The following is a 72,089-nucleotide window of genomic DNA, read 5'->3' as shown; positions in this document are numbered from 1 at the left end:
TTTAGACAAGTAAATCTACAAAAAAAAAATTTAAATGTGATAAACACCTTTTTTAAGCTAAAATAATCACTTTTTTTAAGTAAAGAAAATATGCATGGCAATAATCAAGCTACTTCTAAGTAACATTTATCACTTAACTTAGATGGTTTACTATTTTTTTTCTGTCAGACTTGACCTTGATAGGAGATCAACGTAATCATATAAATTTCGCTTATACGTAATCCAGTTTCATTTAAAAAAACAGCCTTTATTTCAACTTTTTGAGACTGCTTTTACTTTTATAGGCTTTATTTTCTGCAAACCTGATGATGTTGCGTCTGTCAGTGATGAAGTACTAATGGAGACCCCGGCAGGCACATTTATTTTTTCTTCTTAACGTTTATTCTTGTTTCTACGCTTGTGTCACATCGAGAATGGTGCAGTTTTTGAATAGAAATCTCAGATATAAGATCATTGTTGATGACTCGATCCTGGTTTGGTAATCTATCCAGCGGTTCTTGTTTGTGTGGCGGATATATTGAAGTCTTGGCTCAGGGCCAATGTAGCCCGAAAAGCGGGATAAAGTAGGTATACCTCCTTTTAATTTTGACAAATATCACTACTCAAAGTTAATAAATCTTTATTATCTTATCATGGTTATATTACTAAGCACATAAATGACTTCAAAAATATATACATATTATATAGTGTACTTACCAAAAAACAAAGTTCTAACAGAAAGTTTGCAGAGGTATTTTTGCCCAAACTCACGTGTCTGCATTTCGAGTATGACTGACAGGTATGAACACGATTGCGAGACCAACCGAACAGAGGGGCTACCGCCAAAACCGAAATTCGTCAATTGCGGGGATCTTTCTCTTTTACTCTCATTAAGACGTAATTAGAGTGACAGAGAAAAATGCCCGCATTTGACGAACTTCGATTTTCGCGGTTATAGCCCAGTGCTCAATCGGGCGCTTACATTGCCAGTTACGATTTTCGGCTAGAACTCTTACTATTGACCGATAGACGATGACACAGTGGCAAGTAGAAACATTTTTTTGATTTAGGCTAAAGTTATCCCCTAGGGCTAATGTAGCCCGCAGTTACGGTACCGTATAAAATATTATTTCAGTTTAGCTAATAAGTTAATAACAAATAATTTAAAGCATTAAAAAGAGTTGAAAATCGCCATAAAAAAAATATGTTTAATTTTCGCGTCAACTTTCTTTAAACGAATAGATAAGTATAGGGAACGAATTAAATTATTTCTTATTAAATATTTTGATTTGTGTTTTTAAATAGTCAAACTATGTAGGTACTATATATACATTATAAACTCAAAAATGTGGCCTAGGAAGGTACATACGATGACGAAAATAATTTTGCCACAGGCTTGGGCCTGCGGAAAGTTATTATGTATAAACTTTTTATTACTGGCTACTAAAAAAGGTCGAAAGAAAATGAAGTTAGGTAACTTATTAAGTATCATAATTACCATAACATTAATCGCCGATTGCAAGGAAAGAACAGAACTCACCTCCAACATTAAAACGTCACATTTTTTTTAAATATTGGAACTCGACACTAAAAACTCCATAAACTTTTTGGAGTCATTCAAAGCACACAGAGTTTCTTTAAAACTAATATTCTCCACACACTATATACAATTTAAAATCCACCACTCATAAATATTTCGTTATAATTAAAAACTATTGAAGAATAATCGTGAAAAAAATTAAAAACGCTCGTTGTCAAACTTTCAGTTTCGGGAGCTTCGAATGCCCACGTCTGTCGTGCTTGGGCGATATCTGCGAACTAGACTCCTGGAGAGTTCGCTCTAGAGATACGACCTTTCTGTTGTACTTGCCGACGAGGGGAACATCGACAATTTGGAAGACGACCAGTACAATTGAATTCCGGAGAGCATTTGCAGAAAAACCACTTCGAGGACGGTGTCAAATTTTTAGCGCTAAGGTTTTGTTCTGAATTCGATCTTTGTGGTTTTCTTAAGGTATTAAAAATGTTTTATTTATGGTCTAAAGTACAATTTAATATTTTAATATTCTGTTTTAACTATTATCATAGCCTTCACCCAAACAAATCGAAATTAAATAACAAATTGAAGTTTTATTTGTTTCTATGTCATTAACATTTTGTATATGTATTACGGACTGTGATTATTGTGATTAATGATAATACGCGTAGGTTAAAATCTTCCTATTTAACAACGGGCCAAAGCCCAAAATATGTCTAAATGACAGCTTGACAACTGTTACAAGTATTTTAGAATTGTTTTGTGTGCTAAATTGAGTTTTAAGTAACTAGCAACTTCACAATTCTCCAATGTCCGAAATTCGTAGAAATATTTAAATATTATTTTGCGTAATTATTGCAAATCGAATTTATCGATATTAATTGGTTTTAATTACATTTGTGTTCCCTAGTTACTTATTGGATAAAAGTGATTTTACAGTATACTTACTTGCAGATTAAATAATTAATTTCAATTTGTATGTGAAGAAAGAATTGCTAACCTAAATAATGAATGGATTAATATTTTTTACGAAGGCGTTGCGGGAACTATATTATATAGCCCATTTTATTCCCTAAGGAGTTATGAACTTTTTTTTCATTATGCTACTAGGTAGGGGGAAGCGGGGTAGATAGGCACAAGAGGCAGTTTTGAACACCCACACTAATTCCTTAACTAAAAACTTATGTTCACCTCCTGCAACACTAAAACGTGGCTTTGTATGTGTGAGTGAGGTACGAGCTTCGGCACATCTCTCCTGACAGCCGTTGCCGCTTGGTGCGTGAAAACGTGTTTCCGCAGTCGCATAGTAAATAAATTCTGATTTTTTTATCGAGTCGTGGTGCGAAATTTTAGACTTTACCGGATGAACATCATAATGAGCGCTTAGTACGTTTATTCAGTAATAGGGGTAGCTTATTATTTTAAAGTAATACTTAATAGTATATTTTTAATAAATTATTTTTAAATTATTTGACCATTGGGGTACTTTGGTACAATAAAGATTGGGGCAGTTTTGAACATATCAAAGTGCCCCTCTAGTGTATCTAAGTGCCCCTGCCAGTTTTTTTGTTGTTTTTTTTTTTTTTTTCAAATCTTTTTACTGTATTGTGCGAACGTACAAAGAAAAAGAAAATTGACAAAGAAAAGTTAAAATAACCAAAGTAGCTGTTTGTCAAAAACTGACACTGATTTCATTAAAAGTTGTTTTTTGTAGTGTTAGTGCACCTGCTGCTTAATAACTGTAGTATGTTCTAATAGCACCGCACTTAATAGACGTTTTATAATGTTTTAAAAGTTTACTACTGGTCAGCTAACTGAGTTGATCTGTAAAGTGTGCTCTGGGGGGCAGTTTGAAACACTTACGAGGCACTTTGATTCACGTGCCAAAGTACTCCAAAATGGTGTATCAAAGTGTCCCATGTAATGTATCAAAGTGCCCTGCAGATGGGGCACAATTGAACAAATCCCATTTTTTGTTAAAATCCATATATCTCTTTTACCGGCCATAAATTTAACAAAAAATTATATACTTTGTATACCTTAGTAAATTTGTCATCTACTAGGTACAAAAAAAATGTATTTGGAGTTCATTTTGGGGCCCAAAATCGATTTCAAAAAAAGGTGTACCAAGCTGCCCCGCTTCCCCCTAAGTCATACTGGTGGGAAACAAAAAAATATTTTTCATTTCTCATGCTCTCAAAGAGGGTCATTGTTGTTCTAAAAGGTGAGCAGAAAATGATACGTTTCTGCACTAGAGCATTTTACGTCCCAAGTACGATATTTTTATTTTTTTATGATAAGCAATTTGGAAAATTATTATTTGAATTATTTGGAAAAGCGTTGGTGGCCGAGTGGATATGACGTCCGACTTTCAATCCGGAGGTCGCGGGTTCAAATCCTGGCTCGTACCAATGAGTTTTTCGGAACTTATGTACGAAATATCATTTGATATTTGCCACTAGCCTTTCCGGTGAGGAAACCTGCATACACCTGCGAAGAAATTCAAAGGTGTATGTGAAGTCCCCAATCCGTATTGGGCTAGCGTGGGGACTATAGCCCAAGCCCTTCGCGCATGAGAGGAGGCCTGTGCCCAGCAGTGGGACGTATATAGGGTAATTTTTTTTAAGCTTTTAAGCTCTTGAAATTTGGGTTTAAATGGATTTGTTATACAATTTCCATTCTGATATTTAACTCCACATTCCATAAATAACGATACTTTTGCCTATATTGTTAATTTAAAGTACCCTCAAGAAATCCATGAAAATCAGATGAAAATCAATACTTAGTCATGTTTAAAAAAAACAAATACATTTTACTTTCCTCGTATTCGAAATTAAAAGTAGAGTATTTAACTCGGGTGAAAGGCATTATTTCAGCCTCGGACTAATGGCGCTCTCACTGCGTTCGAGTTCCAAACTACCTTGGCAAAAATGAGTGCATTTCATCCCTTGGTTAACAGTCTACTATTTCACACTCTTTTTAATCCTGGGCGATTTTTGAGTTTCGATCGCTCGATTTCGTCACTCGAAAATCGCTAGAAAACGGCGAAATGCTAATTGTTGAAATACGAGCGGTAGAAATTAAGAATCGAGTGGTATTGACCACTCGTTTTCAATTCTATTAGTAGAATTTAAATGCCTAGTAGTGGAGATATTATTGGACGAAATACACGAAATCGAGCGGTCGAATTTCAAAAATCGGCCCCCTGGTAGGCCGAATGAGATTAACCATCATGCCTCTATGTTAATACAATACATAAATGGCAGACTAATACATATTTTTAAAGTTTACGGCATTTAATATTCACCTATTTGGATTAAATCCTTTTGTGTCTCAGTCTACGTAGCATCCGCCAAGTTGTATGTAATGGAGCCACAGGAATTTCAACTAGTTTTCTTTAAATAAATACATGTACTTATTTAAGTCACCAAAATCCGTTTATTCAAAATTAGGTATTATTACAAAAATATGTGGCTCGCGCGCGTTTTTCCTTCGCTTTTTTGAAACCGCCACGGGTGGCGCTGATCGTCGCTAAACGTCCGATCAAGCAAACTACTTAAATATAAAATTGTGCAATTAAATTAGCATATGCGTAATTCTCAAAAAAGTGGCATCTTCACCTGTCATCGAGTTTTTGAATTGAATGTATCTTTGCTTAGCTCCTTTTTATAAGACCAGACAAAATCTCTCCTGGCGCCCTCTTAGTTTTAAGTCTAGGTTTAATTAATTAATAAACATATAGTCAGTAATTTATAATTTATATTATTTTAACTCCCTCGACAACACAACAATTAATTAAAGTAAATAAACTGTATAAAAGAACCTAAATAAATTAAGCGTTCCCGCTCCCGTAAAAAAAGTAAATGAGTGCACCTAATTATAATGTCTGATGATTGATGTAATTTTATATTCTCCATTTTGGTTGAAGTGAGCCGAAGCTTCGCAAGTGTAATGGAAAATTTTGTGTGTAATTTTTGAGCCTTTGCTTATCGAGCATCGGGTTTATATTTAATTGACTTTATTTGGCAAATGCGCTTATACCATGAATACCCTCTGTCGAACAATCAAGGTCTAACGCATGATTTCAGCACTATTTCAATCGAACCATAGCAAATGTACTTGGAGTCTAGACAAATAAATTTATTTTCCTGGCTACCATACCGTTTGCCCTATACAAAAACAACGAATACTCGTGTAAACACGCATGTAGGGAGGCGTGTTAAGAATTTTAAATCATGATTGAATTTTAGTAAGTAACGCGATGAAATAAATATCGTTTATTATTTTACTTGCAAATCTGAATACGCCATCTGTAACCAACTACGTACCGCGTAAAACGAAATTCGCAAATTGCGGGATCTTTCTCTTTTACTCTCATTAAGACGTAATTAGAGTGACGGAGAAAAATGCCCGCAATTGACGAACTTCGATTTTCGCGGTTATAGCCCTGAGCCACGCCACAGTGAGGTTTCATCTCAAAAGAAACATTCGTACATTTCAGTTTGTCTTATTTTATTTTGGTTTCTCTTGCTAGTAGGAAATATGTGTGTGAGTTAGTGAAGTATATTAAAATTATGTTTTCTCCACACCAGCTCGGAAAGGCTTACTTTACACTTCAAAAACTGATAGCAAAGTTGCACTTTATTCACATGTGAGGCAAAGTAAACAAATGAAAATGTTGAGTAGTTTTCTTATGTTTACTGGTAGAATTGACTTTTAAATGATGATTTTGGATGATAAATATTTAATAACATTAATTTGGATTTGATTTGGTTTGATATTTTACATTTAATATTTGCTTCGGGTTGGTGTTAAATTTTGTTTAACCCTCGTGCTTTGAAACCCTCGCAACGCTCAAGATTCCATTTTTCGAATTCAATTTTGGAATCTTTCGCTTGCTCGGGTATCAATATTAGCACGAGCGGTTAAACAACAACTTTGCCCCCGAGTGAAACAAATAACTATTTATAACGACAATGTCGTGAGGAAACGGGGCTAACCACAATACGTTACACAGTTTTATTTCTGGGTTAAAAGGGGAAATATGGCATCTGCGTGACAGTTCTTGAAATAATTTGACAAAGCAAACTCAATGTGTAAGGCCTGAGTGCACGCTCGGAGCGGAGCGTTCGGCGGGGCGTGCAGCGTGGCGTCGGGCTCACAAGTGATTTGAGCAGCGTGCACTAAGGCCGCTCCTAAACGTTTGCATTTGTTTAAAATGCACGCCGCACGCCCCGCCCCGCTGCACGCCCAACTCGATCGTCCACTCAACCCTTACAAAGAAAGAAGCAAATAAGCGGAAAATACTTATATACGGGGCCAATTCTGAGTAAGAATTTGATAAGGTTTTGATCTTGTTATAATATCATCCCAGCTTGACGTTCGCCTACGCTGAGTGGCGCGCGAAATGAACTCGGGGAGTCTTGTAGCGTCGCTCGTAGCGTTTAACGAACGATTCACATCAACAGGCCAGTACGGTTACCATCAGTTTGTCACTGACATAAACGCCGTCGAGAACGTAATTTACTTTCTATACATCCCGTTTGCACTAATATGCGAGTGCGAGCGAGATGTATAGAAAGTAAATTACGTTCTCGACGGCGTTTATGTCAGTGACAAACTGATGGTAACCGTACAGAAGGCCTACCGCGAAACACGTTCGACGTGTGGGAGGCAACACACACTGTGTCACACTTACCTTCGAATTTACAAGTGCGATAGAGTGGCAGAACATCGAACGTGGTTCGCGGTAGGCCCTCAGGATTCTGGATTTGAAATTTTTAAAGCCTGATATTTATAATTATATTATTTCTCGAAGGGCATTTCGCTCACACGAATAAAAAAGTTTGAGTGAGATGATCGGGTGAATTAAAACAATGGGGTTGGCCGGTCAAAGTATTTAGCAGATGGCGCCAGCATAGCTTGCCCTGTCAATTCCTAGAATTGTGTCAACTTTTTGTTTTTTTAATGGAATTTTATGCCCTGGATGCCATTGCTGCCCTTTAAGCCAAATCTTATAGAAAAAGGGGCAAGCTATGATGGCGCCATCTATGCAAACCTTTGACAGTTGCCAACCCCGTTAAACAATCAAATGGACTTCTATCAGCAAGTTCGAATCGACCTTCTGGCCAATTTAGACGAAATTTGGTATGGAGATAGTTTGAAGCCCGGGAAATGACATAGGATAGTTTGTATTAATCATCATCATTATTCCACGACGCAGACGAAGTCGCAGGCAGACGCTAGTTAAACATGTCAGGCAGTTCTACGCAAAGTAAAAAGTAAAAAATAAAGTATCGTGTAAAGTACAGATTAAAACACGCTTTTGTTCGAATTACTCATAAATCTCTTTCTTAGGGCTCTTAATGGATAACTTAATGCGTCCAGCCAGATAAAACCTACCAAGCAAGATAAATTTTGCCGCTAAATATCAGTAATAAATCCTCGGTAATAGCCATAAAGCTCTATTTTTCGTGTAGGTACAATCGGCATCAAAAGTAGTTAAATGAAAATTTATCAAAATATCAAAATGACACACGACGAAATTATATTATCAAGACTAGTCAAGAAAATAAGAATTCCAAGCTGACATGGTGATTTAAATTATTTACCTACGGAGTTACATATATCTTTGCCTATAGTAACAATTTCAAGCGTTATGATACTTATGATAGTTATGATCAAAAACCTCATTATCTGACTCACTGCGTTTTAAACAGTGTCATCATAATGTCAAAAATTCAATACAACGAATTTACTGCCGTATTCGAACTTCAAGATATTCACAAGAGACGACACGTACTAGATCCATTCTAGATACGTTATAGTTTAGATATCAACTAGTTCGCTTTTGCAGGCTTTGCAGCGCAATTCGGGCAACCAATGTCACTTTTACGTTAGATAGAGTAAGATACCTATCTATTAGATGTGAATTGGATCTCTAAGTCATATCCTGTGGAAATCGTTCAAGAAAAAATGAAAAAATGAAAATGAAAAAATTAAAAGCTTGTTAATAAGAATTGTTAAGATAATTCTAAGCATGTTAGTCCGCATTTATATCTGCTGACTGTATGATGTGAAAAAGTTGCGTCGCGAGCCGGCACCTTTCTAATAAGTAATTATTTTAACGGATAATACAAAAGGTCGATGATTAAATAAAGGAAAACTTTTACGTTTGATCATTTAGTAGGGTACTTTAGAACTTCTTGTTTCCGGCGATAATTATTGCTTTTCGGCTGTGCAGACAGCTAAACTTTTGTGTTCGTAAAAAGTGTTTACTTCAAAATGTCTAATTTCCTTAGTTTTTAGGATCACTTTGTTGTCCCTGGAACCCTTATAGGATCACTTTGTTGTCCGTTTGTCTCAGGTCTACAGTCCCTTAAAGCTGTGAAAAAATCAAACATCTAAATTAACGTAAATAAAGATCCCATCAAAAACATAAAAGTGAAATGAGAGCCAAGTTTAATATTAAGAATATTCGTCGTTGTTTACTTCGCCGGAAAAAGAATTGAGATCTATATGGGTGATGCCAAGTTCTAGTTTGCTTGGGGTTAGCCTTTAGGGCTATAATCGCCCAAATCTAAAAAAAAACGATTCGATTTTTGACAAAGTTGCGTTCGGCACTCGAGGTCTCAAACTTGGATTATTGGCTACGTGCGAAGTGCATGGTGGGGGGTAAGTAAAGCGATCGCAGCGCATGCGGTGGCGAAAATTAGAACTAACGAAAGGATAGCGTCTTTAACATTTCATACAAGTTATATGGTCGAAATGAAACTTAAACCTTCCTCAAGAATCTATTGATAGATGAAAATCGTGTGAAAATCCGTTCATTAGTTTTAGAGTTTTAGAGTAGTTTTATAAGATGTAGTAAATTGACGTTTTCCCCTAGATTTGCGGATGCTAGGTTGTGTGACAGTCGTGCACGTAGCGAATTAATTGGACCAACATCATAAACAAGTCTGCAAAAAGTCAGAACTACCGGATTTGACGCAAACGCTAAATGTATAAAATAACTGTATTATAAACGGTAGCCCACAGCAAAAAATAGCCTGTTACGTAAATAATTTGTACTTATAAAATTTCCTCTAAAATAGATATACAGAGTGTCCCAAAATATCACGTCAAACTGACACTCACTGGAGGTAGCACACCCTAGTAAACAGCCTGCATACCTCGTTAGTCTTAATTACCCATACCCATTAATTGAATGTCTCAAATTAACTTTGAGGGCTTTTCAAGTGAAGAACGGCACCGTCATTCAATCGTCAGCGATAAAAAATTGCAAAATGTATTTATTTATTTATTTAATCTTTATTGCACAAGGAAAATACAAATGTACAAAAGGCGGACTTAAAGCTACAAGGCATTCTCTGCCAGTCAACCTTCGGGCAAAGCAGATAACTTGTAGGCGGTGCAACATCATGTTGTGATTACAAACAAAGTAAGTTCATATAAATAAGGTAGTTAGGTAAATATAAATAATACATACATATATACATATATAAGTATATAACATTATAAAAAATACATACATACATACATAAAATTGATAAAAACCTAAATCGGTTATAAAAACAACTTGTTGCACTCCGGGAGTGCCGACAGAAGTGAAAACTCAATGACTAGTCCAAAATGATTGCAGCACTATGTATAATTGACCCATCCTCCTTTCTATTGAAAAACTTTAGTTCCGAAATTGCTGGCCAGTGAGCTTAAAATTGTAACGTCAATTGTTTAAAATTCGAATAGAAATTGTAAAGTTACCTTGCAGACCTCGCATCTAAATATATTTGGTCATGATATTTTGAGTTTTATTCACCAGTACTAGAGTTTACTTTTATTAGCGATTTCATCAAGATGTAGCTTTATTGAATTATATTGGAGTGATATAAAGTTATGTAACTGTGAGATCCTCGTATTTCAGCCCGTACAAGATTAGAACATTGAACTTTATTGCTTAATATAAAAGTCCAGTTTTAAATAATTGACCTGATTATGATACGTTATGACTGGTGAATAACGTTGTCCGTGATACATGACGTCACCGTTACGTTACGCGTCTGAATCGAGTTTATCATTTTTTCCCCACCTCAAAAAGTGCTCAGCGCCGCTAAAGAAGTTTTCACTTCAAAAATACATACATACATAAAATTGATAAAAACCTAAATCGGTTATAATCATTCGAAAACCGTGCAACTTTTACTGAGGTCATGTTAAGCTAGTTTGGATGATCCTCGTAGGATGTCCTACCTCCAGTGTTTGACGTGCTATTTTTGGGACAGCCTGTATATCTATTTTGTAGAAAATTGTATACAGATTATTTACGTATAACAATATTTTTTGCTATGGGCTACCGTAGACGAACGATTTTCGAAAAACTATAAAAAGGGACCTTTAAACATGACGTTTTCATCTCTGTCACCAGTAGTACAGAACATAGTAGGTATGTCGTGAATAGCTAGGAGTCTTGTTATGTTTCAGTTTAATCTTTTAGTAGGTATTTTAAGTTTTAATCATTTTACTTGTGTGCGTTTTATCATGTTTTTACTTTTGTGTTCGTATATTATGTTAATGAATTGCGTGGAATGTATGTATCTAGTTATAAGTCTAGGATCCATGTTCTTTTCATACGTGTTAATTATTAATGAGATTGGCAAAAATATACATTACTGACTCTGCATGATACAACCACTAGTTGAAAAAGGTACCAAACGGCCTCGTATTTTCCTATATAAACCGGAGCCGTTTGTAGCTTATTCAGAGATATCAGAGACATCAAGAGAGCTTCACTCATACCAGCCTGAACACTCTCCAGAAAATAAATCAAATATATGTGTTTTCATTTCACACAACACATATACCGGTAAATGGAGGTATAGCGGACTTCGAGGCAGCAGCGACCGGCGCGTTCCAGATTGCGAGTTTCTACGCTTCACCCAACGAACCCCTCATCACTTCAAAGTTACAGTTTACACTTCATAGTTTGGTCCTTCGAGCCGGATGAAGATAGAAACACGTACGCGCTGAGTTTCAAGCAAACATAGCTTAACTCAGACAGCAAGTAAGAAACACGTACGCGCTGAGTTTCAAGCGAACGTTGCTTAACTCAGACGGCAAGAAAGAATAAAGTACGCGTTGAGTTTCAAGCGAACGTTGCTTAACTCAGACGGCAAGACAGAATAAAGGACGCGCTGAGCCTAGAAGTTCGCTTCGGTTTAGACCCAAACCCAATACCTTTCCGTAACCCATTTACCGGCTTGCCGGACGGACCGTGCAGTGTTGTAGGTTTACCTCCGCTCACGTGTACTGGCAACTTTCGTTGCATGTGTCACATGGTTGATACCCACACACTGCTTTCGAACGTTCTAGGCATTGCACTTTGCTATTGCGGGAGATTCAGTGCCACGAGGGATCCACGCTTAGGGCACTGACGTTGCGCTCGGTAACGTCAGACATAGGCGTAGGCAGGTATAGATAGGGACCCGCCGCGTGTGTAAAGTGAAGTGGTTCCAGCCAGAAAGATGTCCGAAAAGGAAGCAAGGAGCCTTCGCCCACGCACCAGGGGCCCACCTGCGCCCGCACCGAACATGGACACCCCTACCCCCTCGTCCGGTAAGACTACGTCCGGCGAGACCCATACGTGGAGCAAGGGCACCAGTGGCAACCCGAATACTACCGGTGGAAACGAGTCGGTACACTCGGATGCGTTAGATGACACGGTAGTAGTTCATAGTAGGTCGAATACGCTAGTGAATAAAGACACCGATGCGCCGCCGCCGCCGTCGCGAGCGCCGTCTAATTGCGAATCACATAGGAATCGCAAATCGGTTAGGGAACGCGACAATAAATTGTCCGTGCTAATGGCCGAGCTCGAGGTTCATAAAGCCCGTCTAGCCGTTGCTAAGACCGAGTCCGACACTGCAAATTTACGGCTGCAGGTTGCGCAACTGAAGGCGCAGTCTGTCGGCAGCAGTAACGCGACCGTCGAAGAACGTACTAGAAGTTGGGTAGAACGACAAGCTAGGTTACAGCGCGAGGTCGCGAAAGAAAACGTTAAATTCCCGCCGCCGAAAGAGACCGCGCAGCCGCCGCCGCGTGCAGCCGCCGACCGGGCTAGCAGACCGCTCCCGCGCGTTTTAGAGGTACCGCACGGTACCTACGCGCCAATGTACCATAAACCGCCGGAATTACCTACATTCGGCGGAGATATCACCGAGTGGATATCATTTAGGGCAGAGTTCGAGGATACGGCGCCCATGTTTAGTGCCGTCAATAACGTGAGTCGGATTAGACGCGCACTTAAGGGCGAGGCTCTGACAGCCGTAAAATCAATAATGTACACGGTTCAGGATCTGTACGAAATAATGGAAGCGCTAGAACGGCAGTTCGGCGACCCTGAGGAGATTGTGCTTACGGAAATTTATAACGTCAAACGCATGCCGCGTTTATCCGAAGACAATTCGAATATAGCCTCATTCGCCGCGCACGTCGCGAATGTCGTCGCCACCATTCGATCGTTGCGTCAAGAACAGTATTTGCACGCGCCTGAACTCGTGAATAAAATCGTGGATAAGTTGAATCTGATAGTGCGCTATGAATGGGCCAAATACAGGCAGTCTAACGTAGAATCACCCGGGTTAGTTGCGATATCCGAGTTTCTTAACGAAATTAGCACTGCGGCCAAGCGCGTAAACCGACATAAGCCGTCTAACCGATCACGGAATGCAGTGAATGCGGTTTCCTCTGTGCACGAACCGAGAAGATCGAGCCAAGCTCTCTCTGGGTCTCGTTCCCCCGCGTTCTACCGTGATACGTCTAATAGATCGCGAAACGCGGTAAACGCTGTGCGCGAACCCGGTCGATTGAGCAAAGCTCTCGCTAGGTCCGGCGCCCCCGCGTCCTCTCGCGACGTTAGTTCGGATTCGGAGTCAGATTACCACGAAACGTACACGCGTGATACGGGAAATAGATCGCGTACTAGTAAATCAACTATAGCTCAAGTAAAGCGCCGCGATGGTAATTTAAAAAAAAGCCAGCGTCAACCGGAGCTAAGCCCAAGCGACAGATATCGTCTGTCTCGGTCTCGCGCGATAAGTGCGCCATATGTAAGAACGGCAAAGAACACAAAGTCAGTGGGTGTTCGAAATTTTTGGCCGCGAGTATTTCTGAGCGTTGGGACTTGGCAAAGGGTGCTAAATTGTGCTTTAGATGTTTAGGCGCGAATCACCCTGTGCGTTTTAAATGTAAATATGGCGCGTGTGGCATGAGTCAGTGCGAAGCCGGACATAATAAACTATTACACGGATTAAGCGCGGCCGCGTCCGCGAACGGTAATAGTGCGCCGGCAGCACGCAATGCAATACTCAATGTTAAACTGCCGCAGACGTATCTCAAAATCATGCCCGTGGAGGTGTCGGGACCGTTAGGTACCGTCCAAACCCTCGCGCTACTCGATGAAGGCGCGGCAATGACTTTGATGTTACACGAAACTGCGGACAGAATCGCGCCTCGCGTACGCGGTGAAACATTAGAGATAGAAGGCATAGGCGGTGTAGTACGGGACCCAGATTCGTATGCGTTACGAGTCGCAATACGGGGTTTTTGTAGCCGACACATGGAAATGATGGAGACATATACAGTTTGCGATATAAGTTTAGGAGTACAAGGCGTACCGCGAGACTTGGTAGATAAATGCGATCATTTATCTAAAATCGCGGACGAATTAAGTTACCCCCCCGCAGTACCTACTATCGTGATAGGCCAAGATAACTGGCATCTCATTATTAGTCGGCAAATTATAGACGGTCCACCTAACCTCCCGGTCGCGAGTTTAACCAGGCTAGGATCGGTTTTGCATGGACCAGACCGTATGCGTCGCGCCGCGGTACAATTTGTAGGGCACGCAAGGCCAAATACCGCGGAAGACGAAGCCTTACAATTGATGAAACGGCATTTTGACATAGAGTCATTAGGCGTTTTGCAAAAATTACCTCGGGCCGACCCCGACCAATGTGCGCTAGATTTATTAGAAGCCACCTCCGAAAAGATACCGGGGGAGCATAGGTATCGCTCGGGCTTACTATGGCGATCAGATGACGAGAAACTCCCCGATAACCGAGCGCAAGCATTGAAACGGCTGTACAGTCTAGAACGAAAACTAGACCGCGATGCGAAACTTAAAGCCGAATATGCAAAGCATATGAACAACTTGCTCGACAAAGGTTACGCGGAGAAAATGGACTCGTCACCGCCCCCCGAGGCACCCCGGACGTGGTATCTAGCCCACTTCCCAACTTTTCATCCGCAATGCGGCAAAATGCGATTAGTTTGGGACGCGGCCGCCACAGCTTACAGACGTTCGCTCAACAGCGCGCTGTTGGCTGGCCCGGACCTGTTAGAATCACTTTTCGGCGTATTAGTGCGTTTCCGCGAAGGCAAAATCGCGGTAATAGCCGACGTCAAAGAGATGTTTTTACAGATCGATATAATAGAGCAAGATCGAGATGCGTTACGTTTCGTTTGGAGGGGAGAGGACCGTACATCCCCACCGCAAGAATATAGGATGAAGCGGCTTATATTTGGATCGGCAGCGTCGCCGACAACCGCTTTATATATCCAAAACGAAAACGCAAAAACGCATAGTAAGGAATTTCCGATCGCAGCGGAAAAAACGATAAAGAATACGTATATGGACGACATGTTGATCGCCCTCGACATGTCCGAAGAGGACGCTAGACGCGTAGTAAACGATGTTTACGAGCTAAATATGCGCGCGTCATTCGAACTTCGCGGGTTCGCATCGAACCATCCTGCGGTAATTGCTGACGTAGTTAATAGAAAACAGGAAACGTCGCTGTTAGGCGCGAACGAAAGCGAACGTACCTTAGGTTTGAAGTGGTATCACAAACGTGACACCTTAGGTTTCAACGTAAACTTTCGTAATACGCCCGAAGACGTACTTAACGGTCAGAAATTACCTACAAAACGACAGGTAACAAGTAGCGCGATGACGATTTTCGATCCGATCGGTTACGTAAGCCCCATATCCTTCTTAGGAAAGGCGCTAATGCAAGAGATATGGAGGACAGGAATTGATTGGGACTCGCCTATACCCGTCTCACTCGCACCCGCGTGGCGATCGTTCATTGATAACGTACAACAATTACGAGACTTAGAGATTCCGCGACACGTGCCCGCATATAATAGGGAGGCATATATGCATGTTTTTTGCGACGCGAGCGAAAAAATATATGCCGCGGCCGTGTATTTAGTTAGCATCAACCAGTGTTGGCCGTAATGGTTAATTCTAATTAACAATTAATCAATTGCATTAACCATTAATTCCGCAATTAATCAATTGCATTACGCATCAATATAATTAAAATTAGTTAGAATTGAAGTTTGAGACGTTTAATTACATTGATTGTCAATCTGCATTAACGTTTAATGGAATTAAATAATTTATTTCATAAACTAATAATTAATGTTACTTTTGCTTGGTACTATTAAAATTATAAATAAAAATAACCATTAATACAAGCTTCAGTGAATTATCAGATCGTGATACATATTTTAACATGAGACTCTACACTATATGTTTCTATACACTTATTATAGGTGTATTCCTATTTGTCGCTGCCATATGTGAGTTGGAGACAAATGAGAAACGGGGACAAATGGGATTTATATGCAGAACCTATTCCATCTGTTCCAGGTGGGAACAAATGGGAAAACATCAGAAAATGATGTGTTCCCATTTGTCCCCACCTTATTGGTGTGGAGACAAATGGGAAACGGGGACAAATGGGATTTATATGCAGCGTCTATTCCATCTGTTCCAGGTGGGAAAATATGGGAAAACATGGGAAAATGATGTGTTCACATTTGTCTGCACACCAATAAGGCGGGGACAAATGGGAATGTTTTATACGAATGAATATGAACGGCGGGGAACAAAAGGGATACACCCGATATTAGTGTTCCCATTTGTCTCCGCGCCAATGAGATGGGGAAAAATGAAAATATTTCTATGCAGCGTCTTTTCCCATGTTTCTATACACTCATTATAGATGTATTCCTATTTGTCCCTGCCATATGTGAATTGGAGACAAATGGGAAACGGGGACAAATGGGATTTATATGCAGAGCCTATTCCATCTGTTCCAGGTGGGAACAAATGGACATACATCAGAAAATTATGTGTTCCCATTTGTCCCCTCCTTATTGGTGTGGAGACAAATGGTAAACGGGAACAAATGGGATTAATATGCAGCGTCTATTCCATCTGTTCTAGGTGGGAACAAATGGGAAAACATCGGAAAATTATGTGTTCCTATTTGTTCCCACCTTATTGGTGTGGAGACAAATGGGAAACGGGGTAAATGGAAATATTTATATGCAGTCTTTTCCTACATGTTCCCCGCGGGGACAAATAGGAATACACCCATTATTGGTTATAATGGGTGCATTATTGGTGTATTCCCACTTGTCCCCTATGCATGTGTCCTACGCCATACATGAAAAGGGACAAATGGGAATACATCATTTTCCGATGTTTTCCCATTTGTTCCCGATTCGCGTGACCTACGCCATGCATGAAGCTGGGATAAATGGGAATGTTTTATATGAATGAATATGAACGGCGGGGAACAAAAGGGATACACCCGATATTAGTGTTCCCATTTGTCTCCGCTCCAATGAGATGGGGAAAAATGGAAATATTTCTGTGCAGCTTCTTTTCCCATATATTTCTATACACTCATTATAGGTGTATTCCTATTTGTCCCTGCCGTATGTGAGTTGGAGATAAATGGGAAACGGGGACAAATGGGATTTATATGCAGAGCCTATTTCATCTGTTCCAGGTGGGAACAAATGAGAAAACATCGCAAAATGAAGTGTTCCCATTTGTCCCCACTTTATTAGTGTGGAGACAAATGGGAAACAGGGACAAATGGGATTTATATGCAGCGTCTATTCCATCTGTTCCAGGTGGGAAAAAATGGGAAAACATGGGAAAATGATGTGTTCCCATTTGTCCCTTCTATCATGTATGGCGTAGGACACGTGGATAGGGGACAAGTGGGAATACGCCAATAATGCACCCATTATAACCAATAATGAGTGTATTCCCATTTGTCCCCTCGGGGAACATATAGGAAAAGACTGCATATAAATATTTCCCGTTTGTCCCCACCTTATTGGTGTGGAGACAAATGGGAACACATCATTTTCCGATGTTTTCCCATTTGTTCCCACCTGGAACAGATGGAATAGACGCTGCATATAAATCCCAATTGTCCCCGTTTCCCATTTGTCTCTACACCAATAAGGTGGGGACAAATGGGAACACATTATTATCTGATATTTTCCCATTTGTTCCCAACTGGAACAGATGGAATAGGCTCTGCATATAAATCCCATTTGTCCCCGTTTCCCATTTGTCTCCAACTCACATATGGCGGGGTCAAATAGGAATACACCTATAATGAGTGTATATAAACATATGGGAAAAGACGCTGCATAGAAATATTTTCATTTTTCCCCATCTCATTGGAGCGGAGCCAAATGGGAACACTAATATCGGGTGTATCCCTTTTGTTCCCCGCCGTTCATATTCATTCATATAAAACATTCCCATTTATCCCCACCTTATTGGTGTGGAGACAAATGTGAACACATCATTTTCCCATGTTTTCCCATTTTTTCCCACCTGGAACAGATGGAATAGACGCTGCATATAAATCCCATTTACCCCGTTTCCCATTTGTCTCCACACCAATAAGGTGGGAACAAATAGGAACACATCATTTTCTGATGTTTTCCCATTTGTTCCCACCTGGAACAGATGGAATAGGCTCTGCATATAAATCCCATTTGTCCCCGTTTCCCATTTGTCTCCACACCAATAAGGTGGGGACAAATGGGAACACTTCATTTTCCGATGTTTTCTCATTTGTTCCCACCTGGAACAGATGGAATAGGCTCTGCATATAAATCCCATTTGTCCCCGTTTCCCATTTGTCTCCACACCAATAAGGTGAGGACAAATGGGAACACTTCATTTTCCGATGTTTTCTCATTTGTTCCCACCTGGAACAGATGGAATAGGCTCTGCATATAAATCCCATTTGTCCCCGTTTCCCATTTGTCTCCAACTCATATACGGCAGGGACAAATAGGAATACACCTATAATGAGTGTATTGGTAGAAGAGCCGGCCGCAAAATTTCTAACCGACTTGATACCACGATGAAATGCACAATGGTTTCCCAGAAAAGTTATGCTAAGTCCGAATTCGATAGTCTGCCACGGCGGAACTTGCCGAAAGTACGAAAAAGAAGGCCACTTCCGGTGCGAAAAAAGGGGCTGATTTAACCCATCTGATACCGAGATAGTAGTTATGGCAGCAGTTAGAAATTTACATGTAGACACAGAAAAGCGAAGTCTGCCACTATTTTTTTTGCCGGAAGTGCTTGGCAGACGCTCTCAAAGGTGACCATCGGGACCCCTAAATTAACCCATCTGATACCACCATGAAACCAATGCCAGTCGGTAGGTATGAACTCTCATGTCAGGAATATATAAGTCTGCCAAGGCTTTTCCTGCCGAAACACCATGGCAGACGAGATTATGTAAGCAAGGTCGCCATCGGTTACCCTACACTAACCCATCTGATACCACCATGAAACCAATTCCATTCGGTAGGTATGAACCCCCATTTTAGGAATATGTAAGTCTGCCAAGGTTTTTCCTGCCGAAACACCTTGGCAGACGAGATTATAAGCAAGATGACCATCGGTTACCGTACACTAACCCATCTGATACCGCCATGAAACCAATTCCAGTCGGTAGGTATGAACCCTCATTTCATGAATATATAAGTCTGCCAAGGCTTTTCCTGCCGAAACACCTTGGCAGACGAGATTATGTTAGCAAGGTGTACATCAGTTACCCTACATTAACCCATCTGATACCTCCATGAAACCAATTCCAGTCGGTAGGTATGAACCCTCATTTCGGAAATTTTTAAGTCTGCCAAGGCCTTTCCTGCCGAAACTCCTTGACAGACGAGATTATGTAAGCAACATCCGCATCCGTGGGACCGGTATACGTGATTACTGTAGGCTTATTTATTACTTTATGCTTTTACATATTTGTATATTATTATGTTATTAATGAAATATATTTATAATTTATTAAACCTATACCTAATACATTGGGAATTCATTACCTGCTTACGGCAGTAGTAGGGAGTAGTGGGTGAGTTCTGGCTCACTTAGCCAGGCCAACAGTCCCTTCCCCTTTTTTTCCCTTGTTGAGGCCCTGCAACCTTACCTTGAACCCAACCTAATGTCATTGTAGCTCGAATCTAACCTAATCTATTTTTCTTGCTTTTAGAAAATATTCTAATAACTATTATCTACTTTTGCAAAGTTAAATGTTGAATTCTTTATTTCGCAAAATGGAATTATAATGTGACTATAATGTATGTGCAATCTATTTAGAAACTGGGTTTAGAAATATAAAAACACACATTTTATATAGGATAATAAGTTTATTCAAGTAATATTCTGAACATATGAGATATAGTAACATCATTACTTATTCTGTGTACAGTGGAGAAAACATGCAAGTTGACATTTTTTGTTTTAAAATAAAGATAAACTAAACAGTATTTGCCACAAACCGATGTAAAAAAAACTTTGCAGTTGTTGATTACAATACCATATCTTAAGGCCCCAGTACACAATGGGCCATCGCCGGCCATTCCAAGGGACGCATTTATGCGTTAGAGGGAGCAAATGATATTGCTATCTCATTCTACCGCATGGCTGCGTCCCTTGGAGTGGCCGGCAATGGCCCATTGTGTACTGGGGCCTTTACAATTTCTCTCCATGAACATTTTATGATACCCAACCAACCTTCCGGTTTTCGCCCGAATGAATTAAAATATTCACCAACACCATTGACATCAATATAAATGGCTATCCGATGTCAGCCAGGTTTAAAATCCGGATCTAAATTGATAATAAGCAATTTAAACAGGTGAACAGGTAGCTGAACAAACATTGGCATTTTGTTGGCTGCAAATACATTCGATTCCACGCCTATATTCATTTTACTCATATAGTGTTACACAGAACTCATTTGCTGTCAAGAATTACCGACAATTGTCGTGTTTCTTGTGACAATTGTCATTAGCTTCGCAAAATAAGTACTTAGTATTTGGCGATATAATGGAGTTTTTATTTTATTAACATTTTGGTGGCAAACAAGCACACCGCCCGTCTGATGGTAAGCGGTTACCGTAGCCTATGGAGGCCTGTAACGTCAGTACCAACTGTGATGTCGACAAGTGTCGCACCTGCCACCGTAGTAAAATAGAGGCCAGGCCCCAATTTCACATCGGTGACAGGTGCGACGAATTGTAAAATCACTATCGCTGACGTCACAGGCATCCATGGGCTACGATTACCACTTACCATCGGGCGGGCCGTATTCCTGTTTGCCACCATCATTGTATTATTTAAAAAAAACTTTATTATATCGGAAAAAACAGATATTTCTCCTGTGAAGTTTCTGACAATTGTCAAAGATCTAGAAGAATTGTAGGTAATTCTTGACAGGTAATGAGTTATGTCGGAATTTCGTGACAATTGCAGTGTTTCTGTGACAATTGTCATAAACTTAGCAAGAGAAATATCTGTTTTTTTTCCGATATCATAAAGTTTTTTTTAATAATACAATGATGGTGGCAAACAGGAATACGGCCCGCCCGATGGTAAGCGGTAACCGTAGTTTATGGATGCCTGTGACGTCAGCAACAGTGATTTTACAATTCGTCGCACCTGTCACGTTGGTGAAACAGAGGCCAGGAGTTAAGTCAAAAGCTAGTAAACAGTAATCTCCTCCATAGTCCTCTCTAACTTTCAGGCAGTTTTATTAACTTCTTATGGTATCAATGTGGAGTATAAATAGTCTACTATACATATATCCCAAAAACTTTAACGTTTACGTTTTTAAATACAGGGTGACCTTAGCCATTGGACAAACCCTGAAATCCCACATAGGGTTACTTCTCAGAAATGCTCTAACGGTAATTTCTTTTTAATTAGAACAAAAGATAAAACATTAAATTATCAAACAAAAGTTAATTCCAATAATCGACAACAAAAAGAAACATACTGTATTAATCATTGGCAGTGCTTTTGACAATTTGTTTGAAAATGTGCGGCAATGATGACATTTGTCAAAAGTCAGAATCTTATTAATGTCATAAATAAAAAAGATAATCAAAACGGTCGAAGAAAGTTTTAATTAATTTAATTTAATGTAATAATTTAAAAATTAATAATTAATCTTATTTAAAGCTGCAACACGACTGATTAATTGACATGATTGTTCTCCCAGAAGGAGGTTCGTGGGGTGTTAGACTTTGGTACGGTCGTATAGAGGGCGGTCTCGTGACTTCAGAAAATTCCGACTTTTGGCCTACCGCTTCCGGTCAGAAAAATGTTCGACGGCCCGGCCAAACGGTGGGAGGTAGGTGGGGGGTGCTCGACCAAATGTCATAGAGGACCCTGGCAGTTTTTGACGCCGCCATTTTTTTTCAAAATGGCTGACTTTTTTTTTAATTTTTTCAAGTTTGTCCTAGCGCGCTGAAATTTTGGTCACGGAATCTCGGGGTCCTCTAGATTCGTATGGGAAAAAAAAATTTCGAAAAAATCCAAGATGGCGGAAAAAATGGCCCCTTTTATTTTGTATGGCAACTTTTAAACGGTGCGAGATAGGGGGGGTGCTCGACCAAATGTCATAGAGGGCCCCGAGACAAAATAAACTGCATTTAAAAATTTTCAAACGGGCCGACTTTTTTTATTTTATTTTTTCAAGTTGGTCCGAGCGCGCTGAGATTTGGCATGGCGAGAGATAAAAGCCTCTAGATTCCTATGAAAAAAAAAATTTTTGGAAAAAATCCAAGATGGCGGAAATAATGGTCATTTTAATTTTGTATGGCAACTTTCAAACGGTGCGAGGTAGGTGGGGGGTGCTCGACCAAATGTCATAGAGGGCCCCGAAACAAAGCAAACTGCATTTAAAAAAAATTCAAAATGGCCGACTTTTTTTTTTAATTTTTCGAGTTGGTCCGAGTGCGCTGAGATTTGGCATGCGGCGAGCTAGGGGGCCCAGCATTACCATGTAAAAAAAATTTTTGGAAAAATCCAAAATGGCGGGCGACAAGGGCAAAATTCAAATTTCCAAGTAGGTTAAGCGAGCCCGAAGGGCGAGCCTCAGGCCGGGAGGCCGAAGGCCGACCCCGCGTAGGGCCGTCAGGCCCGGAGCTTCACCCCGAATATCCAAGCGTGCCCCACCCCCAGTAATTTTGGGCGAGGCCGAAGGCCGAGCTGCGGGAATGACGAACAAAGCAAAATCCTATACAAAAAGTGTGTTAAGCGAGCCCGAAGGGCGAGCTTCAGGCCGGGAGGCCGAAGGCCGACCCCGGCGGAGGGCCGAAGGCCCGGAGCCTCCACCCCGACTCCCAAAACGCGAGGCCGAAGGCCGAGCTGCGTGAATGCAGTTCCCCCAAGCGTTCTACAAAGTCAACTGTCTTGATAAGCGAAGCCGGCGGGCCGAAGGCCCGACGGCGAAGCGTCGAGGCTCGCGAAGGCCGAAGGCCGAGCTCCGCGTAGGGCCGAAGGCCCGAAGCGTCACACGAGAGGGGGAAGTTGGCCTACGGCCTTCGGCCTTCGGCCCGCCGTTTCGCTTCTCTAAGACACTTTTCCTATTGGGTCGTGTTTAAGCTCCAACTTCCCGCTTAAGCCCCGAAGCAAAACCAACCCTCCCAACTGTTTTAATAAGCGAAGCGGCGGGCCGAAGGCCCGACGCTGAGCTTCGAAACCCAGCGAAGGACGAAGGCCGAGCTCCGCGTAGGGCCGAAGGCCCGGAGCGTCCCTTACGAGTTCCCAAGCACGCGAGGCCAGGCCGAGCTGCGGGAATGTAGTGCTTTCACGCGGATCTTTTCGTCCTAGCAAAAGTACAACTTTATTTCTTTTTCCCTTTGGAAAACAAACTACTACTACTACTACTACAACAAAAACAACAGCACCAACAACAAACTACAAGAAGACCGCGGGGCCCTCGGGCCCCGCGCACAGGGCAAAATCTAGTCATACTATTTATTACCTCAGGAGCTACTAACACATACAGGTTGCTCCAAAGTAAAAAAATCGTAATTTGTTATGATACTTTGTATACTGGTTCTAAATACCATTGACGTGTAAAATTGTATTGATTTTATGAATAAATTATTGAATATTGAATATAAATACCCTAATGCATGGACACCCTGTATATCAACTTGAAAGAAAATGTTCAATATTTCTTTATAGTGCGACTCCTTAGCTCGATTCAGTATGGAGGTAGAGTCTGGCTAATAAAAGATGAACCTGCAAAAATGCGGTCCTGGTCTGACCCATCCTAAATCCTGTCCCATCCGGCAGAAAGCACGAAACTTGGCATGCAAACTTCAAACTTCAACATTTATTCAGCAAATAGGCCGCAAGGGCACTATTACACGCCGCTAAAGAAATTTTCACTTCAAAAAGTTTTGAGATGTAATGTGAAACCAAGTCGGTTATTTTAATCAGTGCCAGGGGGTGTTAAAACAGTATCAATAAGATATCTTTAATTTGTAATTTTTAGCGAGTTTTAGCGGTGGGCAAAGTAATCCGGTGATTTGGCATCCATACCAACATTGCCCACCACCAAAAACGGATTAGGGTTGTCACTTTCATCTAATTTACCCAACTTCGCATGTAAAATAAGGTTATGTTTGTACACTAAAGTAAGTTTATAAATATATACTGTATTTAATTTGTCTTATTATCCTTTACTTAGATGTTTTATCCCGTTAACTAATGAAAAACACAGCAAAAATCATATTTTTTGCCATTAAACTATTGTAACAGATTTTCTCAAAAGTGACAACCCTAGCCTTTGTAAAATGCTTAGGCGAGCCTTATATGGAAATGAGCAAAAACGAGTAGGCAACATTGCCCAGCAAATTTATTTAAAAGTTTTTACACTTATCGCTAAGTTATTAACAGGGAATGGTAGGATTGCCCAAAACCAGTGATCCTTAGACATCATCATCATACGAGCTGTATTTGAATACCAAATTGACGTGGGCAATGTTGGCGAAAACTCCGGATATCTTTGCCCACCCTCTAAAACGCAAAAAAATGGGTAAAAACACGATAAAAATATTTTTTCTTCAAATAAACTGATGCGTTTGATCACAATGGACGTGCTGAGCAAAAAAAGTAATTACGATTTGGTTTTTTTTGAGAAATTCGTGTTTTTTTTTAAATGCGGGCAAAGTTGGTGATAATGACCGGTACCTACTCTTCGAAGGCCGCAAAAATATATGACATGCTCTTATGGTTCTACAAATAAGATCGTGTCAGATATTTTTGCGGCCTTCGTTGTGTGTTGTGTAACATAAATTGCAGGTGACTGTATATTGGGAATAATTATTTTATTTAGTTTCAACGAAAGTTTCAAGTTTAGTACGAAAATACTTCAGATATACAATATGCACAAAATGTAGACCTAATCGAAATAAAACATTGCTTTTTATAGTAATTTTTTTTTAAAACATTCGATACATAGGTATACATAACAATAACCAGGCCACAGCGGTATTGGCCTGTAAGCTTTATCTCGGTCTCCAAAGCCGCAAAAACTCGCTAGTACTTCGTGCTGGTCTAGCCGTTATTTTTTCTTGAAGATTTTCAGAGAACAGCACGTACACGCATTATACATATAGACGGAACGAACGGCATAATCATAATCATTTATTCGTCGCAATCCATGGTATTACAGATCTAGGTACAAGACTTTCAGGTATTACTTATACGAATTACATAACGCTTCCTGTTAATAGGCAATATTTTAAGATAAAAGTTCTATAATATATTACAAGATTACAATTGTCATCAAAATTAATTGACGTACAGAAGTCAAATACGTTTTTAAAATGACGCAAAATGAAAATTAATCCCAATCAGTAAAGGATGAGTCTTTAAACTTTTTTCATTTTAAGCGAGTTTTGATTTGAAGGAACATAATACTTAAATTCGACTGTAATCGTATTGTTTTAAGATAGTTTACTGAGGTTTTCAACCATTATGACCCGTAAATAACAGCAAATCAAATTTAAAGGAGACGCGAGCTGATATTTATGTACCCTATTTTTTGAAATACAATTTATCTACTGGTATACTTTCTCGTGTGCGTATATGATTTAATGTCAAATCAAGCTGTCATTTTTATTTGAAGAATTATACGTGTGCTCCGGTGCAGCCCCAGCGGGCATCTGACTTGAAGAAGAATTTTGAGTGATGTCGTCAATGTATGGAAATTGTTCGAAGGTTTACATTTGAGATTGAATTTCTGTGTTGTCTTTGTGAGTAAAAATATAAATCTTGAATTGTCTAGCTTTCAAAATCACACAATAATTCAATTACTGTCAAAGACAAAATTGTTTTGCTTCTTTCTCAAACGGAACTCCATATTTTGATATTTTGATACTTTTAGTGTCGATTTGTAGAGAATAACAGCAAATTAAAAATATAATGGCATGAAGAGTCGGTACACGGTTTCTTCGTGAACAAATTTACGTGTAATAATAATAATTATAATATAATATATATTATAGTGGTTTTCCGGGTCAAGGTCCGGGTCCGAGTCCGGGTCCGAGTCTGAGTCCGAGTCCGGGTCCGAATCCGTGTCCGAGTCCGTGTCCGGGTCCGGGTCCGAGTCCGGGTCCGAGTCTGAGTCCGAGTCCGGGTCCGAATCCGTGTCCGAGTCCGTGTCCGGGTCCGAGTCCGAGTCCGGTTCCGAGTCCGGGTCCGAATTCGATTCCAAGTCCGGGTCCGAGTCCGGGTCCGAACCGGATCCGGGTATGAGTCCGGTTCTGGGTCCGAGTCCGGGTCGCAGTCCAAGTCAAAATCGAAATTAGAAATCACCAAACGTGTACTATGCGTCGTTGAAGAGTTTTGTTCTGGTCATCATCAGCAGTTCCACTTCATCAAATGCGACAGTTTTTAATGTAAATGCTTGATTTTATGATGAAAATACAAAAAAAAAAATATTTTATTTTTTATTAATTGGTATTCAGGATAATAACAGCCGTAAATATAACTAAGACATATTAATGCTTACATAAAAATAAGGCCAGTAACAGTCATCCATTGAGTTACATTATATAACGATTAAAAATAACAAAGATAAGAAAACAATGAGAATGTACAATACACACAAATGCTCGATACGCTAGAAATACTATAAACCGGTTGTAAAATGTATAAACCGGTTGTAAAATGTATAAGTAATCTAGTTAAAAATACCTACTTCTAATACAAAACAAAACCATGACATTGCATTAGTTGAAAATCAGACACCAGCAGACGTTCACAAAAATATCAAGATAAACATCATAATGTAGTAGTTATTCAAACTGAAAGTTTATTGTTCATAGAATTATTATAGGAGTTAGAATCTAAAAAGTACACCTACCTGAACGTACAACTAACTGCATTTCCCTGGCAACCAGGAACACATAGCTTGAAAAAATTATGATCTTATGATATAAAGAGATGTTGTAATAAAATGTATGTATTTATTTAAGGAGCAATTAGTACCAGTACTGAAGTTAAATGTAGAAACACAATAGTAATAAAAACAGAAACTGATTTTATGTTAATTTTCTTTGAACAAAATGGAATATATATATTTTTTGAATTTATTTTTAGAACCTACAAAAGGATCGGCAGTGCAGAATTCAGTGTTATACAAGTGAGGGATCCGTGATAACACGGCGTTAGAACCATAGTTAGTGGAGTGGAAGGGAACATGAAATAGAGTTGTATGTCGAGTTCGACGTCTTGGAACTCGAAACGTTAGACCAGATAATAATTCAGGGCAGTCTAAACGATTTCTAGTTATATCGAAAAGTAGACTTATATCAGCTAATTTGCGCCTAGCTTCGAGTGAAAGTAGGTTATATTCCCGGCAATTACCTTTGTACCCAGCAGATGGTTTCTTAAATTTAAAATTTAAATGAGCTACAAATTTTTTTTGAATTTTTTTCGATGCGGTCTTTATGAACAGCGTAACAAACTGACCAGATAGGTGATGCATATTCAAGGATGGATCTCACATATGCGTAATATACGACTTTTAGACATGACAAGCTATGAAAAGGTTTACAGGTCCTCATGACGAAGCCTAAACTGCGATATGATCTGTTAATAATGGAGTCAACGTGATTTCTCATTGTCATTTTAGAATCTAGAATTACACCCAGGTCACGCACAACATCGACTCTGTTCACCGCTACGCCATTAAAGTGGTATGAGTAATTAAATGGCTTAAGACTTCGAGTAAAACTTATACACTGACACTTATTAACACTTATTGTTATCTTATTACGGAAGTAATACTCGACTAGGTTATTAAGATCATTTTGCAGGAGTTCGCAGTCTGCTAAAGATTTAACACGCATGAATACTTTTTTATCATCTGCATATAATAAATGGCGTGCGGTTACAAAACATGTATTAATATCGTATATATAAGCATTATAAAAGAGAGGACCGAGATGGGAGCCTTGGGGCACGCCGGAGGGAATATTAATGTAATCAGACCTATAGCCGCCAAGAACTACAGCTTGGGAACGATTAGTGAGGTATGATTTGACCCATCTGAGCAAGTCGCCATGAATTCCGAGTGCTTCAAGCTTCATGAGAAGTATAGCATGGTTGACACGATCGAACGCTTTTTCAAAGTCTGTGTATATCACGTCGACTTGACCGCCTCCTTCCATTTCTGTTAAAACATGATTCGTGAAGCAAGCTAGGTTGGAAACTGTAGAACGTCCCTTTAGAAAACCGTGCTGTTTATCCGAGATCCCACAAGAGACAAGGGGGTAAATTTGTTTAAAAATTATGGATTCAAAAAGCTTTCCTATGGTATTGAGGATAGAGATAGGTCGATAATTCTCGATATTGGACTTTGAACCTTTTTTATATATAGGAATAATGTGGGCCCTTTTCCAGATGGAGGGGAAAATACAGTCCTTTAAAGATCGTTGAAATAGAATGGTTAGTGGGCATGCAAGGCTCTCAGCACAAGAAGATAAAAAGATAGGTGGAACGCCGTCACAACCAGGTCCCTTAGTTTTATCTAGTCGCTTTAAGAAACTTAACACGATCTCGCAAGTTACATCGATTCCGGACATTGCATCGCACTGATTGCTGCTCATAGAACTATTGTTAAGGTTATAAGAGGAGTTTGAGGTATCAAAAACACTCTCAAAAAATGTATTAAACGCATTACAGATATCCATGCCACTGTTGTAGTGATTACTACCTAAATTGAAACAATTAGGGTAATTAGAGCCTCCCCGTTTAGATTTGACATATTTCCAAAAGAATTTAGGAGAGCGCTTGATGTAAGATTCGGTGTTGTTATTAAAACGCTGAAAACAAATCTATACTTATGCCTTTAATATTTGAGGAGTTCCCTCGATTCCTTATGGATCCCATCATTAGAACTCGAGCTTGACAAAAATGTGGCTTTAAAACTTGACTTGCTTAACAAACATAACGAAGAGGAAAAATCGCCAAACGTGAACTATGCGTGGTTGAAGAGTTCTGTTCTGGTCATCATCAGCAGTTCCACTTCATCAAATGCGCCAGTTTTTAATGAAAATCCTTGATTTTCTGATGAAAATACAAAAATGTCTATACGCATGCCTTTAAGATTTGAGGAGTTCCCTCGATTCCTCATGGATCCCATCATCAGAACTCGAGCTTGACAAAAATGTGGCTTAAAAACTTGACTTGCTTAACAAACATAACGAAGACGACAAATCGCCAAACGTGAACTATGCGTCGTTGAAGAGTTCCGTTCTGATCATCATCAGCAGTTGCACTTCATCAAATGTCACTTTTTTGAATGTGTATGCTTAATTTGATGATAAAAACCCAAAAATCACTATATGTATGCGTTTAAAATTTGAGGAGTTCCCTCGATTCCTCATGGATCCCATCATCAGAACTGGGTTTTGACAAAAACGGAACCAATCTGTATGCATATACATACAATCAAAAAACTAATTTTCAAAATCGGTCCAGGAATGACGGAGATATAGAGTAACAAACATAAAAAAAATAAAAAATAAAAAAAACATACAACCGAATTGATAACCTCCTTCTTTGAGATTTGGAAGTCGGTTAACAAACTAATATTAGCCCAAAATCTAAAATAAATGAAGTACCGATCACATAAAAAGTAAAAAATTAAATTAAGTAAATAAAAACAGGAAGGTATCATAAAATGTTAATGAAGAGAAATTGTAAGAGATGGTATTATGCCAACCAACAACTGCAAAGTTTTTTAACATCGGTTTGTGGCAAATACTGTTTAGTTTATCTTTATTTTAAAACGAAAAATGTCAACTTGCATGTTTTCTCCACTGTACACAGAATAAGTAATGATGTTACTATATCTCATATGTTCAGAATATTACTTGAATAAACTTATTATCCTATATAAAATGTGTGTTTTTATATTTCTAAACCCAGTTTCTAAGTAGATTGCACATACATTATAGTCACATTAAAATTCCATTTTGCGAAATAAGAGTTTACCTTTTAACTTTGCAAAAGTAGATAATTGTTATTAGAATATTTTCTAAAAGCAATAAAAATAGATTAGGTTAGATTCGAGCTACAATGACATTAGGTTGGGTTCAAGGTAAGGTTGCAGGGCCTCAACAAGGGAAAAAAAGGGGGAGGGACTATTGGCCTGGCTAAGTGAGCCAGAACTCACCCACTACTCCCTACTACTGCCGTAAGCAGGTAATGAATTCCCAATGTATTAGGTATAGGTTTAATAAATTATAAATATATTTCATTAATAACATAATAATATACAAATATGTAAAAGCATAAAGTAATAAATAAGCCTACAGTAATCACGTATACCGGTCCCACGGATGCGGATGTTGCTTACATAATCTCGTCTGTCAAGGAGTTTCGGCAGGAAAGGCCTTGGCAGACTTATATATTCATGAAATGAGGGTTCATACCTACCGACTGGAATTGGTTTCATGGCGGTATCAGATGGGTTAGTGTACGGTAACCGATGGTCATCTTGCTTATAATCTCGTCTGCCAAGGTGTTTCGGCAGGAAAAACCTCGGCAGACTTATATATTCCTAAAATGGGGGTTCATACCTACCGAATGGAATTGGTTTCATCGTGGTATCAGATGGGTTAGTGTAGGGTAACCGATGGCGACCTTGCTTACATAATCTCGTCTGCCATGGTGTTTCGGCAGGAAAAGCCTTGGCAGACTTATATATTCCTGACATGAGAGTTCATACCTACCGACTGGCATTGGTTTCATGGTGGTATCAGATGGGTTAATTTAGGGGTCCCGATGGTCACCTTTGAGAGCGTCTGCCAAGCACTTCCGGCAAAAAAAATAGTGGCAGACTTCGCTTTTCTGTGTCTACATGTAAATTTCTAACTGCTGCCATAACTACTATCTCGGTATCAGATGGGTTAAATCAGCCCCTTTTTTCGCACCGGAAGTGGCCTTCTTTTTCGTACTTTCGGCAAGTTCCGCCGTGGCAGACTATCGAATTCGGACTTAGCATAACTTTTCCGGGAAACCATTGTGCATTTCATCGTGGTATCAAGTCGGTTAGAAATTTTGCGGCCGGCTCTTCTACTATATAGAAACATATGGGAAAAGAAGCTGCACAGAAATATTTCCATTTTTCCCCATCTCATTGGAGCGGAGACAAATGGGAACACTAATATCGGGTGTATCCCTTTTGTTCCCCGCCGTTCATATTCATTCATATAAAACATTCCCATTTGTCCCAGCTTCATGCATGGCGTAGGTCACGCGAATCGGGGACAAATGGGAATACACCAATAAGCACCCATTATTAACAATAATTACCAATAATGGGTGAATTCCCATTTGTCTTCGCGGGGAACATATGGGAAAACCCTGCATAAAAATACAGAGACAAAAATTACGATGTTTATTCTTGTTAATTGTTAATTATCAATCACATTTTTAATTTTCATTCAAAATTGATTTAATTTTTAATGGTTTGTAAAGCAATAACCATTAATTCTTTTTAATTGTTAGTGGTTCGAAATAAATTAATATTAATGCAAATTGATGATCAATGCAATTGATAATTAATTTCCCTTCAATGGTTAATGGTTAATGGCAATTAACCTTTTCAATGGTTAATTTTTAATGGTCAATTGCATTAACGTTCGGCCAACACTGGCATCAACCCCGAGGGTACTAGAACGTCCGCGTTAGTGGCCGCGAAGGCCCGCGTTTCGCCTCTCCGGGTAGTTAGCATTCCGAGAATGGAATTGCAGAGCTGCGTACTAGCTACTAGATTAGCGGAAACTATAGTCAAGGAGTCAGACTACGTAATAAAGGACAAGTATTTTTGGTCTGACTCTAAAACGGCGCTCACGTGGATACGTTCGGACCCACGTAGGTATAAAACGTTTGTAGCACGTAGGTTAGCAGAAATCGAGAACACTACCACCCCTGCCAACTGGCACTGGGTGCCTAGTGCAGCTAACGTGGCTGACGACGCGACTAGAGGTATACCTGCGCAATTCGGAGTGAACCACCGGTGGTTCACAGGGCCCGATTTTATACGTAAACCCGAAGAGCATTGGCCAACCGAGAAAGTGCCCACGCCCGTCGCCGATACGGGCGAAGAACGCGCTAATAAACTCGTGTGCTCAGTAGGTGTCGCGAAAGATAAGTTTGAGTACCTGCCGGAGGTATGTAAATTCTCAAAGTTCATACGATTAGTTCGCGCCACCGCTAGTGTTCTGGTTGCCGCCGAGGTTTTCAAAGCCACATTGCTATGTAAGAAAACAGATATAGAGATAAATAAGGGGCATTTAGATTTATCAGAGATATTGCTAATCCGACGGAGTCAACATGCTGCATTTCCAGAGGAAATCAAGCTTCTAGAAACTGGGCGGCCACTCCCGAAGAAATCTCCGCTATACAAAATAGATGTACAACTTGACAAAAACGAAATCATCCTACTAAATGCTAGAATCGATAAAGACACGCACATGCCTGTCTTGCATGCGAAAGAAGATTTCGTCAAGTTACTAGTACACCATTTTCATGCTCTTTTTAATCACGGCAACCACGCAACCGTCATCAACGAGTTGAAACAAAGGTACTACATTATCGGGCTGCGCGGTAGTATTCGCTATATAACGAATAAATGCCAATGGTGCAGAACCTATAGGGGAACGCCACTCAAGGTTCCCATAGGCGACCTGCCGCCAGAAAGGCTCAAAGCGAATCAACCGCCATTTACCGCTGCAGCCGTAGACCTGTTTGGCCCTATGCATATAACTATAGGCCGCCGCCGCGAGAAAAGATGGGGTGTATTATACACATGCCTCACGACTCGCGCTGTACATCTGGAGCTTGCCGCCTCACTTTCGGCATCCTCCATGATACTGTCGCTACGCCGAATGATAGCGCGACGCGGCACGCCTACAGTTCTCTATTCCGACAACGCCACCAATTTCCACGGCGCGGAACGAGAACTGGCAGAGGCCAAAAAGACGCTGCCCGACAGTACAGTCTTAAGCCCTTTTTGACCGAGCGAGCCATACAATGGAAGAAAATTCCACCCGGCAACCCCTCCGCTGGCGGTGCCTGGTAACGGCTCGTGGGCAGCGTAAAAACCGCACTAAAAGTAGTACTGAAAGAAAGAGCACCCCACGAAGAAGTTCTACATAATTTATTGTTAGAATCAGAGCACATAGTTAATTCCAGACCACTGACACCAGTGAATCCAGACTTAGACATCGAAGCCCTGACGCCGAATCACTTTCTTATCGGTCGATCAAGCTCCATGTCGCCACTTGGCGTCTTCGCAACTTCGTCGTCTTCGTCGACGCAACTATGTCACTCTCTTCGTGGAAAACAGTGCAAACGCTAGCCGACCAATTTTGGAGGCGCTGGCTGCGTGAATACCGACCCAGCCTCCTCCCTAGGCCCGGTGCTCATCAAGATATAAAGAAACTGCATGAAGGTGACGTAGTCATCGTAGCGGATAGCTCCATGCCACGAGGAACGTGGCCCAGAGGCGTAAGCGTCCCCGTCCAGAGCGTCTAGGCTTATACTCATACACTCCTCCCATGCAGACGGTGTTGACACACGTGGGGGAGACTGCCGTGAATAGCTAGGAGTCTTGTTATGTTTCAGTTTAATCTTTTAGTATTTTAAGTTTTAATCATTTCACTTGTGTGCGTTTTATCATGTTTTTACTTTTGTGTTCGTATATTATGTTAATGAATTGCGTGGAATGTATGTATCTAGTTATAAGTCTCGGATCCATGTTCTTTTCATACGTGTTAATTATTAATGAGATTGGCAAAAATATACATTACTGACTCTGCATGATACACCCACTAGTTGAAAAAGGTACCAAACGGCCTTGTATTTTCCTATATAAACCGGAGCCGTTTGTAGCTTATTCAGAGATATCAGAGACATCAAGAGAGCTTCACTCATACCAGCCTGAACACTCTCCAGTAAATAAATCAAATATATGTGTTTTCATTTCACACAACACATATACCGGTAAATGGAGGTATAGCGGACTTCGAGGCAGCAGCGACCGGCGCGTTCCAGATTGCCAGTTTCTACGCTTCACCCAACGAACCCCTCATCACTTCAAAGTTACAGTCTACACTCCACAAGGTAGGTACCTAACTAGTTTTCAAAAACTGATTTACAAGCAAACACATACTGCTGGCCCTTAGATTTTGGTCGACACCTAGTCTTTCTAAGATGAGATAAAAGTCGATTAATTGGGACGGGTGCCGTCGTGACGGGGTAGCTTATAGGTCTATCTAGGATATAGGGCGTTAGCGGCGATATCTGAAGACGCCAGTTCGAATCTAGCCTCTGCCACTGGAGGGTTTAGTTATTTTTCTTTAGTAAATGACATCTTTTTCAGTCATTTTATAACTGATTTACAAGTTTAGTTAGCAAAGTCACATAAAAGATTTTCCTTGCTTCCACCTGCCTTCTACTTAGTATTCTGTGTGAAGTTTCGTCGCCTCGGACTATGTAATGGAAAACTGACTGTGGCCTACAAAGACATAAACTTTCAATTTCAGTTGTGTCACCAAACGCAGGGTAGGTACTCGTACCTACATAAACTAACTTGTATATTTCATGAGGATCGATTAAAGTTGGATTAAAGGCAGACTCAAAGAAACAAATTGATGGAAACATGAACTTGTCTGGTTTTTATTCTGCCTGTGGGGAATGTTATGTAGATAAGATATATTATGTAAATATAGTCTAAGAAAGAAGCTAAAGAAATGTATCACAATGTTTGCAGGAGTAAGATTATGAGAAAATAAACATTTTTTTTAATGGAACATCGTTTATTTTTATCACTGAATAAGTATTTATTACAACATTATTAAATAAATATAAAATTAGCTTAGAAATAATAATACAAACTATCTCTAAACCAAATAAACTTAAAATAAAGAGCTTAGTAATAAATAAACGTCCCCCAAGTCATTACTTAGCAAAAAACTTGTAGGTAACAAAACAATCAAACATTATTTGGTAAAGCTTGCTAAATATTTTATGTCCTACTTTTTGGAGCATGATTTGGCGCAAAAACACCTTACAGGTCAATATAAATATCCAAATGTACATAATATCATAATTAATATGTTATAGCACTATTAGGTACCTGAATAACGTTATGTTGTTCTCGCCCGTGCGTCCATTTCCAGAACTTTCATTTAGTTTCGGCTTAATATTGCATCCTAAGCAATTTGTTTGTTCTTTTCTTGTGTTATGTACATTTGTCCTACAACACGTATTTGTATATTTAGGGGCTAGGTCGATCTGTGAAAAGATTATCCCAAAACATTTCTTTATTTGACAAACTTATTGCAAGCAACCTACGCGCATCGTCGAATGAATGGTAGTAGGTACTGGTAGGTACTAAAAGTCTAATATGATTAATAGAAAAGAAATAAATGTCAAAATTACTCAATAATCAAATCATGTCCGTCAAACGATTTTCATAATTTTCATAAAAAAATCCAAAAAAAAATTTGCAAAATGCCAAACACAAGACGAAGAAAATTTTCAGTTCAAAATGAAGTGGCACGAAAAAACTTATCCAAGGGAGGTACAAACACAAATAGGTACGTTGCAGGGATTGGTCCGGGATACGATGGTTTTATTAGTACAGCTTTGCTACCAAACCCCGTTAATTAGGCTCTTAAAACTGTTTTATTAAGAGTAATATAGTCAGTTTAAAAGGGCTGAGTGATTCACATAACTGTTTGTAAAGGTTTAGGAAACTACTTCATACAGCTTATTAAGGAAGTTATTTCGGCTATTCAATGAACGACTTTTTCTGCGTTTTATTTGTCGGGGGTCGATTGCACCAAGCCATCTGTGACCGTTAAAGTTGGCCAGTCCATCAAGTGTAGTTCTCCTCCCTCGCTTCGGCCCTTAATCTAATTCGAATACCAATTTTAACTGATTGTCAAGGAACAAAGCTCACGATCCTAGTTTCAAATTAAGAACAGAGATTGCATGCGTACTAGCTTCATGCTAAGCTTGGAAAAGAGTTAAGCTAAATTTTTATTACCTTCATTTACTGGGGAACAAATTGGAAACTCGAGAATATTCCGATAATTTTAGCTACAGCGATGTTTGATACCGTCTGACTTGTTCATTCCCGGCAACATTATTTCGGTCATGTTTTAGGAAAGCCACATGAGCTTCCGCTAGAATAGTTATTTGTTTATCAAGAGGGCAACGTTGTTGTTTAACTTCTCGTGCTAATAATGATCATCGAGCAAGCGAAGTTTTAACTAGTGAAAACGCATTTTCGCTGAGACGATACGTAAAACGTTTTATCATATCAATGACTGCCTATCTCCAGAGACGTCGGAATAAGTTAAAAAATCATTCATGTAAATCTTTACATTTGAAGAACATTCAACTTTCCAAGTCCTAACATCGTTAGACATTGCGCAGTCTAAACCATTAAAGGAGCATTCCATGAAATTGTCTACCGTTGTCCCGTACAAACGCAAATTTTCTGAAGATTTGTAGGTCTAGCAGTTTCTGTTTCTGTGTCAAATGTTCATAAATATGTACATAAAAATAACCGTTGACTTTAAACGCCGATTAAAAAGTTGTAATACATGAAATAAAACACGTTTTTATGGGTCAGCCCGTGGAATGCTCCTAAAGATATATAGGTAAGTATTTATTTTGTTACAGCAATTCATCTTCAAATTCATCACTGAAATATAATAAAACAACAAACAAAGGTCTTCAAAACCGCTCAGTAGCAATAGAACCGATGGCGGTCGTGTTAGAATGTGATAACTGTTCGACCTCTTCACTATTAGTAAGAAAAGAGAACAAAGTTGACCCCGTTGACTCAAGTACCATCAAACTCAATAGCCTAAGCACTTCTACATACAACGTATCAGTAGAATCAAAGCACCCTACACCACAGTTGACGCCAGCGCCATCTAAACAGGAGACAACAAATAGAAGCCGAAGGGAGCCGACACGTCAGCCACGAGCAAGAGTCCGTAGTCCCAAATATAGCTTGGTTGTCTTTGATACACCAAATACAGAAATATATAACTCAGTTGACTTAATTCCTACCAAATCCCAGACTGCCATAGACTCTGCGTCCTTAGAATCGTCGCAACCTACACCGGAATTGTCTCCACACTCATCTAAACGAGAGACAACGGATAGAGGTCGTCGGGAGCAACGTCATCCACATCGAGCAAAAGTTCGCAGTCCAAACCATAGCTTATATGTCTTTAACACCCCTAGTATAGAAATTCACAAACTAGTAGATATTGGGACAAGTGTAGACGTTGGTATAGATTCATGTATGGAGACAGTGGGGACACACGTGATTGACTGGGCGCAAGAAACACGAGATTGGGCCCAAGAAATCCAAGTTTATACAGTGAACACGGCGGAAATAGAGATTTTAGAGTTGGAACAGCAGAGCGATCATTCGTTGGATGATATGTGTAGAATCTGTCACAGTGGGGATTGTTTATCTCCGGAGCTTGGGAGGCTGGTGTCAGCCTGTAATTGCCGGGGCACGGTTAGTACAGATTATAATTTTTACAGTATTTTATATAATATTAGGTGTTAGTGGGGTGATGATGATGATAGAGGAGGTATTAGCCTACTCACCATAAATATAGGCTTTAGGGGCATTTATTAATGTGATTGAAGTAGGTTAATCTAAACCCGAATAATTCAGATGTCCAAAACTGTTGTACATTTTTCACTTAACCTTTCCTTACCAGGTGGGACGCGTCCACGTGCGGTGTCTAGAGCGATGGCTGACTGAGTCCGGCAAGTCGCGCTGCGAGCTCTGTGGGACACGGTACCATACGCGCCGCGTTCACCGCTATGGAGTGCTTAAAGCGCTCGTCATGTGGTTCTTGAGCCAGAACGCTAAACAGGTAAGAACTAGAGCGATGTTTTAATGTCGACCGACTCATTTATTAACGGAAATAGATGTTATACTAAGGAAAAAGTAACCAACCCCTCCGGTGGCCAAGGCCGGAATTGAATCACCCGACCACGAAGGTACGCCTCCCAAATTCTCTAGTGTATGTAATTTTTGAATGGATAGGGCCTTTGACTAACTAAGGGTGGGTAGTAGGTACGTGCTTGCACCTCCAACGCCACCTCTATGATTTTATTTTTTGTTCAACCAAGTTTTTGTTTTTGTGCGAGGTGCCACACCTGCTGCGTGCACCGTTACGAGAAATCGCTATTTAGTATGAAGGCGTATACGCATACGTATGATTTCCTTTCAGCTTTCCGATGCGTACGCATCTTCATACTAACGAGCGAGTTCTCATACATAAAATGCGGCTCGATACTGATAGATGTGATTCCACCCTTAACCCTTATCTTGGCATTGTAACACCCGTGATACATTAAAAAATCTAATCTAAGGTTAAAAAAAAAACACTTCAAAGTTTCATACTTCAAGTTTTCTTCTGATAAGTAGGCAACTTCTTTATCGAGAAATTGGCATTGGCCAATTATTGGCAGTTGCCTACTTGATACGATTATCAAATATGATACATATGATTTTCTCAACCAGGAAAATGCTGGTTTTTTCCTTATTTTTTATGCTTAACTGGTGACAAAGAATGTTCATATTGAAAATATTTTGAGCCTTGCCAAGATAAGGGTTTAAAACACGTGCTGCGGATCTTGAGCCAGAACTGTAAACAGTAATAACTGTTCCGCTAGGTAACAAGTTCAAAGAATCTCGTTATTATTATATTTAATACGGGGATTAATATTATGAATTAGAATTTCAAATTCAGTTAAGCGGCTAACGAAATCAATGAATACAACCAAGTACATATATAAGCCCCTTTTACTTCCGCTTATATTACAACATCACAAACATCACAGTTGTGAAGATGAGAGACATTTACGTTAAGTCCCAGCAAAATTATTCTATAGATGGCATCAGATGCAATGAAAATGGCTGTAAAATAACAATCTCGTGCAAATATTTGGTCATTGACCTCAAACGTCTCAAAATAACGAGACGTGGTGGTTAGTCGAAGTAACAGTTGAGGGATTCTACAAATTAATAAGAAGCCCGATATTTATAATTAGGAACGTTTAAGTCACGTAATTAGGGGTTTATTATGAAATTGTTTCGTTTTTATTAAGGCGTCGTCCTGCAGAGTTCAACTTAATAGGGTTGTTGACACATGTTGAATTTTATAACTAAATCTAATTAAATAGATAGAAAATGGGCAATTAATCACAATAAATTGGAAACTTTAAAAATATATGGGAATAATGAAAAAATACAAGACCTCAAAGTTTTAAAGAATTTTTTTTTTTTAAACTTCCAGATAGGAAAAAAATAAAGGTAGCATTCGATTACTTATATTTTATTTAAAAAAAATATTGTACGCCAACAATATACATGAACGCAATATTTCGCCCACAAAATTGCAATTTCCTTGTTTTCCATACATCGAAACGGCTTCGAACGTTACATGGTGACGTCACGATGTATTGCTGTTTTGTTAGAAGCGTTTCGTCAGTAAAATGCGGGTGCCAGACTTTGGCCATCATTTGTGACTTTTGTATTGCTTTAAGACAATGACCATACAGACATTTCATCAAAACAAACCTGATCGATTGATAATATTCATAAAAAAAATTCAAATACCCTATTACTTATACTATTTAATTAAATTTATTTGTAGTTGTCTATTTATTCTATTGTCCATGTGAAAAATGCAGTTTCCGGTATTGCACAAGTTTATTTTGATAAATCTTAGAAAACAGTTTTTTTTTGTTTCCATGATAATTGTTAGACTTGTGAGAAAATCGTTTTTATTATTTAGTATGTAATAGACCTACTGTTGTATAATCGACTTGGTACGAGTACAGCAATAATTGAAAACGAATGCCACCTGAGCCTTATTGAGTATTAAGAATGAACGCTTTTTCATTCTAGCCTATTCCCATCGAGACTAATATTAGGAACATTGTGATATTTATATTATAATAACGCCGAACGCCGAATATCGGCCCGTTTGTATGACGATATAATGAGGGGCCGAATTTACATTCGCTGAATATAACGTTCGCTGTCCGTAATTTCGTGTGTAGTAAACCTATTGTGCCGTCTCCGTGGTTTCTACCAGCAGTTCGGAAAAAATTGTAGATGCATTTTCACTTCTGTTTCTAAAAACACAACGAATGCTTTTAAAGTGTTTTTTAATAAGAACTAAATTTAATTTTCCGTGGTGGTAAAGTAATGTTTAGATTGTAGAATAAGACTAACTATTTTCTAATAGCAACATTTTGTTCCCTGAGGCATGGCAAAGTCTTCATTATATAGAGGTAGAAATGCAAATAAATGATTTATCTACAGGACTATAAAGTTTGTAATGTCAATAATACAATAAAAAATATATTTTATATAACAACTGATCTGCTTTTTAACTCCTTTTAATTGAAATAATCGTCTAGCTCACCCACGACCAACACTAAACGTCACAAATAATATTAGAGACTGTTACTGAGTATGTTCAGTTTGTTCAGCTACAAACTTTGCGATCGTAAACATGACAACGAAGGTGTCAGTTGAAGTGACGCGTCGGTGAATGTACAGCACACAGAATTAAAGTTTACCCTTATCTTAGTTTGGCACTCTGTCAAGTCCCAGCTACTCGTATTGCCAGTCGGGTTAATCTAGGGAATGAACCGATCCAAATTCTGTTTGTGATCTATTCGAAGAGTAACTTGTTTATTTAGGCTGAGTTTTCGAACTGAAAGAGTCTAGTTTCATTTGGCAGCAAGAGTAAACAACACGATGGTACACAGAGTAGGCAGTTTATATATAAAATACAGTCAAGGGAACATCAAAACATCAACACGACTGTTAGAACGCCTTGCGTCTTTCTTTTCAGCGTACTACATGTCTTTTCAAGGTTAGTCACAATATTTGACCCGATGTGACCAGCCAAATGATCATCTCATGAGTATTTATTCCAGCTCATGGTGGACAGTCTCGGCATAATGCTGATGTCCCCGCTCGCAGTGCTGGCCGCGTGGCTGTCCGGCCGCACCCTGGCTGGTCTGATGACGCAGGAGAGCCAAGTCACGCCCTGGCCGCTGGCGTCCACGTTCGTGCTCGCCTGCATGACTTTGGTGAGTAATCAACTCCTGTATTTGCTGATATCCTGGCGGTGCTGGGGGCCTAGCCAAGATTTCAATCTAACATCGACCAACGCCAAACAAAAAGAGAAAATCATATCGGGTTGACTGATGCTACGAAAAATCACGTGACTATTTCCATACATCATTTAAGATTCAATTCGCGTTTTCTATCAACGATTGTTACCTTGGCTAGGCCTGCTGGCCGGTCTCATGTTGCAAGAGAGCCAAGTCACGCCCTAGCCACTGGCTTCTATGATCGTACCTGCATAACGCTGGTAAGAAGTTAGCTTGTAATAAAATTACCTATCAAATAGTTATTGATTGTAGGTAAAAGAGGCATCGTAAAGTCACAGATAAAATCGTGCTCCCTAAATCGACAACCGAACTTGATGACGCTATACGACGCCTTATGTTTTGTTGTTACTTAATCCTGACGGTAAGGAGGAATCTTTTTGGAACCATTTACTTCAGGTATCAAATTTAAGGCACCCATTTTTCGACTTATCTTCTATACTAATTAGAATTTTTAATTAGTGAAAGAGGTATAAAAGAGAGATTTCCCGACAGGCGAAGTTGGTTGAAAGTTGTATTTAACAGTAGTAACTCGTGAAACTTCTATAGCCAGCTCTAAAACTACAAACACCGCACACTACTAGAGCAATCTATTGTGTAAGTACAGTCAATTTCAGAGATAATTGACCCTCCCTGCATAGAAATTTGTTTGCAGAGGGGGTCAAATATCTCTGCCGCTGACTGTACAAGTTACGGAGAAATTCAAATTAAACAAAAGGGACGCCTCGCCTCGGGTGGAGTGTCGGAATATTGACTAAGTATTTTATTGATTTCAGACAACATTATATTATAACAAATATGGGCCGGCACACATACCCACGATACGACGTCGTATCGTGGGACGACGCGGCGCCGTCTCACGTTGCGACGTCGTGTAACGTTGCGACGTCGTGTCGTAGAAATCTACGACGTCGTATCGTGGGCACTATACGATGCCGTATAACGTTGCGACGTCGTGTCGTAAAAACCTACGGCGTAAACAGTGAGTAAACTTTCTTAGAGGTAATAGCAGCAAAACAAAAACATGTCTGTTGCAATCCTTATATCTTGATTACCTGCGATAGTTTTTTACATTTTCAAAGTCATGGAAGTAACATGCCGTAAATGATACCATGGTTATAATTTGACACTGGGTTAACGGTTTAACCGCTTAACCTCGGGTTAGTGGGATGGTGCAAGCGGCCCTTAATGGTAGAGTGTGCAGATAAATGAAATTAGGTAGGTACTTACTCCTGAAGAAGATTTAAAGCTTTGAAAACAAAAAAATACAGTTGTCTATTACACAAATATTGAATTACTTGTATTAAACGGTTTTATACAAATAATTCAATATTTGTGGAAAATTCTTAATCAATAATTTTCCACGATTCATATTTTATTGACAGATATGGCGATTCATATGTTATGAAAGACGTGACAGATAGACGGACAGACAGAGTCATAAGGGTTTTTTGTACGGAACAACCTTTTTGTACGAAACCCTAAAAAGCATAATATGTATTAAGAATAGCGCTAAAATACATGCATGTAGTGACTGTTTACAGTGTTTACCGTCATTGCCATTATCTACTAGAGCCTTAGCGAGCTGTCTTGCGAGCCCAATGGTCACGCCTTATGAAAAAAAAAGTGCATGGACTTGTAGTATGAAGGCATATGACATATAAGTATAATTATTAATTTGTTGTGCTAACGGTACTTTCGAATCGTAGTCTGATTGTGGTCGACTAATACTACGATACGATAGCGTGTCGTGAATCAATCAATGCACATCGTAGATTTCCATTTTACGGCGCCGCAACGTGACACGACGTCGTAAAATGTCCAGACACGACGTCGTATTGTGCCGCGACACGACGTCGTATCGCGCCACGATACGACGTCGTAACGTTACACGACGTCGCAACGTGAGACGATGTCGCGTCGTCTCACGATACGGCGTCGCATCGTGGGTATGTGTGTCGGCCCTTAGGCCAGTCAAATTAGATTTTTTCTAGGAATAAATTCCCAGAAAGCTGGAAATCATTTTAATGCCTTCATTTTTTTCTAAATTAGTGTGATCCGAGTTTGCTTCATTCCATTTTGTGGAAAATTTCAGTCTTTTGCTTGTAGTTCAAAAACGGTAAGTCCGACAGAAAATTTCCTCTAATCATGATAAAAACTAACATCTGAGGATCCAAAAGATACCTTTATATGAATTCGTAGTCAAGGATTGTAAAAGATGGCCGCCACTGTGTTTTTTTTTTATAATCGTGTAAAAATTCGAAAAAGGTTTTCACCAGTATCTGATCGACAATAACCTTGCTGGTAGTGACATTATAATTGATGGTCGGTTCCTTCTACATCGAGTGGTTCTGAACTTCTGACAATCCAAGGTAAAATAGAAAAAGATGAAAATGAAGTAGAGATGAAAATGGCGAAAGATTCATGTTGTTTCTTTCGAAACTTTGTATCTTTTCTTTTCTTTCTTTTTTTTTCAATACATGTAACTTTCGAAAAAAAACAAAACTGACGTTTGTCTGACAAATACAATCATACACGTATAATACCTGTTTTACACTGTGTATTTTACATGTTTATTTAATAATGACTTGTCTTGTCAATCTGTCATGCCTTTGACGCAAAATTGACATCACGTTCATGTCACATGTCACATAGAGCATAGATTTACGATTCCAATAGGGAATATTAGGCAAAGCTCTGCGTAGGTGGCACCTTTGTGGCACATATAGTAAACAAACCACATTGACACATGGCCTACCGGGAAACAAGAAAATCGAAATTTCGTTATCTAATCTCTCCATCACTCTTGCATATTCGAGCGATAAAGAGGCAGATAACTAAATTTCGATTTTCGCGTTTCCCGGTAGGACCTTGTTAACAAACCGCCTTGATGCATCAATGTCATATTTTATTGTCTTTGAAAACTTGTCAAAAAACAGTTTAAGGCACAGTATGTATAAGTTAGTCTATGAATTTACTGAGTCGGTAGTGCCGCACTCTGGCGGCAGAACATTGCAGTAATATCCCCTATTTATAAGTATTTCGTCATAATTTCGTCATAGTTGACGACCGGTCTGGTCTAGTGGATAGTGACCCTGTCTGCTAAGCCGATGGTCCTGGGTTCGAATCCCAGTAAGGGCATTTATTTGTGTGATGAACACTAATATTTGTTCCTGAGTCATGGCTGTTTTCTATGTATATAAGTATGTATTTATCTATACAAGTATGTATATCGTCGCCTAGTACCCATAGTACAAGCTTTGCTTAGTTTGGGGCTAGGTTTGATCTGTGTAAGATGTCCCCTAATATTTATTTTTATTTATTTATTTATAGTTAACTGATATCGAAATATAGTCTGAGCGGAATGAAAAGTCACCTGTTTGTATGAGAGCCAATACGTTCCGAGTCACTATTCATAATATAATATAATAATGCGAAAAATACAATGTATTTTACACGTAAATAACTTAAACTTGCGAAAGATTCAATCGAGGGTCCGCAAGCAAAGATACTGTATTTTATTGAAAAATACAGGGGCCTTTGAAAGATACATGTATCTTTCATGTAATTTTCATCACTACTCCCAAGGCTCCCAAAATTTATCCACACCTCCCTTGGTATGGAGCAAGCTCGGATTACACGCATTTAGGATCAAATGAAGTCATTAATAGACTAGACATAAAAATTCAAAATCGCTCTCCTTCTTGATTCGACTGGCAAATCATATTACTTTTTGGCAACCGGGTTTTTTAACCTAATTAGACCCCGCTGAATCCGAATTTGCCGGTTGCTTAATCGAAATCTTCACCGGAAGTGAGATATTTGACATGAACTTTTTTTAGTTTTTCGTAAATAACTCTTAAACGGTGGCGCATAGCAAAAAATGTTCTAGTACATAAGTAATCTGCATAAAATAGCCTGCAAGAAAGATTCAGTATAATTTTTCGCTAGGATCAATATTCAAAGAGATATTAACGCGGGAAATTTAATTATAATCACTTCTAAGGTCCCTTTTTTTAGTTTTGTGTTTGGTGGCCAATATCAAAAAATGTTGTTAAACGATAATAATCTACACAAAATTTTGAACAAAAAAGATTCAGTACACTTTTCGCAGGGATCAATATTTAAAAAGATAATAAAGAGGGAAAGTTCTAGTATAATAAATTCTAAGCTTCCTTGTTTTTATTTATTCGTTAATAATTTGAAAAGTGTGACTCATAGCAAAAAATATCTAATACATAAATAATAAACATAAAATTTCCTACAAGAAACATGTAGAACACTCTCTATAAACAGAATCTTTTTGGTTTAAAATTTTGTGTATTATCGTTTAACAACATTTTTTGATATTGGCCACCGTTTATGAGTTATTTACGAAAAACTAAAAAAAGGGACCTTAGAAGTGATTATAATTAAATTTCCCGCGTTAATATCTCTTTGAATATTGATCCTAGCGAAAAATTGTACTGAATCTTTCTTGTAGGCAATTTTATGCAGATTACTTATGTAATAGAACATTTTTTGCTATGCGCCACCGTTTAAGAGTTATTTACGAAAAACTAAAAAAAGGAACCTTTAATGTCAAATATCTCACTTCCGGTCAAGATTTCGATTAAGCAACCGGCAAATTCGGATTCAGCGGGGTCTAATTAGGTTAAAAAACCCGGTTGCCAAAAAGTAATATGATTTGCCAGTCGAAATCGATTTTATGAAAAATAAAACCAGTCTATAAAATGATTTCCAGCTTACTGGGAATGAATTCCTTAAAACGCTTTTTTTTTATCTAATTTGTTTGGCCTATTCAACTTGTTTGTATTTTTATGTCTCAGGTATAGTCTGTCCGCTTTTATAAGATCAGGTACGCCATAGTAAATCTATGGACAGGCTATACTAAAATAATAGTGTCCGGACGACCTGTCACATTACTTGTATACAAAATTGGTATAAAAGCAAGATGATAGGTTAGGAAATTGGCCAATCAAACTGTCGTTTCAGTATCTGAAATCAGAGCATAGAGCAATTTTAATACCACACATAGTAAGTGCGTCTGCGTCATCGATGTAATCATTTATTCAGTGTTCCAGTTTGTATATGACTTAAAAGTATAGTAAACTTGTGCATTGTTATTATTACTCGTCTTGTGCGTCACAAATCAATACTCGTACCCCGTTTGTCAATACTGACTTAACGTTCCAGACGTTTATTTCTCAAAAAAGATTTAGACTCGGACATTCACAAACAATGAGAAATATTGTTTATACGACAACGGTTTCACTTACTTGAATTTTTAGTCGCTATTGGCTAATATCGATTAATATCGAATGAGAAATATCTACATTATGTAACATTAAAAGTAATTGCATGCAAACGTTACATTGACTTATTTATAACAATGAAGACAGGTATACGAAGCACCGACTTGCAAAAATAAAATTACGTGAAACTTTAATTATTTAACCAAATTAGCCATTAACCAAATTAGACGACCAAGCTCAAAGCTTTTTGTACCTACCTCATAAAAAATACATCAGGTTAAGTAAGTAAGTATTTATCTTTATCGTTAAGTTATTAAGTAGATATAATCTTCATTAGTTTAACCTTCCGAAATCCCACCACCCTTTTGCTGATCTTTTATGCAGCATTTCATCTCAAGATTTGCATATAAACAAATAGCATGTTTGAGCTTGTATACGTTTATAGTATGTAATGTGGGTGCACAAAACTGGAGAATGTTATTTTAAGATTTATTTATAAATATGTCACGTAAAAAAGATTTCCAAAGCCGGGACCTAACTTGACTTGTGTAAACTGTTCAACTTTTTGAAGACTAATAAATGGCAAAAAAAATGTTAGTATAGCCACAATATTCCCAGTCATCGCACTAATCGCAAAAGTGCTTAAGCAGGTATATGGTAACCAATGTAGCCATTATACTTACAATACCCACTTTATATTTAATTTTAAATTACTATGGAACAAATCCAACTTATCTGTTAAATTTTATTTCTTTATTCACCACGGAACGATTTTGTTCCGAACATTTGGGAGACGTGCGCGGCCGAAGCCAACACGTAGAGACCCTTTTGAAACTTTGATGAAATGTAAGGGGTATACCGAGTGGATGCTGCACTTGCCCTGGCTTGCTGGCTTGGTCACACTATACCTCTGCGAACATTTATTTATTTATTTTTTCTACTCCCGTACTTTTATTTGTCATTTAAAGGGTCGTGCACATATCTTTAAAACCCTAACCTTATAGTTGTCAAGGCAAATCTTTAGTCTTGGTATTCCACATAAACGCATTTGTTCATAGGTACACGCAGTATCTTTTTGGCACTTTTCGATACTTCGTGTAATGACCACTTAAAAAATATTGTATGAAATATATTGTTGCCAACCTTATTTTTAATGTCATCTCTGACAAATAAGTGGACCATAGTCATGTTTTTTTTTAATTTCATTCATCCATTCATTCATTCAAGTCCACTAGATGACATGAAAAATATTTGTTAAATTTACAATTTTATTTCAAAGTAAGTGCTTGGTCGTAGAAAAAGTATTGTATGCAAAACGTTGTTTAACTGAGTCAAAAAATACTCGTGGCGTCTTTATTAACAATTTTCGGCTTCGTCTCAAATTGTTACGCCACTCGCGTTTTTTGACTTCTTTGACAACTGTTGCATAAAATACTATTAACCTATAGCTAGTCTAAAAATTAATCTGTTGTAAGGATAGACGTCCGCAATGACTCTGCATACGCGTTATTGTTCACGTACATGTCATCTTAACGGCTCGATTCGGAAAATGAATTAGATTTCTACTAGACTTCAACAAGTTACGATACGGATAATTTAAAGATATTTGTAAGATAGATATGTCAAATTTGACGTTCCCGCGATTCTGGAGGTCCTCTTGAACGATTTCGACAAGTAATGACTTAGATATCCAAGTCACATCTAGTCGATATCTAATGTAGATCTAGTTGATCTCTAAATCGTCTCAAGATCTTGTGATTATCTCGAAATCCGAATAGGCCTGCGACACTGCGCATTTCGTAAATTATAAGCAACTGCTTCGTATCAGTATTAGTGAGGTTAACGTTAATTTTCTAGTCGTGTAGAAAAAAAAGTTATTAATTTATTTACGACATACATGCACCCTAAAATTAGAATACTAAACTAGGTACCTACCGATTTTCTGTGTCAAATTGAATGTCATCACTATTATCATCACGGCCTGGTTACTTTTGAATACTCGTATCTCACTCAAGTTTGACAGTTTATTTTCTTCGTAATCAAAATGCTGTCATTACGGTTAAAGAGGTTTTATGTTTATTAATTGGGTCTTGTAGGGTGACCATGATTGTAGCGAATTAAATTTGCCCTCACCAAAAAGTTTCAAAATAGGAAAAAGTGTGGTTGTTTCACCTAAATACGACGGTGATCGATCAATTATCAGTTACTGAGTGTGCAGGATTAGTCCTGCTCACGTCTCATGAATCACCCTGTATATTTTTAGCTGTCATGGATATAAAATTACACTCGTCAGCAACATTATGAAATGGCTCGAGATATTCAATTCCATATTATGATGTATGATGTTTTAAGCATCTGTATTGATTACGCCATATTGGAAAGGCGTGACATCCTGACATACAGGAAATTAGATTCACTCAAACGGGACTTGAGATATTCGAGACACGACTGTTTTATTCAATTTTATAGGTTAATGATATTGACGGTTCCCGTTTAATTTAAATTGTAATATCATATCATTTGTCCCCCAATCTCAAACTTCTGTCTAGATGAATACGAGTACCTAAACTTTTATAATATGCATAAAATTAATAATAATTACGGGCTGTTCAGTTCTAAGAAATATTGCAATTAACCTTTCTCATTTTGGTAGAACTTCTTAAGCCCTCCTTCATTTAATTTACTCCCGTTAAAATGAACAAAAGAGCCCTGGAAGTTACAGGTAATTTTAATTTGCTTTAGGCGAATTCATAAAACGAAAACCCTACTAATACCATAAATATACCTAAATAAATAAATAATACCACTGCGGTTAGCAGAAAAATTAAGTTGATAATATCAAGGCATGAGGCCTTTGCCCAACCGTGGGATAAAAAACCCGGACAAGTGCGAGTCGGACTCGCCCACCGAGAGTTCCGTACTTTTTAGTATTTGTTGTTATAGCGGCAACAGAAATAAATCATCTGTGAAAATTTAAACTGTCTTAACATCACGGTTCATGAGATACAGCCTGGTGACAGACAGATAGACGGACAGACGGACAGTGTAGTCTTGGCACAGAACAAATAATAGTACTAGGTATAGAAGATTCACTCTCTAACAAAACGCGTCTGTTACGATTAGGACAGATATGACCGCTAGGTGGCGACAGGGCCACGCGCGGCTTATGGCTAACCACCAAAATTGGTGTGGGACGGATGTACTTGTAGCTACCTGTTACAAAGCGACGAAATCGCGGAGTGAGCCATGCGGTCTTGGTATTAAGGTCCCGTTGTAAAAAGTAGATTAGATTTTCTAATTTTCTCTGAAACTATAACATTTTTGATCCCAGGTCTGTTATTACTGCTGGATCGTTTCGGCTGCGACACGGCATGCCCTCGGCTGGTGGATCTGGTATCGTTCGCAGTACGAAGTCCGCCTAGAGTTGCAAGATGAAGAATGATATAGGCATTATAGGCGTATCATTCATGTGGCGTATGTATTTATAAAATTTACTTAATTACTGTGAAAGGACTTAGGTATTTAAAATATATTGTGGTCTCGGTCTAACCCTAAAGCTAAGAATAAGATCTTATAACTACAGAATTTACCTTTGTCCTAAAGGTAAATATTTAAGGCTTATTGTGAGTATCGTTTTGCCCCCTGTACATCTATTTCTCGTGCTTGTTTTTTTAAGTCATTGGAACATTGAAAAGTTTAACATGATTTGATCAGATACGGCATAACTCACAGTATTGTACCAGTATGCAAGTACAGTAAACATGCTCTGCAGTATCAAAACATCAAACCATGTAAAGAATTTTAATGTTATTATCATGTTATTTTTTAACCCTTTACCAGGCTGACAGTTCAAAATGACAATCGAATGTCAGTCTTATTGATCGAAAATAGAACTCATGTTTGAAGTGCCGTATGTGGGAAATATATATCCCTTAGCCTGGTAAAGGGTTAAACACGTACGAGTCCTGTTTAATATGTGTAATCTGCGTGCAACCTAAACTAGCAATAAACAGTTTGGCATCTATTCAAGTATTTTATTAAAGTCTTTAATATACCAGATATATATCGTAATAGGTATCCAACCCCAGTTGCGTACGGTGACAGTGGCAGCCAAATAAACATGCCTGATGTAATTTATGGAAATTATACATAAATAAGAGGCTGTCAATACCTAAAACACGCACACTGTCTATTTGTATTGGAGTAAATAAGATAGTGTTAATGGGCCTGGGCAAAGGAATAATAAGAAAACTATTGAATAAAAAAAACAACGGGTTGCACTCTGGGAGTGCCGGCAGAAGTGAAAACTCAATGACATTGTAACAGTTTTTCGATCAGGTCACGAATCCGTCTTACGTCTTACGAATCTTACGGTCACGTGACACCTCTCGCGAGTTTAACATTTTTCCCCCATCACAAAAAGTGCACAGCGCCGCTAAAGAAGTTTTCACTTCAAAAATGTGTGGATTATTTGTGTAATATTACTCGTTAGTGGTTTAGGTATAAATGTTTTGAAATTGTGATTTTAATTGCAGACCCATAAGTCAAAAAATAAAAACAGAACCGTTTAATGGTGACTTTAAGAGCAATCCTTGCAATTATTTTCTATCGAGCCGATTTCGTTCAATCATATCTCGAGTAAGGCACATATTACATAGGTACCTATATTTTGTTTGCTTTACTAAAAATGTCTGGGAGACCGAGCTTTGCTCGGAAAACATATAATAACTCAAAAATACGCGTTTTCCCAGAGATAAGACCTAGCTAGATCGATTTATCGCCCCCGAAAACCCTTATATAGCAAATTTCATCGAAATCGTTAGAGCCGTTTCCGATATCCCCGAAAATTATTATAAATAAATAAACAAGAATTGCTCGTTTAAAGGTATTAGATAAATAGTATTTTTTTTAAACTGCTTAAGTTACATAAATTTCAGTGTTGACAGACCCTTAAGTGAAAATTATAGATAATAATTGCGTTGCTTGCCCGTAATTTGAAGGGTAGATGCGTGTCTTTACAGTAAGCTGAAGCCATGCTGTAAACGTAATTGTCTTCGAGCAACACCGGCTTCCGACACGTCGGAAGGGAGGGGCCCAAGCGATATCTTACCGTACAAATCTTTCTGCCATTTTTTGCGGGGGGAAAGGTGCACACAGTCGCACTTCTCACACACTAACATAAAAAATCCAATATGTAATGACGACACAAAACATAGAAAATGACACACGTCAAAGACAAATCTTGCAAACCTCGATCTCTTTTTGTGTACGGGTGAGTCACAAGTGTCACAACACGCACACTAACACATTTTCGTCGACGAATTTTATTGTATTCTGAGAGATGAGAAGTCGGATTTGTCGCTCGACTGATCCGCAATTTGTACTGGGCGAGTAAAATCGATAAATCCAACAATTACATGAGACTAAAATATAATAATTGTGTTTAAATGTAATTAAACGTATGATATTAAAAAAATATATTACATGTGAAATGTAACACCTTCTTTTTGTAAATTTGATGTCCCCAACTTCTTTTAACAACAAAAAACCGAGCAATTAGGCATTTTTTCTGCTGCTGTGTTCACGCGCGCGTTTGGATTCGGTCTAGTGTAAAATCAGAGCGCAACTAGTTTTATTACCCGCGCTAGATCAGTTGATCTTGTACCTGGGCTGGGCAGAGGGGAAATAGTGCGAATGCCGCCTCCCTTCCGTGTTGCTCGAAGGTATTTGTTGTTTTGGTTCGGACTAAAACCGTTTTTTCAAAAAAAAACTTGTTTTTCTAAGCATATTGTTTTTTGCACAACACTGAGACACTTTCAAGCTAAGTAAACCAATACTTTTACTTAACTCTGCGATCATATTGAATAATGCGCCTACTTATTACTATTAGCAATTGTTGGTGAAAACTTTCCTCGGGACGAATTAAACGATACTTAATCAGTAGATTTGTTTCGTATGTAGGAGTCAAGGATTGATGGACAATGTAGGTAAAAGTACATTTAGTAATTAAGACCCTAGATTTAATTACTAAACGCCCTAGCACAGGTGTGTTAAATGCCATGAAAACTTCTGGTTTCAGAGAGATTAATGGAAGTTTCACTTTTGGAATGTTCTCCTCAGGATATTGTTAGAAATTTGTGATATCGTTACGAGCGACTTCATTTGTCAAGCGCGAGTTCAAGTATGTAATCGCACGGGAAAACGAAAGTCATGCTAAGCGTTCTAATGATCATTTTCACTTTTGTCATTTGGGACACACTCCATCAATGCATCGGATCAGTAGAGTTAGATCAAGCTAAGTTGCCAGCGATTTTGATAGCCCAGACTGTGCAAGTGTTATTATAAACGTCAAACTTCTATGAAATTATGGCGTTTAAATAACACTTGCATAGTTCTGGGCTGTAAAAACCGCTCCCAACATGGCTTGGTCTAACTCTAGGTTGGGACATGAACATTATTACACTTTTCTACACTTTATAAAACAAAGTCCCCCGCCGCGTCTGTCTGTATGTAGGTATGTATGTTCACAATAAACTCAAAAACTACCGCACGGATTCTCATGCGGTTTCCACCTATCAATAGTGTGATTCTTGAGGAAGGTTAAAAAGTGTAACTTGTTAAGGTTTTCTGTAACCCGTGTGAAGCCGGGGCGGGTCACTAGTTGTATTAAAATAAAAGTACATTTTCGTGGTCAATTTGTTCAGTTATTTTTAATTCCCTCCAAATTGTCGGTCCAGTCAGGCCAGCTGCGTATTTCCTGGTACAGCTTGCGGCCCGGGCTCTCCGTGGCGATGAGTTGCCGGGCGCCTACTAGTTTGTAGTCGCTCTTCAGGTGCCCTTTGGTCACTCCGCACTTGATTAACGCCTTGGCGGCCGCCAGCGCTTGAGGAGTTGGCTTGTCATCTAGAAGTAAAGAATCTAGAAGTTAAACGGTTCATTCTGAAATTAGTTAATGGCACCCTACCATCCGGCGCCGAGCTAGCTTCCATTTTTACTTTTAAATATGTGTAGGTATATTAGTTGTAAGAGTTTAGTTTTAATTTTAATGTTTAGTTTGTTGTTGTACATTTATATCCTAAAAATAACTGCTATCTACGTTTCTCTATTAATCTTCTGGTGCTTTATTTCTTGCATGGTGTTAATTGATTGATTATTGAGTCTACAAACAGCAACACTCCTAACTGTACATCGGTGGACCTTATTACAAAAGGCCTAAGGTCCACCGATGTACAATTAACAGTGGGGGCGATGGTACGAGTATACGTAAATGCATTAAGGAATTGACGAATGAGTATAAATTCAATATAAATACGTTTTTATTTAGTAATGACTAATGATGTTTAAACATTACTTATTTGACGTTATCATATTAAATATCGTTTATTTGTTACTTAAGGTCAAGTATGTTAAACCACATTTTTTTTGGTTTTAATCATAGAAGTACGGAGCAGATGAGGTACGGAATCCTAAAACCCAGCAAAGGAAATGTTACTTTACTAATTTTTAAAGTTATTACAATTTCATTAAAACGGAGTGAAGATATATAATGCACATTAGACCTTAGGAATGAACACAGTCATGTTAATTGTGTCCATATTTGAGCAATTATTTTAAGAGGAAACCCTATTACTGCAGACATTGGATTCTATAGGGCAGAATTTATTAACAAGTAGGGAGTTTCTATATGGATAAATTAAACTATCGATACTTTTCCCTAATACTAGGGATCGCCCTCAGTTTCGTTTGTTACTGTAGGTATATTATTTATTTGTAAGTATTATTTCGGGTTCGATGACAAAGTTTCTTCTTCTTCAGCGTGTGTTCGCCCACCGTTGGGCATACGCCTCTCCAATCTTTCTCCATTTTGAGCGGTTGTTAGTCTCTCTTATCCAGACTGGTCCCGCGGTCTCCTTTATGTCATCGGACCAACGGGCGGGTGGTCTGCCTAGCCGGGGTCTCCACTCTAAAACGCACTTGCTCCACCGCTCGTCGTGAAGTCGGCACATATGCCCTGCCCAGGCCCATTTTAGCCGAAGCCATTTTAGACAAAGTTTACACAAAACTTATTTTATGTGACCGCTGGGTAAAAAAAAATGCTATGGGCCACCGTTTACGAGTTATTTACGAAAAACAATGAAAAGGGATCTTAAAAGCCCCCCTACCCGTTAGCTTCACCCCCACCAAACGGTACTTTTAGTATATTGTTTAATACACTATTCCCTATTACCTACTATGCCAAAATACGCGACTACACGAACTGTTTCCCCCGATTGGCAATTTTTGGTTTTCGTTTGGTGTACTATTATTTTGATTCATGTGAATATTATGAATAAAAAAATTTTTTTACAAAAAAACTTGGAGCGATCGCTAGTACCTGAGCGAAGTATCGCTAATTGAGTTTATCGATTTAAGGACACCCTACCTGTCAATACATTCTGTCGAATTAATATTTTATACGGTCTCTTCGCGACAGTCTCTGGCACCCAACCTATTTACACACATAATTCATGTTTACCATGCATAATTCATTATCAAAATTATACATTTATTAAGTAGCACTTGTTACTAAGTATGCTACAACCAAAACATATAAGGTCAACGGACGCTTCTTTCCCAATGGGCACCTCGACACCATGTCACGCGCGAAATAGACTTTCATATTTATTTAATTTATTAAGTTAGCGCCACTTGCACCATCCCACTAACCCGGGGTTAAGCGGTTAAACCGTTAATTCAGTATCAAATTGTACTGGTAACCATGGTAACTCCAGGTTTAACCGGTTAACCCCAGGTTAATGGGATGGTACAAGTGGCGCTTAGTTTAGGTAGGTAGTTGGTTTTAAATCGAAAAACATTAGCATATTTTATTTTATGGTAGGTACCAGCCAGAAAATATTTTATTCAGGGGTCGAAATATGCACATCGCATTTCCTTATTGCGATGTGCACCCTAAAGAATCTTAATACACAGTATAAAATGTACGTTTCATCCATGTTTACGAATCATGCTTGCCCGAATAGTATCCACCATAAAGCAAAAGTTATTCTTCTTTATACCCTTATAAAATAATATTAGGAAATGGTAAGGAAATCGAAATATATCTAAAAAACAAAGGCACAAAAAAATAAAATAAAATTATACACATATAGGTAAATAATCAACAATGAAACTAAGAAAAACAATAATTCTATTATTGGAATCTATTTTAATCCCCTCAAACAATAGAAAATCCGAGAATGTTTAATTAGGACCAGAGGACCGCTTATAATACAGACCCAATTTCCTGTGGATGTGGATTTATCATATTTATTGAAACCTTTCGAGTACCGAACTATAAACGCACAAATATGTACCGATTAATTTTGAACAAAGCAGAGCATTAATCATAAAATTCAATTTTGAAACAAACTTGTACTTGCGACTTTCTGGGATACTGGCCCTACTCTTCTAACCAACTGAGTTAGCACAGCTACTGATGTGCCGACGAGAAGTTTCCTGAATTGTGAAATTTTCACATGGAAAATTAGCGGAAACTTCTAATATTATTGTATGGGAATCGAAATTTTCCATTTCCAAAATGAAAGTTTTCTTTGTTTCCTGTGAATTTTTTCTAGCTTTCTGGGAATTTTCCATAATTTGCTCATCTGTAAGCACAGCTTCTGAATCTCCTTTCATTTCATGTTCATAAAATGGTTTACAAGCCCTTGTCCGGATGAACTTTAAAAATACAAGCGATTAACGAAAGACCAATTCACTAATTTGTTTTATAATAATTAATAATGAATCCTAACCCCTTTATTCACAAACACGCCAAAAGCCTCAATTAGCTAATAATCGTTTGTCTTAATCAGTCTTTTTGTATTATGTATTAGTAAGAAAGGAACAAACATTTTCTGCCTAAAATCTTATAAACTGTATTAATTAATTTAAAGCGTTAATTTATAATTGTCTGATGTTAATGTTTTTCGAATCATTGTGCCCAGCCAGACAATATTAATTTGATTATTCACATTAATTTCTACGTTTTCAGGCTATTGTGAAAGAGTTAACGATCAATACGCGTCCCAATACAATGTTACTCTTATCGTAGGCGAACATTCGCCTCACCGCTTCAATCTCGTACCATTGACCGGGGTGACTTTCAAATGCAGGGGCGACTTTAAAATTATAGTTTTTAAGCCATAATATATATTTATGCGAGATTTTTTACAGTAGGTGAATATGAATATATAGTAATCTAACTAGTTACAGGAACATTTTCAGTAAATAATGAATAATGGCAATTCTATGGCAGTTTTAAATCTATCAAAGTAACCCCAAATTTTCCAAAGTCACCCCGGTCTACGGTACCAGGACTCCGTTTCATATTTTAATTTCTTGTTACGGAATGGTTATGGATATGATCCGTCAGCTATTAATAGTGACAGGAATAAAATGTAATAATCTGAATCGGGCTTTAGTGCGATCTACCTAGGGTTGAAAATTCTCGAAAAAATCAAATCGTTTTTTTTCCAGGACGTTTTGAAATTTTAGTTTTTTCCGTATTTTTCAGTTTTATTGGGAAAGAAACGAAACTGTTTTAAACTATAACGACAGCGTCAAAGTCAATAGACATTTTCACAAACGATCGCCAGCCAGCATTTAGATAACAAAACACACGACTAAGCAGGTGTAGCTCTATGGATTAAAAATATAAATGGAAAATGGCGTTTTTTTTCGTTTATTTCCGTTTTTTTTGTATTTTTCGGAATCTATACATATAATAAAGCTGAAGACGGTCGAAAGTCTGTACATAAAAGATATTTGAAAAAAAGTTGGCTGGGGATACTTAGAATCGATAACAGAACACGTTCCAAAAGTTTTTAGAATTTTTGTCTGTTTGTCTGTTTATCTGTTTATCTGTTTGTCTGTTTATTTGAACGCGCATCATGTGAAAACGGCTGAACGGATTTTGATGAAAACTTTACTAATCTGTCGAGAAAATCCCCGGCCAGGTTATAGGCTATAAAAATTCAACCCCTAAAGGGGGGGTAGCCACAACACTCGATTGACTTAAGTTTGCCCCTGAATCTTATGGCGCTACTTAGGAAGGAGGGGCAAACTTTTTTCAAATATGTGCTACCACTATTGAGTACCCTGGTAAACTAACAGATGGAGCTGATTTTAATACGTTGTGACATGAATAAGCCACCGAGGAAAGATTTTGCCAAATTAACTCTAAGTTTAGAAGACACGGATATCAACAAAAATAATTGAATAATTATGTTGATTTAATAAATTAATAATATATCGAAAAATGTTCACGCTCGCTTCGCTCGCGTTTTAATAACTTTCTAAGATAAGCACTACTCTGTTGCAACGTTGCTGCTGCAGCACTGTCAATTTTCGTGATAAAATGATGTGACTGACTTCCATACTAAAAGTAAACATGTACAACTGTCTAACTGTCTATCAAATTGGGTTTTTATATCGAAAAATTTTCGCGCTCGCTTCGCTCGCGTTTTCTATTACTTTCTAAGATATGGCGACTGCAGCAGCATTACTCTATTGCAACGTTACTGCTGTAGCACTGTCAATTTTCGTGATAAAATGATGTGACTGATTTCCATACTACAAGTAACAATGTACAACTGTCTATCAAATTGCGTTTTTATATCGAAAAATTTTCGCGCTCGCTTCGCTCACTTTTTCAATAACTTTCTAATATATAGCGACTGCAGCAGCATTACTCTGTTGCAACGTTACTGCTGCAGCACTGTCAATTTACGTGAAAAAATGATGTGACTAATTTCGATACTAAAAGTAAAAATGTACAACTGTCTATCAAATTGCGTTTTTATATCGAAAAATGTTCGCGCTCGCTTCGCTCGCGTTTCTATAACTTTCTAAGATATGGCGACTGCAGCAGCATTACTCTGTTGCAACGTTGCTGCTGTATAGGGAATGCAAATCGGTTATTTTCGGTTATTTTTTGTATGGAAATTATCGGTTATTAACCGAAACCGCGGTTATTTCCATACAAAAAATAACCGATTTGCATTCCCTACTGCTGTAGCACTGTCAATTTTCGTGATATAATGATGTGACTGATTTCCATACTAAAAGTAAAAATGTACAACTGTCTATCAAATTGCGTTTTTATATCGAAAAAATTTCGCGCTCGCTTCGCTCGCGTTTTCCATCACTTTCTAAGATATGGCGACTGCAGCAGCATTACTCTGTTGCAACTTTACTGCTGTAGCACTGTCAATTTTCGTGATATACCTAATGATGTGACTGATTTCCATACTAAAAGTAAAAATGTACAACTCTCTATCAAATTGCCTATTTATACCGAAAAAATTTCGCGCTCGCGTTTTCGATCACTTTCTAAGATATGGCGACTGCAGCAGCATTACTCTGTTGCAACGTTACTGCTGTAGCACCGTCAATTTTCGTGATATAATGATGTGACTGATTTCCATACTAAAAGTAAAAATGTACAACTGTCTATCAAATTGCGTTTTTATATCGAAAAATTTTCGCACTAGCTTCGCTCGCGTTTTTAATCACTTTCTAATATATGGCGACTGCAGCAGCATTACTCTGTTGCAACGTTACTGCTGCAGCACTGTCAATTTCCGGATAAAATGATGTGACTGATTTCCATACTAAAAGTAAAAATGTACAACTCTGTCTATCAAATTGCGTTTTTATATCGAAAAATTTTCGCGCTCGCTTCGCTCGCGTTTTATATCACTTTCTAAGCTATGGCGACTGCAGCAGTATTACTCTGTTGCAACGTTATTGCTGAGGCACTGTTAATTTTCGTGATAAAATTATGTGACTGATTTTCATACTAAAAGTAAAAATGTACAACTGTCTATAAAATTGCGTTTTTATATCGAAAAATTTTCGCGCTCGCTTCGCTCGCGTTTTCAATCACATTCTAAGATGTGATAAAGGTGACATTCGGGTGGCGACTGCAGCAGCATTGGATACTCTGTTGCAACGTTACTGCTGCGACACTGTCAATTGTCGTGATAAAATGATGTGATTAATTTCCATTCTCAGCTGTAATGCGGCAATGAACGTCACTCAATTTACCAAAAAAATTCAATGTAATCTTGATGACCCTAGGGAGAGGGGGCACCATGGTCTAGAAATGCTTAGGGCATCAAAATATCTTAATCCAGCACTGGTCGTTTGCGGAGTCAAATGATTTGGGACTCGCATTTTATACGCATTACCATGCATTCCCGAAAACAATCGAATCATTCCCGAAAGTCTCGCAACGCATTGAGGTTACAAGGGGCACGTGTCTTCCTCAGGAGTCTGAAGAAGACCACGGTGAGTGGCGGTCTAGCCACAGGCAGGCCGCTTCGCTTTCGCTCGCGCGCGTATACCTTAAGGCTTACTGTATCGTCCGATATACACCTACTACCTACTCTGTCGTTTAAATCACGTGTAAAATTTGAATAAGGGCGAAAAAACTATTGACTTTGGAGTGTAGTTTTATTTAGTGGTACCTAATTGTAAAATATTTTATCTGGACTACAGTCCTCTAGCATATCCATCTGTCAACTTTACCTACTTCAAGTTCCGCCTCCAGGGGAGAGGGAGAGAAATTAGGATTAGAAATTAGCCGCTTACTGACAGACCGAATTCCACGCGGGCGGAGCCGCGGGCACAGCTAGTAATATATAAACTAAGAGACATTGTTTTTTTTCGAATAAAACTTAAAAAAACATGGCTTTTAGAAAAAAACGGAAATTTTTCGGGTTTTTTCAACCCTAGATCTACCAAGTGTGAAGTACGTACGCATGTAGTGACTACGGGGCACAGTTACCACTTACCAGGTAATTTACATGGGCAAATGCTCGGGAAACGATCAGAATAATCCCGCAGTAATGAATTCTTTGTATTAACCTATTCAAATATCTTAATCGGCTTAGCACTTCAATGGACTGGTTTTAGTCCGAAATGGTTTTAGTTCATTTATTGGAACTATTCAATAAAATAATGTATATTCATTGCGCGCCAGATTTTTTATTTTTATGAACTATGACCGAGGAGAGAAGAGGAAGAGGCATTTTCACAATACTAGCAGTGTTAGTAAAATTTTATAAAGTCCAACAAGTTTTTGTATAGGTATTCGTATCATCATCTTATTTAGAAAATCATTAAGTAATCGGTTTTTGTAACGAGTAAAGGGAAAATGTATTCGGCGAATGTGTGTGTGTGTTCATATGTATTGTATTCGCGATTTCGCGGTGTAGTACTGCTATACTGTACTACAGAAACTTGCTGATGTGATAATATTCTCTCCAGTTTCTAATCAGATATAACTATGAGTATTTTGTACATGCTTTGTAAATACACTTCCATCATAAATTAACTTTATACATAAATATACCCGAATGAGTGATAAAGTAATCAGTCAGTATGACCTACGAGAACTCCATTAACATTAATCATTTTGCATACGTTGTGGTGGCCTAAACACAAAACGTTTGAAACCATATCACCATAGATAATAACTATATATCTAATCTATCATTACGCACAGTTATAAAGTAAGTTAGGGGTCAATGTATAATGGAACGAGGTCACATCACAGTCGAGTTCAAATTTTATTGTTAATTGAAAAGCCGTACAGAGTCGCGATGAACTCTTATGATGTTGATCTATGGGAATGGAATGTGAGATACCTCTTAGCTAAGCGAAATGAAGATGTATCATTAACATTATGTAGGAATCTATTCTGATAAACAAAGATCGTGTAAAATATTATTGTTATTACTATTACTTTACACGTGTTGAAATAGCGTTTAAACTTTTTTGATTGCTATTTAGATCCGCAAGGCGCCTCTAATTTTTTCATCCTATGTGTCAAGCTAAAGATCGAACGCCATGACCTACTTCTGTAACACTGCATAACACCTTGTATGTGGTAATAAGTACAACATTTTTGAGACATCGATTTGTTTTGATTTTTTATACGGCCAATCGTCTTTTTCACTATCCTACCACACCTTATTTTGATAATATAAACGTTTCTCTTCGTATCTGGAGCATTGCTTTATATGCGTGTGAGACGTGGACACTGACACAACGGGACAGAGAGCGATTGGAGGCCTTTGAAATGTGGTGTTGGCGGAGGATGCTAATGATTAGCTGGACAGAAAGGAAGACGAACGAAGAGGTCCTGAGCATGGCGGGAGAGAAGAGATGCCTGTTAGACACAATAGCTAACAGAAGGGGCAAGATGGTTGGCCACCTGATACGGCACGACAGATTCTTTTTAAACATCCTGGAGGGCAAGATTGAAGGGAAAAGACGCAGAGGAAGGCCCAGGCTCACATATCTCAGCCAAATAAAAGATAGAGTTTCTGTCGTGTCGTACGAGGGAGTTAAAAGGCTGGCCCAGCAAAAAGAAGAGTGGCGATTACTCCACCGACAAGAGCATACCTAGCTCTTAAATACTGATGATGATGAAACGTTTCTCATCTGACCATTTTGTTTTTGCATCGAAAAGAAGCCCGGGGTCTGCTTGGCAACGTGATCCTCAATTTTTATAATGTAATATAAAATATAAGTAAATGATACTTCGTACAACATATATTATGTATGTTTCGAACGTCAAACATAACGGACCAAACCACGCATCAAAAGCATCTATCGTGTACGAAATCGTCATTAATAAATAGAGAATTACTTAATAAAACGGGATATATCTTTATTATGTAGAACATAGACTGTTACAGATAGGCACTTTTGAATGCGAACTCTAGAGATATATATCAATTTAGAAAAATTAAGCTTGGGCTTAGTGATAGGAGCTGCGATCCACGCTCCGGGTCATATCTGGTACAGGAGATTTCATTGGCTATATGTACAGCGTGGAAATGCTGCTAGTGTATTGGGAACCTTTAGACCAGATGGGACTCAAGGTGGTCCTTTTTAAATGACCGTGTTTTTGAATAACCCACATAAGGGAAAATGACGAAGCCTGTTGCGGATAGCTTTATTGTTTGTGTGTAATTACGCCTGTTGCTGATTTATGGCTGTACCCTCCTGACGTCAATTATGATACTTACTATATTAACGTTTGATCTGTTTTTTGTCAAATAATTGGCGCGTTGTTTCATGTTGGCACCCATGAACTATTTGAAGATATACTTACTTACTTACTCCGTTGGCTCAGCGACCCAAAATGAGACTTGGCCTCCGACACAACACAGCGCCACTTTTCTCGGTCCTGTGTGACCTCTCGCCAATTGTTGACTCGAAGTTCGCGTGCAAGATCTGCCTCCACCATGTCGCACCAGCGATATCTGGGTCGTCTGATAGGACGTCTTCCTGCTGGGCGGCCCAGGTATGCTCTTTTCACGTTCCGATCTTCATCCATTCTCTTTATGGTTGCCCAACCAACGGAGTCTGTCCCATGATGTTAGGTTCAGCCACTAGGTCTTCGATTATTTGAAGATATAATGTTCATAAACGTAACTTACTGTTAAAGTTGCCTATAAAAGATATTCCTATGGACTTCCTATTGTAGCCGTAGGTGTGGGCACCCACGTGGATCCAGCCGGGACCTTCGTACACTTTTCCGTTTCCACCAATCAGGAATCTGAAATAATTCACATTTGAGACCCAGTTGCTGCTAGCGTAAAATGATGAAGATACTTACATAATTCAGTCTCAATATTCTGAAGCCGTCTCGAATTCATACAAAATACGTTATTTTATTTAATAATTGCACCTCTATAACTGAAATAACCTACGTTCTCTCCTCTATAAGGGGTACCCTCTGTAAATGAGAGATATTTATTTATACCTGGCTATCTGAGACAGACACTGGGTAAGTGGGATACCTCTTTAAGTGAGACAAATTTGCAGGACCCTTGAAGTCCCAGTTATCCAGGTTTCACTGTATTAGAATTCAAACGAATCCCTACTTCCCTACTATTTATAACTGCGAAAGTAACTTTGACTCTACATGTTTTGTTACCTCTTCACGCTAAAACCGCTGAACCGATTTAGATAAATTTTGGTATGGAGATACGGTTTCAGGCCCGGGATTTTACGGGAAACTTACACAGACTAATTCGTAGGCAGAAGTTAGTTTAATAATAAATACATATACCATGACATATTTATACCTATATATAAGAGTTGAAATAAATAACAAATACATATCACACATGCAATCATGCATAATATAATTACAGGTCCTAAATATAACTTTTTTGTGTTTGAGATATGGCGTTTACTCGTGTCGGAGGCCAAGACTCATTTTGGGTCGCTGCGCCATTAAGTAGTAGTGTTTGAGATATCACTCTTTCACTCATACATAGGCTCCTCTACCCTTACGCCCCGTCTAGACACAGTGTTGTCAACGGCTGTTAGTTATTGGTTTCAGTGGGCATCTAAATAAAGTAGCAGTGAAAGCTTGGCTTTTTTTAAATGAATATTGATTCCACATCGAAGTTTCAGTTCTCCCATCCCGCAATGTGCACAACTCAATTTACTGCGATTTTCAAGCATTTTATAAATGTCCTTGTATTGTAATTTTGTGAAGCGCATAATATCTTTTCTGAAGAATCTGAAGATAGATTTTTTATATAAATCGTTTTCCTTTTATCACTTTAACCTTTACTCCGCCATATCTCTTATTGTTATTTTCGTTGAATTGTATTGATTTTATTATAAAATAATATAAAAAAAAAAAAACATAGAATAAATCTGTCCTAGTCTTCCAATTGCCCTACATTGTTAAGGCATGCAATCAAAACTTTCATGAGTAAAAAAGTTCTTTATTATGTAATTAGCCGGTCCAATAATTATACAACTATAAATACAGAAATCATGTAAAGTTATAAAATGTATATGGGTGTTTGAAATGGAAAAGTTACCTAATAATTAGTAGAATCGATCCCTTTGTTAGTAGTTTGTAAGAACTTATAAAACTCAAACCTATAGTTTCCGTTCATAAACTATTGTTTTGAACTTATTAGTACATATTAATAATTAAATGAAAGGTAACCAACCTTATTCTAGGCTGATGTTCCATAATATATATATATATGTCGGACCCTGACACCAGAAAGACTTATTGCAGCGTTATAGTTTATTATTTTAGACGCCTGTATAAAATCGATTAGCAATGTTGAGCTACATATTATTTGGTTGTAACAAAATAAATAAAGTTGTGTAGAGAGTAACTCCGTCTATTGCCGCATTGTTGAAATAAAGTTGCGTAGAGAGTAACGCCATCTATTGGCGTGTTGTTGAACTAAGATGACAGGTAGAATGCTTTGGAACGTCGAGAGGTTTCTCTCGAGTGAGCGTAGGCATGAGTTGGCGTTTTTGTCGGTATGTTGGTAGACTGGTCGAGCAGGTTTGCCAAATTGACTGAGGCGGGAGCGGAGAGGCTCCGCCGCTGGTAGTTCTTCTTGATCGGACCGCGCTAGAGATCGGACGTACTCGTTAGCCAACCTCGTGCCTAACTCGCTACGTTCCTGAAGGTTTATACCTGAAGGATTATTCTGATAACTTATAGAATCCCGTGTTCTTTAACCATTTAGCTAAGTGTTTTATTTCAAGTGTTATTTTGATTTCTTATGTTTCATTAGAAGCTTACTTTTGTGAAATAAAGAAATGATGTGTTATGTGTTGTTTTAACTTGTTTTGAAAAGATTTGTCCCTCTGAGTTTGTTGCCGGTCCCATATAGGGCTAAATCTTCTCATGTTAGAGGCGTAGGGTTGGAGCAGCCTAGTTTGACTTGAATAAAGATTTAAACGGTTTCTTTTTACTTTCATATCGCTCCCTTGAGTTAAAAATAGCAATTGGTTCTTTTAAACATTTAGTACTGAAGTATAGTACGCACTAGTATGGTTAACGAGTCCTAATGTTTATTTCATGCACTGGTAGCAATGGTAGCATACTGGTTTAGCTGTGAAGTAATACATTATCGTGCTGCCCCCACGCGCCCACCGCCTTTGAGACCATCGGTACTTGACATATATATCTCCATTTCAATAGGTCATTTAAATCATTACGATTACAAAAACGTTCATAATATGTGGGAAATCACTATCACTAACACCTTATAAAAGAAAGTCCCCCGCCGCGTCTGTCTGTTTGTGTGTTTGTATGTTTGTTCGCGATAAACTCAAAAACTACTGAACGAATTCACCTATCAATTGAGTGATTCTTGAGAAAGGTTTAAGTGTATAATTTGTTAACCCGTGCGAAGCCAGGGTGGGTCGCTAGTAAACGTATAAAATTAAACATGCTCCATCCTAGACTGCATCAGCACTTACTATCAACTGAGATTGTGGTCAAATGCTTACCTGTGTAAAAAAATACATAACACAGCAAGTTCTTCGGTTTTACTTACGAAGGCCCCAAGTCCCAGTAGTTAAGCTGGTCCAAGAAGTACGTCTGCAGGGTCCGGACCTGCTCCGCGCAGGCCTTGTCCGTGCTGCACGTGGGGCTCACCGTGTGCATGATGATAACCAGGCCGACCGGCCGCGGCAGGTACTCGACTCGAGTCGGGCTTACACCGTCCCATTGCTCTCTTGTTACTACTCCGCAGTCTGAAAATACAGGCATTTTACATTTAAATCGGGGAAGTAACTGAGACTTCGGCTGATTGGATTTTTTTGATTGGAAACGGCGGGACTGTTGACTTTTTAACTGACTCAAGGTAAACTGACGTTTTCAATTTGTCGGCCATTATATTGTTACTTTTTCTCCATTAAAAAGTTTATTTAGAGATTAATATTCTATCTGATTTCTAAACAATCGTTTACAAGTTGTTGTAATAACGAAATTACAGGATTTATGTATACAGTCAGCAGCAGAAGTTGCTAACCGGGCGAGGTGTTCAAAGTGATCTTGACGCGACTTTGTTATTAAGAGAATAAGAGCGTGTCCAGGTAATTTTGAACACCTCGCCTGCTTAGCAACTTCTGCTGCTGACTGTACAAATAATAGTACTGTAGAAAAACAGAAAACTAAAATAAAGCTAACAAAAATCCTATTATATATATATAAAGTTAAAGTTAAATATAAATTAAAATTAAATAAATGAATACATTACATTTATCTAATTGGCGCCTCCGCCCTACATCGTACCCGGCTCAAAGGTCCTCATAATGCCTGAAGCATTGCCACAGTAGGCACTGGTCCCACCGCGAGCTAGTAAGCTATGTATGAGCTATCGGCTATAAACCCGAACAAAAGATAAGCACTCCCGTGTAAATAAAAGTGACACGGCGATATTTATAGTTACTCGCCCAGCTTTAAAAAAACCGAGCAAGTGCGAGTCGGACTCGCGCACGAAGGGTTCCGTACCGTAACGCAAAAAACGGCAAAAAAACACGGTCACCCATCCAAGTACTGACCCCGCCCGACGTTGCTTAACTTCGGTCAAAAATCACGTTTGTTGTATGGGAGCCCCACTTAAATCTTTATTTTATTCTGTTTTTAGTATTTGTTGTTATAGCGGCAACAGAAATACATCATCTGTGAAAATTTCAACTGTCTAGCTATCACGGTTCGTGAGATACAGCCTGGTGACAGACGGACGGACGGACGGACGGACGGACAGCGGAGTCTTAGTAATAGGGTCCCGTTTTACCCTTTGGGTACGGAACCCTAATAGTACTACCGTACAGAAAGGAAATTTCCTACAAAACCGAAGTTTGACAGCGTCAAATCATGCTGTCCCTTTCTAATATAACGCACTATACCTTTCGGCTATTTAAGGTTCGTGTTTTTTAGCCAGCGAAATGCTATACATGGAAGTATTCTGTCCGCTCAATTATGACCCAACGCAAACTACCCCGCGATAGGCGGTACTTACAAACTGCTCGATTGACAATCTCAGTACGACCGAGATGACAGTCAGTGACAAATGGCTAAATTGATTTATAAAAACAACGTTTTTTTGTAATTAAAAATATATTCATGTGTCGTGAAGTGGTGCAGAAGTTATTTTAGTTCATACCAAGAACAGTGGAATCACTTTTCACTTGTAGTAAACAGATAACTTCAGTAGAATTTGGAAAAAACATGACGATTTGTTTTCAATACTACTGTGCTAAGCTAAAACGTAACAACTGCATACGACTTTCATAACAACATACGACTTTTTAAATTGCGAGGATAATAGGGATGGTGTTATGCTAAATGAAGTAGACTATTTTATTAACTTGTGTTTGGTTTAGGTATTTTCTATATAATTATAAATGTAGTAACAAATTCCTTCTTACAGATTTGTATTTTCCTTTTTTATTTCATGAGATGGAGCTATAAAAAAACTACCTAGTTATTTCAAATTAATAATCAAATTTGGTATTGTCATTTTACATTACTTTCCAATCAGATTCCCACAAGATGCTATTCGCAGAGAACTATGAAAAAAGCTGTCCAATTAGAGAGACATGAAATTGAGTTGATGCCTGGCAAGATATCTAGAATATGTTCTATTCATGAGATATAACCCATGAGATAATCATACCCGGTCTCCTATATGTAGATACATTTTTCTTATCATGCTTTCACTGAATTAATTTAACAAATACACACATTATCTGAAAATCTTGATCATTTGAATCCACCCTCTACTGTCACATATATGTATTAGGTTCTCTCTCAAGCCATTTCCGTCAGTAGAAAAGAGCGGCAAACATATTAACTCACATTATAGATGGGTCTAACGCGAATTATATTCAATTACCTTGATTTACCGACGTAAATCAGTTTCGTTTCGTATAATGTGAATTAATATGTGTTCAAAACGCGAAAGTTTAAAATATTATAAGAGCGGCAAATTTAGAAAATGTAAGCTCGCGAACGGCTGTGGTCCTATACAAAATTTTAATTTTGCACCTTTTTCTACTGACAAACTTGTTTGACCGGCTATATACATATAAAATATTCTGAACTGAAAGTGGGGATTTATTGTGAGTCCGCCTGTTCAAATATTTTTGACCCGATTCGTGTACCCGTGTAAATTTTGCAGACTGTATAGCCAGTCCGATTTCTAAGATCAAGTTCGCCATACATTTACTATGGCGTACTTGATCTTAGAAAAACGGACAGACTATACCTAAACGTGAATTCGCACTGCCATACAGATTGATAATAAAATATACAAAATACTTATTATAGCGGAATACATTTATACAACAATGATATATTTACTTATGTTGAGTTAGTCTGTCATTTCATAACAACATTTTTACTAGTTATCTTTTAATCTGCATTAAATTATTATACGTGAATTATTTGACTGGTTCTTCAATGTATGGCATAAACCTATCCCTGTCCAAGTCATATTCTAATCAAATATGGACCGCGAACTCTCAGCGGCCAGTACGTACAGCAAGAAAGTTATTAGCGGATTAATGTCGCTGATTGGTAGTTATTGACATTATATGCATTTCATTTACACTTAGCTATGTACCACTAGTGTAATAAAGATGACTATTATTTCGTTTACCAGCTTTGATTACAGGCTCTGTAAACGCGTCGTCTTATTTGAGTGTAGGCGTAATTGTGTATGTGTGCTAATTTGGCCCGAGAATTTGAACGGTAATGTTCCTAAAGGCGGTATCCATGGTTATATATGATCGCAGTTTTTAGCATTAGAAAGAACTCCACAGAAGCAAGCGTGCAGTTTTTATCAGGCTTTTTAATTGTTAATAATTATTGAATTATCTAATGTAGCATGGTCAATACATATAATTTACTTCAAATTATTTGCCCACAGGAGAGAAAACTAGTGTGTTCGCGCGAACAGTACATTTTTCGCTCCTGTGGGCTATAGTTAACAGCTTGTGGGCATGTAAGCAATGATTTTATCATAGTTCTCTAAATAAAAGGAGGACCTTTTCATGTGGATAAGGGTTAAATAAGAAAATTAGCCTTTATAGCCCTTAACTCTCGTGTATGTCTACAGGAAAGACATAACACAGTGATCTGTTTGACCCATTACCGCTAAAAGTGCCGGATTTGGAACCACAAGCTTACTTCTGCGAAGTTCTTTCTAATGCTAAAAAAACGGACTATAGGGTTGTCAAAATTCAAGCTATTATTTTATCTGTGGTCGTGCACGCAAAGGGACGTCAAGTTGTGTCAACCCTAATAATTGCTCGGAGCAATGCTGAGCCGAACGGAGCCGAGTTTGTCCGAAGTCAGGAGTTTCGCACCCCTGGCATTGCCTGGCTGCACTGCAGTCTGCAATTTGAGAGCTGTTGAATCTGGTATGATCCAGTGCGTGGTCGTAACTCCTTTCCCGTAGACGCCGGCTTAGTTCACCAGTTGTGTATATTATTCAAATAAATATCATACCATATAAGCAGCATAAAAAATAAATCTAACGTAAATATTTCGAAGGATACCTACTAATACCAAAACAATTCGAGTTTTTATTATGTCTTTCGGCTCGATTCGGGAAATGAATTAGAGACTCACTAGATATGAAATAGTAAAGATATGTGACGTTCCACTGCAAAAGGTACCTTATGGCGGCTGGCGCCGCGATTCGGGAAATGAATTAGAGATTCACTAGATATTAAATAGTGAAGATATGTGACGTTCCACGGAAAAAGGTACCTTATGGTGGCTGGCGCTTACGTCAAATAGCGCCGCAATAATATTGGAGCGGCGTTAATAATAGCGTAAGCGCCAACCGCCATAAGGTACCTTTACCCGTGCGACGTCACATATCTTTACTATATCGTATCTAGTTAATCTCTAATTCATTTCCCGAATCGCGCCGTTTATTTGATACTGGAGCTACACCCTACACAAACACAAATATTAACAACGACACATAATATTATATATTTTTTGCATCATACTTATGAGTTATGAGACATTATTTTGGGAGCAAATATAACGCAAGCAGTAAATCTTAGTTCTTCGAGTCCATCTAGTCTAACCTTGCACCAACTTGAACGGAACAAAGTAAGGAAATACCATTATAAACGTTATATTTTCATAGAAATAGTTTCTCTCTCGTTTTCATGGTTCCGTAACAGTTCAAAGTGGTTTTCCAAAATCACATAACGATTGTTGTTAGGTTTGCGTGGTTGATCAGAAGAACTCTTGTCACATAGGCATGCATTATATTACTAGACACAGACACAGTTTAGTAGAACATGCTCCTTAAAAACCCTGCAAGGGTCCGTCACCAAAAAGTTTAAATCCAATGTGTTATTTATAATTATTTCTAAAAGAAGGGGTTATATGAGACAAATTACCACTTTTAATTAAGATTTAAGTACCTAATTAAGTTAATAGATAATTATAAGTACCTAGTTACTCGTAACGTATTTTCGTTAACAAATTGCCGATATGAAAATATTAAAAATAAAGTTATATGTTAGTTCTGTACACAACTATTATAATCTAGAGGCACTTAGATTTTGTACCTATAAAACGTCATATATCCTTAAAAATAATTTATATACCTGCTAGTACCAGGTCCCTTTGTAGTATCACAATCACAAACACACTCAGTATTCGAATCATGTTAAATATTTGCAAGAACCGGCTCGGTCGAGCGGCGCAGGAGCACTAATAAACTAAAACAACAATGTTCAGTCTCAGAGCGATAAACTTTAACATTATAATACAGGGTGACCCAAAAATACGTTGACAACGCTTTTTCTAATTATTTTATTAAGTTCTTACGTAACTGGTACAAAGTAAGTTAAAAATTAAAAGTACAGTCTTTTTATGCAACAAAAATTAATTTGTGAATAGAATCAGGCGTTACTTTGCGGAAATCCATAGTAATTAAAACCAAAATATTATTTTGCTAATCCGCGAAAAGATAACGTGCTAGTCAATCAGTGCTAACCCGTTATACTTACTTGCGTATTTTTACATGCAATTAATATTCCCACCCTCCCACCGCAAAAATAAATACGCAAATAAATATAACAAACCACCACCAAAAGAATAAACCTCGACACGTGTTTCGCCTCTCTACGAGGCATCCTCAGGAGTTGTTGACGGTCTGACGCCCGGCAACGGAATGACCTGTCCAGAATGGTCGGCCATATTTATACCTTGACCACTCCCCCTACCGTGCAAGTGTGAGTGAGATGGAAAAATTCGTAATAACGGCGATGACGCAACATTCAATTGTTCGTTAAGAATCATGCCCCTAATGTTGTACCTAATTATTTCCAGTTGTTCCAGAACACCCAAACGCAATCCCTTTTCGCAAACATGTAAAATATCAAAAGAATGATTCTCAGATAAAGTGTGACCTGTATCTAATAAGTGCTTTGCAAAATTGGACTTCTCTGGATGGTTATGTCTATATGACGCAACATGCTCTTT

The 72,089-nt window shown here is 38.4% G+C and overlaps 2 protein-coding genes across 2 annotated transcripts; one reads left to right on the top strand and one right to left on the bottom strand.

Annotated features, from left to right (window-relative positions):
* Positions 1-35,679: 35,679 nt before the first annotated feature.
* On the top strand, positions 35,680-50,755 carry LOC134792232 (uncharacterized). The gene is made up of 5 exons (XM_063763495.1): positions 35,680-35,845; positions 36,939-37,794; positions 38,003-38,161; positions 41,247-41,402; positions 50,070-50,755. The coding sequence occupies exons 1-5, from the start codon at positions 35,760-35,762 to the stop codon at positions 50,178-50,180; spliced, it is 1,368 nt and encodes a 455-aa protein (XP_063619565.1). The 5' UTR covers positions 35,680-35,759; the 3' UTR covers positions 50,181-50,755.
* A 2,678-nt stretch (positions 50,756-53,433) lies between these two features.
* LOC134792518 (peptidoglycan recognition protein-like) lies at positions 53,434-71,331 on the bottom strand. The gene is made up of 4 exons (XM_063763790.1): positions 71,210-71,331; positions 66,124-66,322; positions 63,232-63,350; positions 53,434-53,641 (listed from the first exon to the last, which is right to left on the bottom strand). Exons 1-4 carry the CDS (start codon positions 71,268-71,270, stop codon positions 53,439-53,441), a joined length of 582 nt encoding a protein of 193 aa, XP_063619860.1. The 5' UTR covers positions 71,271-71,331; the 3' UTR covers positions 53,434-53,438.
* Positions 71,332-72,089: the final 758 nt, after the last annotated feature.

This window comes from Cydia splendana, chromosome 7 (genome assembly GCF_910591565.1).
Source record: "Cydia splendana chromosome 7, ilCydSple1.2, whole genome shotgun sequence".
NCBI lineage: Eukaryota > Metazoa > Arthropoda > Insecta > Lepidoptera > Tortricidae > Cydia > Cydia splendana.
This window is presented reverse-complemented; position numbering and strand designations above follow the sequence as displayed.

Excerpts from the sequence above, each read along its gene's own strand:
- LOC134792232 (XM_063763495.1), top strand. The coding sequence starts at position 35,760 with ATGCCAAACACAAGACGAAGAAAATTTTCAGTTCAAAATGAAGTGGCA. Across the intron at positions 38,162-41,246 it reads TGAGCCAGAACGCTAAACAG|CTCATGGTGGACAGTCTCGG; the intron begins GTAAGAACTAGA and ends TATTTATTCCAG. Across the intron at positions 41,403-50,069 it reads TGCTCGCCTGCATGACTTTG|GTCTGTTATTACTGCTGGAT; the intron begins GTGAGTAATCAA and ends TTTTGATCCCAG.
- LOC134792518 (XM_063763790.1), bottom strand. The coding sequence starts at position 71,270 with ATGATTCGAATACTGAGTGTGTTTGTGATTGTGATACTACAAAGGGAC. Across the intron at positions 66,323-71,209 it reads AAGGGACCTGGTACTAGCAG|ACTGCGGAGTAGTAACAAGA; the intron begins GTATATAAATTA and ends CTGTATTTTCAG. Across the intron at positions 63,351-66,123 it reads TACTGGGACTTGGGGCCTTC|ATTCCTGATTGGTGGAAACG; the intron begins GTAAGTAAAACC and ends GAATTATTTCAG.